The 72,089-nt window shown below is 36.5% G+C and overlaps 8 protein-coding genes across 8 annotated transcripts; 4 read left to right on the top strand and 4 right to left on the bottom strand.

The window, feature by feature from the left end:
• Window positions 1-15,942: 15,942 nt before the first annotated feature.
• On the bottom strand, window positions 15,943-16,308 carry LOC123683289 (histone H1B-like; the record flags this gene model as incomplete). The annotated part of the gene is made up of 1 exon (XM_045622225.1): window positions 15,943-16,308. A coding segment is annotated over one exon (366 nt), but the record flags the coding sequence as incomplete, so codon positions are not given.
• A 3,975-nt stretch (window positions 16,309-20,283) lies between these two features.
• Window positions 20,284-20,700, top strand: LOC123683273 (histone H3). The gene has a single exon (XM_045622206.1). It carries the CDS (start codon window positions 20,289-20,291, stop codon window positions 20,697-20,699), a length of 411 nt encoding a protein of 136 aa, XP_045478162.1. The 5' UTR covers window positions 20,284-20,288; the 3' UTR covers window position 20,700.
• Window positions 20,701-23,381: 2,681 nt separating this feature from the next.
• LOC123683275 (histone H2A) lies at window positions 23,382-23,866 on the top strand. The gene has a single exon (XM_045622208.1). It carries the CDS (start codon window positions 23,400-23,402, stop codon window positions 23,772-23,774), a length of 375 nt encoding a protein of 124 aa, XP_045478164.1. The 5' UTR covers window positions 23,382-23,399; the 3' UTR covers window positions 23,775-23,866.
• A 27,730-nt stretch (window positions 23,867-51,596) lies between these two features.
• On the bottom strand, window positions 51,597-53,936 carry LOC123683081 (histone H1B-like; the record flags this gene model as incomplete). Its single annotated transcript, XM_045621980.1, has 2 exons — window positions 53,921-53,936; window positions 51,597-52,159 (listed from the first exon to the last, which is right to left on the bottom strand). Coding segments are annotated over exons 1-2 (579 nt in total), but the record flags the coding sequence as incomplete, so codon positions are not given.
• A 3,428-nt stretch (window positions 53,937-57,364) lies between these two features.
• LOC123683276 (histone H2B-like) lies at window positions 57,365-57,818 on the bottom strand. The gene has a single exon (XM_045622209.1). The coding sequence runs from the start codon at window positions 57,782-57,784 to the stop codon at window positions 57,413-57,415; it is 372 nt and encodes a 123-aa protein (XP_045478165.1). The 5' UTR covers window positions 57,785-57,818; the 3' UTR covers window positions 57,365-57,412.
• A 5,668-nt stretch (window positions 57,819-63,486) lies between these two features.
• Window positions 63,487-64,264, bottom strand: LOC123683271 (histone H3). The gene has a single exon (XM_045622203.1). It carries the CDS (start codon window positions 64,256-64,258, stop codon window positions 63,848-63,850), a length of 411 nt encoding a protein of 136 aa, XP_045478159.1. The 5' UTR covers window positions 64,259-64,264; the 3' UTR covers window positions 63,487-63,847.
• Window positions 64,265-64,457: 193 nt separating this feature from the next.
• On the top strand, window positions 64,458-64,821 carry LOC123683279 (histone H4). Its single transcript, XM_045622212.1, has one exon. The coding sequence runs from the start codon at window positions 64,464-64,466 to the stop codon at window positions 64,773-64,775; it is 312 nt and encodes a 103-aa protein (XP_045478168.1). The 5' UTR covers window positions 64,458-64,463; the 3' UTR covers window positions 64,776-64,821.
• Window positions 64,822-67,972: 3,151 nt separating this feature from the next.
• LOC123683278 (histone H1B-like) lies at window positions 67,973-68,338 on the top strand (the record flags this gene model as incomplete). The annotated part of the gene is made up of 1 exon (XM_045622211.1): window positions 67,973-68,338. A coding segment is annotated over one exon (366 nt), but the record flags the coding sequence as incomplete, so codon positions are not given.
• Between the last annotated feature and the right edge of the window lie 3,751 nt (window positions 68,339-72,089).

Genomic DNA, 72,089 nt, shown 5'->3' with positions numbered 1-72,089 from the left:
AAGGTCAATTGCTGCTGTAACCACAAATGCACGACTGACTTCTGTTGTTGATTTCATTTGTTTGTTATTTCCTTCAATGTTTCTCATTCTAACACTTCTCATCGTATTGCACAGGGACGAAAGCTTGACACACGTGTCTATGGAAACCACATTGGAATAAGGGGGACTGTTCTTATTAACTTCATTCTGTATAATGAAGAATTATCCAAGTAAGCCATTCCACATTGTTGATCATCTCGGACTCGGATGACACGCAGGTAGCTATAATCTCCCACGTGGTAAGGTCAATTGCTGCTGTAACCACAAATGCACGACTGACTTCTGTTGTTGAATTCATTTGTTTGTTATTTCCTTCAATGTTTCTCATTTTAACACTTTTCATCGTATTGCACAAGGACGAAAGCTTGACACACGTGTCTAAGGAAACCACTTTGGTATAAGGGACTGATCTTATTCCCTTCTTTTTGTTTAATGAACAATTATCCAAGTAAGCCATTCCACATTGTTGATTTTCTTGGAATCGGATGTCACGCAGGTAGCTATAATCTACCACGTGGTAAGGTCAATTGCTGCTGTAACCACAAATGCACGACTGACTTCTGTTGTTGATTTCATTTGTTTGTTATTTCCTTCTATGTTTCTCATTCTAACACTTTTCATCGTATTGCACAGGGACGAAAGCTTGACACACGTGTCTAAGGAAACCACTTTGGTATGAGGGACTGTTCTCATTCCCTTCTTTTTGTTTAATGAACAATTATCCAAGTAAGCCATTCCACATTGTTGATTTTCTTAGACTCGGCTGTCACGCAGGTAGCTATAATTTCCCTGGGGTAAGGTCAATTGCTGCTGTAACCACAAATGCACGACTGACTTCTGTTGTTGATTTCATTTGTTTGTTATTTCCTTCAATGTTTCTCATTCTAACACTTCTCATCGTATTGCACAGGGACGAAAGCTTGACTCACGTGTCTAAGGAAATCACATTGGTAAAAGGGACTGTTCTTATTCCCTTCTTTTTGTTTGATTAACAATTATCCAAGTAAGCCATTCCACATTGTTGATTTTCTTAGACTCGGCTGTCACGCAGGTAGCTATAATTTCCCTGGGGTAAGGTCAATTGCTGCTGTAACCACAAATGCACGACTGACTTCTGTTGTTGATTTCATTCGTTTGTTATTTCCTTCAATGTTTCTCATTTTAACACTTTTCATCGTATTGCACAAGGACGAAAGCTTGACACACGTGTCTAAGGAAACCACTTTGGTATAAGGGACTGATCTTATTCCCTTCTTTTTGTTTAATGAACAATTATCCAAGTAAGCCATTCCACATTGTTGATTTTCTTGGACTCGGATTACACACGGGTAGCTATAATCTCCCACGTGGTAAGGTCAATTGCTGCTGTAACCACAATTGGACGGCTGACTTCTGTTGTTGATTTCATTTGTTTGTTATTTCCTTCAATGTTTCTCATTCTAACACTTCTCATCGTATTGCACAGGGACGAAAGTTTGACACACGTGTCTAAGGAAACCACTTTGGTATGAGGGACTGTTCTCATTCCCTTCTTTTTGTTTAATTAACAATTATCCAAGTAAGCCATTCCACATTGTTGATTTTCTTGGACTCGGATGACACGCGGGTTGCTATAATCTTCCACGTGGTAAGGTCAATTGCTGCTGTTACCACAATTGGACGGCTGACTTCTGTTGTTGATTTCATTTGTTTGTTATTTCCTTCAATGTTTCTCATTCTAACTCTTTTCATCGTATTAAACAGGGACGAAAGCTTGACTCACGTGTCTAAGGAAATCACATTGGTAAAAGGAACTGTTCTTATTCCCTTCTTTTTGTTTAATGAACAATTATCCAAGTTAGCAATTCCATATTGTTGATTTTCTTGGACTCGGATGACACGCAGGTATAATCTCCCACGTGGTGAGGTCAATTTCTTCTGTAACCACAATTGGACGGCTGACTTCTGTTGTTGATTTCATTTGTTTGTTATTTCCTTCAATGTTTCTCATTCTAACTCTTTTCATCGTATTAAACAGGGACGAAAGCTTGACACACTTGTCTAAGGAAACCACTTTGGTATAAGGGACTGTTCTTATTCCCTTCTTTTTGTTTAATGAACAATTATCCAAGTAAGCCATTCCACATTGTTGATTTTCTTGGACTCGGATGACACGCAGGTATAATCTCCCACGTGGTGAGGTCAATTTCTGCTGTAACCACAAATGCACGACTGACTTCTGTTGTTGATTTCATTTGTTTGTTATTTCCTTCAATGTTTCTCATTCTAACTCTTTTCATCGTATTAAACAGGGACGAAAGCTTGACACACGTGTCTGAGGAAACCACTTTGGTATAAGGGACTGTTCTTATTCCCTTCTTTTTGTTTAATGAACAATTATCCAAGTAAGCCATTCCACATTGTTGATTTTCTTGGACTCGGATGACACGCGGGTAGCTATAATCTCCCACGTAGTAAGGTCAATTGCTGCTGTAACCACAATTGGACGGCTGACTTCTGTTGTTGATTTCATTTGTTTGTTATTTCCTTCAATGTTTCTCATTCTAACACTTTTCATCGTATTGCACAGGGACGAAAGCTTGACACACGTGTCTAAGGAAACCTTTTTGGTATAAGGGACTGTTCTTATTCCCTTTTTTTTGTTTAATGAACAATTATCCGAGTAAGCCGTTCCACATTGTTGATTTTCTTGGACTCGGATGACAAGCGGGTAGCTATAATCTCCCACGTGGTAAGGTCAATTGCTGCTGTAACCACAATTGGACGGCTGACTTCTGTTGTTGATTTCATTTGTTTGTTATTTCCTTTAATGTTTCTCATTCTAACACTTTTCATCGTATTGCACAGGGACGAAAGCTTGACACACGTGTCTAAGGAAACCACTTTGGTATGAGGGACTGTTCTTATTCCCTTTTTTCTGTTTAATGAACAATTATCCAAGTAAGCCATTCCACATTGTTGATTTTCTTGGACTTGGATTTCACGCAGGTAGCTATAATCTCCCACGTGGTAAGGTCAATTGCTGCTGTAACCACAAATGCACGACTGACTTCTGTTGTTGATTTCATTTGTTTGTTATTTCCTTCTATGTTTCTCATTCTAACACTTTTCATCGTATTGCACAGGGACGAAAGCTTGACACACGTGTCTAAGGAAACTCCATTGGTATAAGGGACTGTTCTTATTCCCTTTTTCCTTTTTGATGAACAATTATCCAAATAAGCCATTCCACATTGTTGATTTTCTTGGACTTGGATGTCACGCAGGTAGCTAAAATCTTCCACGAGGTAAGGTCAATTGCTGCTGTAACCACAATTGGACGACTGACTTCTGTTGTTGATTTCATTCGTTTGTTATTTCCTTCAATGTTTCTCATTCTAACACTTTTCATGGTATTGCACAGGGACGAAAGCTTGACACACGTGTCTAAGGAAACCATTTTGGTATAAGAGACTGTTCTCATTCCCTTCTTTTTGTTTAATGAACAATTATCCAAGTAAGCCATTCCACATTGTTGATTCGGATGTGACTCGGATGTCACGCAGGTAGCTCTAATCTCCCACGTGGTAAGGTCAATTGCTGCTGTAACCACAAATGCACGACTGACTTCTATTGTTGATTTCATTTGTTTGTTATTTCCTTCTATGTTTCTCATTCTAACACTTCTCATCGTATTGCACAGGGACGAAAGCTTGACACACGTGTCTAAGGAAACCACATTGGTATAAGGGACTGTTCTTATTCCCTTTTTCCTATTTGATGAACAATTATCCAAATAAGCCATTCCACATTGTTGATTTTCTTGGACTCGGATGTCACGCAGGTAGCTATAATCTTCCACGAGGTTAGGTCAATTGCTGCTGTAACCACAAATGCACGACTGACATCTGTTGATGATTTCATTTGTTTGTTATTTTCTTCAATGTTTCTCATTCTAACACTTTTCATCGTATTGCTCAGGGACGAAAGCTTGACACACGTGTCTAAGGAAACCACTTTGGTATGAGGGACTGTTCTTATTCCCTTTTTTTTGTTTAATGAACAATTATCCAAGTAAGCCATTCCACATTGTTGATTTTCTTGGACTCGGATGTCACGCAGGTAGCTATAATCTCCCACGTGGTGAGGTCAATTGCTGCTGTAACCACAAATGCACGACAGACTTCTGTTGTTGATTTCATTTGTTTGTTATTTCCTTCTATGTTTCTCATTCTAACACTTTTCATCGTATTGCACAGGGACGAAAGCTTGACACACGTGTCTAAGGAAACCACATTGGAATAAGGGACTGTTCTTATTCCCTTTTTTTTTTTGATGAACAATTATCCAAGTAAGCCATTCCACATTGTTGATTTTCTTGGACTCGGATGCCACGCAGGTAGCTATAATCTATCACGTGGTAAGGTCAATTGCTGCTGTAACCACAAATGCACGACTGACTTCTGTTGATTTCATTCGTTTGTTATTTTCTTCAATGTTTCTCATTCTAACACTTTTCATCGTATTGCACAGGGACGAAAGCTTGACACACGTGTCTAAGGAAACCACTTTGGTATAAGGGACTGTTCTTATTCCCATCTTTTTGTTTAATGAACAATTATCCAAGTAAGCCGGAATGGCTTACTTGGATAATTGTTCATTAAACAAAAAGAAAATCAACAATGTGGAATACATTGTTGATTTTCTTAGACTCGGATGTCACGCAGGTAGCTCTTCTCATCGTATTGCACAGGGACGAAAGCTTGACACACGTGTCTAAGGAAACCTCATTGGTATAAGGGACTGTTTTTATTTCCTTCTTTCTGAATAATGAAGAATTATCCTAGTGAGCCATTCCACATTGTTGATCTTCTTGGACTCGGATGACACGCGGGTAGCTATAATCTCCCACGTGGTAAGGTCAATTGCTGCTGTAACCACAATTGGACGGCTGACTTCTGTTGTTGATTTCATTTGTTTGTTATTTCCTTCAATGTTTCTCATTCTAACACTTCTCATCTTATTGCACAGGGACGAAAGCTTGACACACGTGTCTAAGGAAACCACATTGGTATAAGGGACTGTTCTTATTCCCTTTTTCTTTTTGATGAACAATTATCCAAGTAGGCCATTCCACATTGTTGATTTTCTTGGACTCGGATGTCACGCAGGTAGCTATAATCTCCCACGTGGTAAGGTCAATTGCTGCTGTAACCACAAATGCACGACTGACTTCTGTTGTTGATTTCATTCGTTTGTTATTTTCTTCAATGTTTCTCATTCTAACACTTTTCATCGTATTGCACAGGGACGAAAGCTTGACACAAGTGTCAAAGGAAACCACTTTGGTATAAGGGACTGTTCTCATTCCTTTTTTTTTGTTCAATGAACAATTATTCAAGTAAGCCATTTCACATTGTTGTTTTTCTTGGACTCGAATGTCACGCAGGTAGCTATAATCTCCGACGTGGTGGTAAGGTCAATTGCTCCTGTAACCACAATTGGAAGGCTGACTTCTGTTGTTGATTTCATTTGTTTGTTATTTCCTTCAATGATTCTCATTCTTACACTTTTCATCGTATTGCTGAGGACGAAAGCTTGACAAACGTGTCTAAGGAAACCGCTCTGCTTTGGGGGACTGTGCTTATTTCTTTTTTCTTTGTTTAATGAACAATTATCCAAGTAAGCCATTCCACATTGTTTTCTTGGACTCGGATGTCACGCAGGTAGCTATAACCTACCACGTGGTAAGGTCAATTGCTGCTGTTACCACAAATGGACGGCTGACTTGTGTTGTGGATGAACAATTGTTCAAGTAAGCCATTCCACATTGTTGATTTTCTTGGACTCGGATGTCACGCAGGTAGCTATAATCTCCCACGTGGTAAAATCAATTGCTGCTGTAACAACAATTGAACGGCTGACTTCTGTTGTTGATTTCATTTGTTTGTTATTTCCTTCAATGTTTCTCATTCTAACACTTCTCATCGTATTGCACAGGGACGAAAGCTTGACACACGTGTCTATGGAAACCACATTGGAATAAGGGGGACTGTTCTTATTAACTTCATTCTGTATAATGAAGAATTATCCAAGTAAGCCATTCCACATTGTTGATCATCTCGGACTCGGATGACACGCAGGTAGCTATAATCTCCCACGTGGTAAGGTCAATTGCTGCTGTAACCACAAATGCACGACTGACTTCTGTTGTTGAATTCATTTGTTTGTTATTTCCTTCAATGTTTCTCATTTTAACACTTTTCATCGTATTGCACAAGGACGAAAGCTTGACACACGTGTCTAAGGAAACCACTTTGGTATAAGGGACTGATCTTATTCCCTTCTTTTTGTTTAATGAACAATTATCCAAGTAAGCCATTCCACATTGTTGATTTTCTTGGAAACGGATGTCACGCAGGTAGCTATAATCTACCACGTGGTAAGGTCAATTGCTGCTGTAACCACAAATGCACGACTGACTTCTGTTGTTGATTTCATTTGTTTGTTATTTCCTTCTATGTTTCTCATTCTAACACTTTTCATCGTATTGCACAGGGACGAAAGCTTGACACACGTGTCTAAGGAAACCACTTTGGTATGAGGGACTGTTCTCATTCCCTTCTTTTTGTTTAATGAACAATTATCCAAGTAAGCCATTCCACATTGTTGATTTTCTTAGACTCGGCTGTCACGCAGGTAGCTATAATTTCCCTGGGGTAAGGTCAATTGCTGCTGTAACCACAAATGCACGACTGACTTCTGTTGTTGATTTCATTTGTTTGTTATTTCCTTCAATGTTTCTCATTCTAACACTTCTCATCGTATTGCACAGGGACGAAAGCTTGACTCACGTGTCTAAGGAAATCACATTGGTAAAAGGAACTGTTCTTATTCCCTTCTTTTTGTTTGATTAACAATTATCCAAGTAAGCCATTCCACATTGTTGATTTTCTTAGACTCGGCTGTCACGCAGGTAGCTATAATTTCCCTGGGGTAAGGTCAATTGCTGCTGTAACCACAAATGCACGACTGACTTCTGTTGTTGATTTCATTCGTTTGTTATTTCCTTCAATGTTTCTCATTTTAACACTTTTCATCGTATTGCACAAGGACGAAAGCTTGACACACGTGTCTAAGGAAACCACTTTGGTATAAGGGACTGATCTTATTCCCTTCTTTTTGTTTAATGAACAATTATCCAAGTAAGCCATTCCACATTGTTGATTTTCTTGGACTCGGATTACACACGGGTAGCTATAATCTCCCACGTGGTAAGGTCAATTGCTGCTGTAACCACAATTGGACGGCTGACTTCTGTTGTTGATTTCATTTGTTTGTTATTTCCTTCAATGTTTCTCATTCTAACACTTCTCATCGTATTGCACAGGGACGAAAGTTTGACACACGTGTCTAAGGAAACCACTTTGGTATGAGGGACTGTTCTCATTCCCTTCTTTTTGTTTAATTAACAATTATCCAAGTAAGCCATTCCACATTGTTGATTTTCTTGGACTCGGATGACACGCGGGTTGCTATAATCTTCCACGTGGTAAGGTCAATTGCTGCTGTTACCACAATTGGACGGCTGACTTCTGTTGTTGATTTCATTTGTTTGTTATTTCCTTCAATGTTTCTCATTCTAACTCTTTTCATCGTATTAAACAGGGACGAAAGCTTGACTCACGTGTCTAAGGAAATCACATTGGTAAAAGGAACTGTTCTTATTCCCTTCTTTTTGTTTAATGAACAATTATCCAAGTTAGCAATTCCATATTGTTGATTTTCTTGGACTCGGATGACACGCAGGTATAATCTCCCACGTGGTGAGGTCAATTTCTTCTGTAACCACAATTGGACGGCTGACTTCTGTTGTTGATTTCATTTGTTTGTTATTTCCTTCAATGTTTCTCATTCTAACTCTTTTCATCGTATTAAACAGGGACGAAAGCTTGACACACTTGTCTAAGGAAACCACTTTGGTATAAGGGACTGTTCTTATTCCCTTCTTTTTGTTTAATGAACAATTATCCAAGTAAGCCATTCCGCATTGTTGATTTTCTTGGACTCGGATGACACGCAGGTATAATCTCCCACGTGGTGAGGTCAATTTCTGCTGTAACCACAAATGCACGACTGACTTCTGTTGTTGATTTCATTTGTTTGTTATTTCCTTCAATGTTTCTCATTCTAACTCTTTTCATCGTATTAAACAGGGACGAAAGCTTGACACACGTGTCTGAGGAAACCACTTTGGTATAAGGGACTGTTCTTATTCCCTTCTTTTTGTTTAATGAACAATTATCCAAGTAAGCCATTCCACATTGTTGATTTTCTTGGACTCGGATGACACGCGGGTAGCTATAATCTCCCACGTAGTAAGGTCAATTGCTGCTGTAACCACAATTGGACGGCTGACTTCTGTTGTTGATTTCATTTGTTTGTTATTTCCTTCAATGTTTCTCATTCTAACACTTTTCATCGTATTGCACAGGGACGAAAGCTTGACACACGTGTCTAAGGAAACCTTTTTGGTATGAGGGACTGTTCTTATTCCCTTTTTTTTTGTTTAATGAACAATTATCCGAGTAAGCCGTTCCACATTGTTGATTTTCTTGGACTCGGATGACAAGCGGGTAGCTATAATCTCCCACGTGGTAAGGTCAATTGCTGCTGTAACCACAATTGGACGGCTGACTTCTGTTGTTGATTTCATTTGTTTGTTATTTCCTTTAATGTTTCTCATTCTAACACTTTTCATCGTATTGCACAGGGACGAAAGCTTGACACACGTGTCTAAGGAAACCACTTTGGTATGAGGGACTGTTCTTATTCCCTTTTTTCTGTTTAATGAACAATTATCCAAGTAAGCCATTCCACATTGTTGATTTTCTTGGACTTGGATTTCACGCAGGTAGCTATAATCTCCCACGTGGTAAGGTCAATTGCTGCTGTAACCACAATTGCACGACTGACTTCTGTTGTTGATTTCATTTGTTTGTTATTTCCTTCTATGTTTCTCATTCTAACACTTTTCATCGTATTGCACAGGGACGAAAGCTTGACACACGTGTCTAAGGAAACTCCATTGGTATAAGGGACTGTTCTTATTCCCTTTTTCCTTTTTGATGAACAATTATCCAAATAAGCCATTCCACATTGTTGATTTTCTTGGACTTGGATGTCACGCAGGTAGCTAAAATCTTCCACGAGGTAAGGTCAATTGCTGCTGTAACCACAATTGGACGACTGACTTCTGTTGTTGATTTCATTCGTTTGTTATTTCCTTCAATGTTTCTCATTCTAACACTTTTCATGGTATTGCACAGGGACGAAAGCTTGACACACGTGTCTAAGGAAACCATTTTGGTATAAGAGACTGTTCTCATTCCCTTCTTTTTGTTTAATGAACAATTATCCAAGTAAGCCATTCCACATTGTTGATTCGGATGTGACTCGGATGTCACGCAGGTAGCTCTAATCTCCCACGTGGTAAGGTCAATTGCTGCTGTAACCACAAATGCACGACTGACTTCTATTGTTGATTTCATTTGTTTGTTATTTCCTTCTATGTTTCTCATTCTAACACTTCTCATCGTATTGCACAGGGACGAAAGCTTGACACACGTGTCTAAGGAAACCACATTGGTATAAGGGACTGTTCTTATTCCCTTTTTCCTATTTGATGAACAATTATCCAAATAAGCCATTCCACATTGTTGATTTTCTTGGACTCGGATGTCACGCAGGTAGCTATAATCTTCCACGAGGTTAGGTCAATTGCTGCTGTAACCACAAATGCACGACTGACATCTGTTGATGATTTCATTTGTTTGTTATTTTCTTCAATGTTTCTCATTCTAACACTTTTCATCGTATTGCTCAGGGACGAAAGCTTGACACACGTGTCTAAGGAAACCACTTTGGTATGAGGGACTGTTCTTATTCCCTTTTTTTTGTTTAATGAACAATTATCCAAGTAAGCCATTCCACATTGTTGATTTTCTTGGACTCGGATGTCACGCAGGTAGCTATAATCTCCCACGTGGTGAGGTCAATTGCTGCTGTAACCACAAATGCACGACAGACTTCTGTTGTTGATTTCATTTGTTTGTTATTTCCTTCTATGTTTCTCATTCTAACACTTTTCATCGTATTGCACAGGGACGAAAGCTTGACACACGTGTCTAAGGAAACCACATTGGAATAAGGGACTGTTCTTATTCCCTTTTTTTTTTTGATGAACAATTATCCAAGTAAGCCATTCCACATTGTTGATTTTCTTGGACTCGGATGCCACGCAGGTAGCTATAATCTATCACGTGGTAAGGTCAATTGCTGCTGTAACCACAAATGCACGACTGACTTCTGTTGATTTCATTCGTTTGTTATTTTCTTCAATGTTTCTCATTCTAACACTTTTCATCGTATTGCACAGGGACGAAAGCTTGACACACGTGTCTAAGGATACCACTTTGGTATAAGGGACTGTTCTTATTCCCATCTTTTTGTTTAATGAACAATTATCCAAGTAAGCCGGAATGGCTTACTTGGATAATTGTTCATTAAACAAAAAGAAAATCAACAATGTGGAATACATTGTTGATTTTCTTAGACTCGGATGTCACGCAGGTAGCTCTTCTCATCGTATTGCACAGGGACGAAAGCTTGACACACGTGTCTAAGGAAACCTCATTGGTATAAGGGACTGTTTTTATTTCCTTCTTTCTGAATAATGAAGAATTATCCTAGTGAGCCATTCCACATTGTTGATTTTCTTGGACTCGGATGACACGCGGGTAGCTATAATCTCCCACGTGGTAAGGTCAATTGCTGCTGTAACCACAATTGGACGGCTGACTTCTGTTGTTGATTTCATTTGTTTGTTATTTCCTTCAATGTTTCTCATTCTAACACTTCTCATCTTATTGCACAGGGACGAAAGCTTGACACACGTGTCTAAGGAAACCACATTGGTATAAGGGACTGTTCTTATTCCCTTTTTCTTTTTGATGAACAATTATCCAAGTAGGCCATTCCACATTGTTGATTTTCTTGGACTCGTGTGTCACGCAGGTAGCTATAATCTCCCACGTGGTAAGGTCAATTGCTGCTGTAACCACAAATGCACGACTGACTTCTGTTGTTGATTTCATTCGTTTGTTATTTTCTTCAATGTTTCTCATTCTAACACTTTTCATCGTATTGCACAGGGACGAAAGCTTGACACAAGTGTCAAAGGAAACCACTTTGGTATAAGGGACTGTTCTCATTCCTTTTTTTTTGTTCAATGAACAATTATTCAAGTAAGCCATTTCACATTGTTGTTTTTCTTGGACTCGAATGTCACGCAGGTAGCTATAATCTCCGACGTGGTGGTAAGGTCAATTGCTCCTGTAACCACAATTGGAAGGCTGACTTCTGTTGTTGATTTCATTTGTTTGTTATTTCCTTCAATGATTCTCATTCTTACACTTTTCATCGTATTGCTGAGGACGAAAGCTTGACAAACGTGTCTAAGGAAACCGCTCTGCTTTGGGGGACTGTGCTTATTTCTTTTTTCTTTGTTTAATGAACAATTATCCAAGTAAGCCATTCCACATTGTTTTCTTGGACTCGGATGTCACGCAGGTAGCTATAACCTACCACGTGGTAAGGTCAATTGCTGCTGTTACCACAAATGGACGGCTGACTTGTGTTGTGGATGAACAATTGTTCAAGTAAGCCATTCCACATTGTTGATTTTCTTGGACTCGGATGTCACGCAGGTAGCTATAATCTCCCACGTGGTAAAATCAATTGCTGCTGTAACAACAATTAAACGGCTGACTTCTGTTGTTGATTTCATTTGTTTGTTATTTCCTTCAATGTTTCTCATTCTAACACTTCTCATCGTATTGCACAGGGACGAAAGCTTGACACACGTGTCTATGGAAACCACATTGGAATAAGGGGGACTGTTCTTATTAACTTCATTCTGTATAATGAAGAATTATCCAAGTAAGCCATTCCACATTGTTGATCATCTCGGACTCGGATGACACGCAGGTAGCTATAATCTCCCACGTGGTAAGGTCAATTGCTGCTGTAACCACAAATGCACAACTGACTTCTGTTGTTGATTTCATTTGTTTGTTATTTCCTTCGAAGTTTCTCATTCTTACACTTTTCATCGTAATACACAGGGACGAAAGCTTGACACACGTGTCTAAGGAAACCTCATTGGTATAAGGGACTGTTTTTATTTCCTTCTTGCTGTATAATGAAGAATTATCCAAGTAAGCCATTCCACATTGTTGATTTTCTTGGACTCGGATGACACGCGGGTAGCTATAATCTCCCACGTGGTAAGGTCAATTGCTGCTGTAACCACAATTGGACGGCTGACTTCTGTTGTTGATTTCATTTGTTTGTTATTTCCTTCAATGTTTCTCATTCTAACACTTCTCATCGTATTGCACAGGGACGAAAGCTTGACACACGTGTCTATGGAAACCACATTGGAATAAGGGGGACTGTTCTTATTCCCTTCATTCTGTATAATGATCAATTATCCAAGTAAGCCATTCCACATTGTTGATCATCTCGGACTCGGATGACACGCAGGTAGCTATAATCTCCCACGTGGTAAGGTCAATTGCTGCTGTAACCACAAATGCACGACTGACTTCTGTTGTTGAATTCATTTGTTTGTTATTTCCTTCAATGTTTCTCATTCTAACACTTTTCATCGTATTGCTGAGGGGCGAAAGCTTGAGACACGTGTCGAAGGAAACCACTTCGGTATAAGGGACTGTTCTTATTCCCTTTTTTTTCGTTTAATGATCAATTATCCAAGTAAGCCTTCCACATTCATGTTTTTCTTGGACACGGATGTCACGCAGGAAGCTCTCTTTTGCAGTCAGGCTATAAATTAGCCTTTTACTGCTCCATCTCAATATAATTCACTTCTGGTGAGCTATTTTGATCTGCTCTAGCAGGTGGCAAAGTTTGTGTAATCATTACACAATCTCTGTGCCAGTAAGGGTTTGGCTCTAATACACACTTCCTAGAGAAGTGCCATCTTCGGTCGTTTGTGTTTCCTAGGAGCTTTTTCATCGTAGTCGCAAGCCTTCCTTATAAAAGGGTTTGCATGATTTTCCATTTCAATGAAGGTCTTCACGCTCAGATCTTTTAGATGGTCGCCCAGGAATGGTATTTTCAGGTCTTCATGTACCTATCCGTACCTTGCTGACAAACCAAGCTGCATTTACGGCTGGTCTTAGGATCGTATTCTGCACGACTTGAAGTCTCTGCAGGTGCGTCTTTGCGGCGTATCCCCAAGCCGAACATGCGTAACACATGACCGGCCGGATGGTGGACTTATAAAGAAGAAGCTTGTTGGAAAGAAACATTTTTGTGCTTTTGCAAAGTAGCGGTTGCAACGCTGCCGCTGTTGTCTTTCCCCTTCGTCACAGCTGATGTGACGTGTTGGTTCTAAGTGAGCTTTTTGTCAAGTATCACTCCCAGATACTTGGCCTCGTTTTTCCATTATAATCCTCCTACCGAACATTACGACGAGTCCGATGGGATCTATTTTCTTTCGGCTAAAAAAAAACTGCTTCGATCTTCTCAGGGTTTCTTGTAGGTACTTCGTTGCCATTTTGGGACACCAAGAACTGGCAAGAAAGGCGGTATCGTCAGCGTAAAGTGCCATGGAGTTTTTCACCGTTTTTGGCATTTCGGATACATATATTGTGAAAAATATTGGAGACAGCAGAGATCCTTGCGGAACTCCGGCTGAAAGAGACCTCTCTGAAGACAATACTCCGTCAAATCTGGCTCTAAACTTGCGAGAATGCAGGTAAGAAGCTAAAAGTTGGACCATGGAGAGTGGGAAACCTGCCGTAAGCAGTTTGTATAGCAGTCCTTTGGGCCGTACTTTATCAAACGATTTGGCTACATCCAAAAACACAGCTCCTGTGACTTGTTTCCGGTTATATCCATCCGTGATTGGTTCCACTACTCGGAGCACTTGTTGCACAGTGGAATGTTGGCTTTAAAAACCGAACTGTTCCTACTGTATGATATTCTTTTCTTTCGTTATTGTGTTGAATCTTTAGCATTGACTATATTCGTCAGTGCTACTAAAGCTTTTCGAGGGAGGTTCCGCAACGTCAAGTTAGTAATGCCGTCCGGTCCTGGTGCCGTTCTCACTTTACTCGACATAATAGTGTTCTGGATTTCCTGAACGGTTCGAAACCAATAGCTTCCGTTGATTCATTTTTCACTTTGCGGTTGACGTCCTCAATGTGGTCCAATTCCGCATAGTTGTAACTACAGCTGCATTGGCGTTGGAGGTTATCTGCGAAAGCTTCAGACTTTTCTTCTGGACTGTATACCATTCCTCGTAAACCGTGAATCGGCGGGGTTGGTTTCCTATCTGAGTGCAATGCTTTGGCCATCCGCCAAACACTGTTGTCTTCTGTGGAAAGAGAAAGTAGTTTCTCTTCCCAACTATCATTCCGGACCTTTCTGAGAGCCTCCTTGACTCTATCGTTGAGCTAGAGTGCTTCTCTCTGATAAGCTCCGCCATCAATAGGTTATTACCACCAATAACACCCAAGAATCGCTCGAATTTCATGTTTTCTATTTTCAGCTGTTTGAAATGCAGGAATAAGAAAAAACCTTCTAATTTTACACAGACATCCTAAAGGACTAATGAACACGTAGGTACCTTTCATTTTGCAAACACAGAACCTTTCATAAACTATAATTGATCATTTCAAAGAGCGATTTAACGAGCACACATATATAGGTATTAAATATGAATAACAAATATTAATCGCTCTTTGAAATGATCAATTATAGTTTCTGAAACGTTTATTTGTGATTGCAAAGTGATAGATACTTACGTATCAATTAGTCCTTCAGAAAGTATGTGTGAAATTAGCAGCCTTATATTATTCATTCGGTACCTGCATTTGTCCGATTTATTGTTACGTGAATATTGGCATTTTTTCGATATTCCGCTTGAATTATATATTTATTTGAAGTACCTATATGTACCTATTCGGTAATGATTGATTGCAAGTACTGACTTTGTTTTAAAGGTAAAAAAACCTGACCCGCCACCTCTTGTCCACATGTTTTTGGATAAGAACAAGATCTATGTTAAAACTGTCGAAATCAAAATCAGGATAGATATTTTTCAGGGGGACACGCAGAGTCTCTTCTGGTTTTGTTTGGCGCTAAACCTACTGAGAAGCCAGTTAGATACATCGACGACCTCAAGCTCTACTCCGCTAACGACGAGCAATTGGGAAATGTGGTAGCGTTCTTTGAGGCTATCGGAATGAAGCCGGGGAAAGATGAATGTGCCGTGGTTCAGGCGAAGAGAGAAGTCAAGTACAATTAATAGGGGACAGATCTGGTCGGCACGCAGAACCTGACGATACAAGAATGCCAGAGTCTTTCATCTACCTCAGAGCACATCAAGCCCTAAGATCCCTGAAATGAAATGAAGAACATTTTCAAGGCAAAATTTGTAAAAAAAATTTTTGTAGTCTCATTCTAAAATAAATTGAAGGACAACAATCAATACGGTAAGGACTTTCGGTTTCAAGGTGGACAGAGAAATGGGGAATCAGAAAAATTGGAGAACAAGATGAATATTTCAAATTTGATAGATAATTTTTGAAGGTCCTGAGAAGGACCGATTAGTTAGACGAACCATTCTCATCACAACAGTAATTTTTATATATTTATTCACTTCTTCTTCAAAGGTGCTGCTTTTTTCGGAGTTGCCACAGACTTGACTGATTTGGGTTTTGGAGCTTTCGGTTTCTTAGTTGGCGATTTCGCAATCTTCTTAGCTTTAGAAGGGGACTTGGCGGCTTTGGGGCTCTTCTTCTCGGTTGTTGCAACTGCTTTCTTCGTTTTCGTTACAGCGGCTTGTTTTTTGGCAACAGTAGACTTCTTTTTCTTCTTGTCGGTCACCACAGCTGATGCCGAAGTGGATTTTTTAAGATCATCTTTGGACTTGGAGGTGGCTTTTTTAATCACTTTCTTCTGGGATCCCGATGTCGAACCACCAGCTGCCAATTTGAACGAACCAGATGCGCCTTTTCCTTTTGTCTGAACTAAAGATCCAGATTGCACAGCTGATTTGAGGTATTTCTTAATGAAAGGAGCCAATTTTTCCGAATCTACTTTATAGTTGGAAGCTATAAATTTCTTGATGGCCTGCAATGACGATCCACTTCTTTCTTTCAAATCTTTGATGGCGTTATTAACCATCTCTGAAGTCGGAGGATGGTTGGGTTTGGCCTGTTTCGCGGTCGCAGTCTTTTTCTCGGATTTCTTCGCAGTTTTCGCACCGATTGGAACGGACGCACCGCTTTGTTGCACCTCTGTATCGGCAGAAGACATTATCGTGATAATTGATGAAATCGTTACACTATATATATTTCAAAAACGTTAGATACACTTTCTGCAGGAAAAATACTGAAAATTAATGCATTAAAACTGAAGTCGACGGAACTTTGGCTAGAAATGTATGAATATGAGGATTATTTCGAGCAAAATGCTCAATTGATCAATCCTTGAAATTTCCGAATGGAAAAATCAAAAATAGAAAATTTCTGCACCATCTCGTCTAGAAATATTCCCGGAAAATTTCCCATAATCGATAATACACGACATTCGAAAGAAGGAATGTGAATTCCGGTATAAAACGCTATCGTTAACAAAGGTGGTCCTTCGAGCCGGAGTATTGGCCTCAGTTTTCTCCATGTAATTTGATTAATAGGAAATATAATCAATTGTATTTCAGGGAACGTAAATTGTTCGAATTTTCGTTAATTCAAAGCATACTTGATATAATCGATAACTTTCCTACAATTAGGGTTATTATAGTTCTGAAAGTGGCGAGTCGGTAGGGTGATCTAGTGTGGATGAATCTTCTAACTGTTCAATGAAGACAATTTTAAATCAACTCGTGAGAAATAACAGACAGGAAAGGATAATAATCGTATTTTGGAGCAGGCTGGAAATGTAGCTGATTGTTCATAAATTCATAGAAAAGCTTTTCCGCTAAATAATGCCGTAATACAAAAGCGCGTTCGGAAAAAGTAGTCAATCTAATATGAAAACTCGATTAATGTTAGACACGCACTAACGGATGAATTACCTGAAGAACGAACCAGGAGGTAATCATACAAATTAATAGTTTGAAAAAAAAAAAGGATAATATAAAATCTCCATAAAAAAAAAACAATTTGTAATCCCATACTGGAAGCAGGAATCAGCGAATGATATAAATGGGAACCAGCGATATCGTGCAAACAAAACTATATTACCTCATTTAATTAAGATATCAAATAATTCAGTAAGTAAACTACTTTTAATAATTCAAGTGAAATAGTAAATTGTTAATTCTGCACTTCAAACATGTGAAACTTAAGTAACACGGGAGAGTATAAATCTCAAGTATAATATTGACAGTCCAATGGGCACTGGAAGAATGTCTAGGTAAAGTTGCTTCACACGCCACTCATTATTATTATTATATTATAATAATATTGTATTATAATTATATTATAATGGATATGGAATGTCTTGATGATGAGTCTGATAACTCACTGGCAGATTGAATGGTCATAGAATCGAAAGTATAAATTTCCATCAACTCGTCATTAAGCTGAACGATGAAGAGAGCCTGAAATGAATGTCCACATTCACGTTCCAATATTGTGAATTGACGAGAAATTGAAGGCTCAATTTTAATTATTTTTATATTGTAAACTATTAGATGAATATCATTTTTACTGAAGAAGGAGAGTCTCTCCGAAACGTATGATTATATATTTTTTTATATGAAATAAACAAGTTCATTAAAAACCTGACACTTCCAAATAAAGGAAATACTATTGACTATATATATATATATATATATATATATATATATATATATATATATATATATATATATATATATATATATATATATATATATATATATATATATATATATATATATATATATATATATGTATATATAACTTAGACGCAATAATGGTCGTGATTTATACAGAATGATTTCTCAGGGAATCGGTGTGAACACCAAAAAAATACTCTGTTTTCTTTGCCGAGCTTTCGGATTTTATTCAATCCATCCTCAGGGCTTCTACAAGATATCAACAAAAATTATCAGTTACAATAAAGAGAAAAAATAAACATTCTATATATATATATATATATATATATGAACCCATCGGTTCATATTTGACACCCTTATGAGAGATAAGTTCAACGGTTGATATATATGTTTTTTCTTTGTAAATATAATATGGATTGTACCGTGTGTGAAATATTGTGCAATACGGGATAGGAATGAGAAAATTGGCTTCTCGATTAGAAAATGTGTGATCTCGTTATACGCGGAGGGGATTAACTTAGCGAGAATTATCAACTCAAACGGGTGGGATGAACGGAACTTCTTCTTCTTGATAGTGCCAATCCGTTATCGGATATTGGAGACCATTCTGGCTATTGTGACCTTATTCACTGTTGCACGAAACAGTCCAATTGTTGTTTCCCAGAACCAGACCCTCAAATTTCTGAGCCACGAAATTCTCCTCCTGCCGGGACCTCTCCTTCCCCCAACCATGCCCTGCTGTATAAGCTGGAGAAGGCTGTATCTTTGTTCATTCCGCATGATGTGGCCCAAGTACTCCAGTTTCCTCCTCTTCACTGAGATCTTTCTTAATTATTAAGTCAGTGCATGGCACTTTTACTCGTTGACTCCTTGTGGTTATCGGTGCGGGTTTAGGGGGGCGTTCACGTTCATACGCCTTGGTTGCCGGTTTCAGGACCTCCTCTTCACGGTGTCAACAATTTCAGTTTTCTTGTTGACTAATATTAGAACCCTCTCATTGGTCATGTGCTCTGTCCAATTGATTCGGAGTATTCTTCTGTAGAGCCACATCTCGAATACTTCAAGCCTCTTACACGAAGCTTCAGTAAGCGTCCATGACTCCACCCATACAGAAGCACAGGAAAGACATAGCACTTCAGATGTCGTATTTTGGTCTTCTTGTTCAGGTCGTGAATCGTGAAAAGTTTTTTCATTTTAATGGAAGCTGCTCTTGCCTTTTCAATCCTACAGCGGATTTCCCTCGAATGATCCCATGCCGAGGTACGAAATTGTTTCGACTCTACCATTCTGTTGTCGATGTAAAGTTGATGAACGTAACGCGCAGAAGAAATAATTATATATCTTATCGCCGCCTACCGTCATCGATTCTGTGAAAATATTTTATGGAATAATTTATATAAGCCCATTTCTTAATTTGTTCAAATTGATAAAATAAGGTGGCAATAAAATTTGGATGAGAAATGTTACTCCTAGTGCACTACTAACCAAATGCTTATAAACTTGAATAGATAACACTTGTTTGTCCTCGGAATATTTTTACATTTTGCGATCGTATGGTCACAGCAATTCCAAGTAAAAAAAAAAAAAAAAAAAAAAAAATTAATAAATAATATTTATAGTTAGGTGAATGAAAATGTTAGCTGTTTACCCTTAACGCTGAATTCCAAAAGAATTATCTCGTCATAGTAATTTGGTTGCCCATCTCACGGACAGGCTTAGGCTTTGTGGGAATTTTGTTTGCTTTCGGATTGTATGATATTTGTGTAATGGAAAAAACGAGAAAACGTTAACTTTGTGGTCCTGAAAAGGACCGATAGCAATATTTCGATGGTGAAATTTAACCTCCGAAACCGTACAGCGTACGACCTTGGCGTTTCAAAGCATATACGACGTCCATTGCTGTTACAGTCTTCCTTTTTGCGTGTTCGGTGTAAGTTACAGCGTCTCTAATAACGTTTTCTAGGAATACCTTAAGTACACCTCTAGTTTCTTCGTAAATCAAACCAGAGATACGTTTCACCCCACCGCGGCGGGCCAATCTTCTGATAGCGGGCTTCGTGATTCCTTGGATATTGTCTCGTAGAACTTTCCTGTGACGCTTAGCGCCACTTTTTCCCAAACCCTTACCACCTTTGCCTCTGCCAGCATTTTTCAGTTAACGACTACAATAACAAGAATTAACTAAAGGTTTCAGCGGAAAATACGGCTTTTATACCATCACAGTTTTCCCCACCACTAGATCTACACGACCAACCAATGATATTGCGAGAATGTGCAGTGGAACCGCCTACCTATTCCGCTATAAATAGATGAATCTAAGATTTCCCTCAACTAGTTTATACCCATACTCGAGATGGCCCGTACGAAGCAAACCGCAAGAAAATCCACTGGCGGAAAGGCACCGCGTAAGCAACTTGCCACAAAAGCGGCACGTAAAAGTGCACCCGCTACTGGTGGCGTAAAAAAACCTCATCGTTACCGTCCAGGTACCGTAGCTCTTCGTGAGATCCGTCGTTATCAGAAAAGTACCGAGCTGTTGATTCGCAAACTTCCTTTCCAAAGGTTAGTGCGCGAAATTGCCCAAGACTTCAAGACCGATCTCCGTTTCCAGAGCTCCGCCGTGATGGCCCTTCAAGAAGCTAGCGAAGCTTATCTGGTCGGTCTATTCGAAGATACAAATTTATGTGCCATTCACGCCAAGAGAGTAACCATTATGCCGAAGGACATTCAACTTGCTCGACGTATCCGTGGCGAACGTGCTTAAGCATCTTTTCACAAAGTTTAAAATCGGTTCTTTTCAGAACCACAACTTTTTTTTTTTACATTTATACAATTGATTGATTTCTTATAAGGTATCCCAAATTAAAGATCCGATATCAATAGTGCAATATAACCTTACTTAATTTCTTCCAACAAAATGCGTTACGAATTTCAATTTTCCATCAGTCTTTTGATATCCTCTATATCTTGGCGCAATAGCTTATTTTAAGCTGGAAGCAAATTATGCCGTCTTATTTCCAATTCGATCATTCAACTGCAAAAGATTCTGATGACCAGCATTAGAGAGAAGCGATACCGTGATTTCTAGATCACGTTGTGAAACGTGAACGTTACTTTATGATATCAGTGAAATTAAAGCGTGACGTGATCACTGTTTAGGTTGCTTGTTAATAATATTTATATGAATCACCCAAACCTTAGTTCGTTTATCTTTGCAACTCGAATTGGTCACTCATTCAAAGCAAAATTGTTATGAAAACATCCATTTTTCTTACATATTCAACTCTTTTCCTTATTTCAGATTTAGTTAGGAACGTAACACAAGGATATCGATTTTTCAAATGTTTCCTCAAATTTGAAGAGGTGATTTTGAAAGATAATTTCAACTTGCATAAATTACAAGTAGCATAATTTACATCAACTTTTGTGAAGAAAGCCCAAAGATTGCTGGTCTTTCGCCTGTTATTATTCTTTCGCCTATTATTATTATGTCGCTGACGTGTTTTCGTTTATTTTTTATAATACAGAGTACCATTTATTGCTTCGGTCGACAACTTCAATATAGAAAGAATTTCTTTGGGGTTGTTTATCAAAGATAAGCATAAAATTAGAATTTTATTGCCACCACCAATTATGCAGTAATGCAGTAGTTATTAGTTTGCAGCAAGTATTTATTGTTTAACTAGTTCTACAAAAATACTTCCTACAGCATGCGAAGTTGCATACGATGCTGGGATTGTCATAAAAATATGCAATTATGTTAGTCGAAAAAGGTTCCGAAGCAATAAAAACATCAGGCTGCCTTCATAATTTACGATTGCAACGGACGATGATATGCCCTGAAAAGATCTGTGAAATGTTCAAACTGTTATCCCGTCACGCTCTGTATTCGTTTTTCGGAACCGTGACTACCTGTGACATTCTGATCTCAGTGATTAAATCACAGTTCGTGAAATATCGCTCTTCTCTAATCAGCATTCCACCGACTGTTTCATAACATTTTGAAGAGGATAATGAGCATACAAGTTGTAAATAACATCCCATCACCAGTAAGGGTTAATGTACAACAATCTAGCTTGCGACATGTTTGGAATACCATAGACGATGAGATGGCGGTAGTTTTTGCAGACACTCGCCATTGCTAGAGTCCACCGAACTCTGTGCTAAGCTTTAATTCTTGGGGTTTGATGAAATGTCCATCAGTTGATTATTCAGGTGATGCGTCAGCAGTGTTGTGAAAGGCAGTGCTATGGTTCCTAAATGGTTTTGTCGGAGATGACCCCGGACCAACTTCTATTTTCTTTTGAAGTTTGTAGGTTCGGGTATATACCCGAACTTAAATAGGTGGAGTCAATTTAGGTGGTACGATCTCAAATAAAAAGTTTACACTGAGAAGGTAATTGGGGTCGGATCTTGTATATTCTCAAAATTTAAATATGTATGTCGTAAAAAGATTTACCCAGATTTTTTCCTAATTAGGATGTCTATTAGCTGTTCTTTCGATCCTATTCTTGGGACATCCTTTCTGCTGTGTAGTAATTTTCAACTCTGTATTTCTCAGAGTAACTAACGCTAAAAGATTACATATATCATGCTGTTACAATCATTACGTGTTCTTCAATTAACGGAAACTCTAGAGCCCGTAAGCAATCAGAGGTCTCCCCAAAGGACGTAGTTAATATCACACAATCTACTTCTACGAAAGATGAAAAAAAACTCCTCTCCTGACCTATCTAGCTGCCGGTATCACTAGGCAACAACAGTACCTAGAAGTGAAGGGAATCCAATATGCTGATGTCATCATCAAAATGACATCACACCGAATAAATAAGTCAAAATCATTATTTTGATCCGTATCTGATAGAACGCTCGAGCTTTTCGGATTCTGAAGAGTTTTTATGTCAAAATAGACGACGTAATATCCCCACCAGACAAATGGAAGCAGGAGTGCCTCAAGGTTCAGTTCTAAGCCCAAAATCAACAACATATGCATATGCAACGCCCCAAAAAGGTCAAGGAATATGCTAGCTCTATACGCAGATGATAGATGTCATTTACAGAATAGTGATCGCAGCACTAGATGATTTATATATTACAGACGAATGTTTCATTAAGGTGAAAGATTCAAATGAAATGACTTAACCTGCATAGTCAACTGTGCGATTGTATTTTTCTTCCTGTTAATTTCTAGCTGTTTGCGGAACCAATTATCAAATATATTGGGACTGTATGCAAATAAAAAAACAAACAAAAAACAAATAATAATTCAAACTCTATGGATGGCAATCAATGGCATTCAATGTATGAAATTAGTATACTAAGCCCTACCTCATTCAGAGTATGGAACGTACTACGCTGATTGGTCGAAACCGCGAGTATATATATATGTATACGAGGACATTTTCGAGGAATTATCAAAGCCCAACAATCATTTTACTCTCCCATATTCGCGTATTATATTATAATGTCTGGTCGCGGTAAAGGTGGAAAAGTTAAGGGTAAGGCAAAGTCTCGTTCCAACCGAGCTGGATTACAATTTCCAGTTGGTCGTATTCATCGTTTATTACGCAAAGGAAATTATGCTGAACGAGTTGGAGCTGGAGCACCCGTCTATCTAGCCGCTGTTATGGAATATCTAGCCGCCGAAGTTTTGGAATTGGCCGGTAACGCAGCACGTGACAACAAGAAAACCAGAATTATTCCCAGACATCTTCAGCTGGCAATCAGAAACGACGAAGAGTTGAACAAATTGCTATCGGGAGTAACTATCGCTCAAGGTGGTGTTTTACCGAATATCCAAGCCGTCCTCTTGCCAAAGAAGACAGAAAAGAAATCATAAATACAATCTGTATGTGAAACGGCCCTTTTCAGGGCCACAATATTTCCTCATTGAAAAGATTTTTTTATCATCTGATCACTTTGGGTATAATAAAATTGCGACAATTTCACGGTCCTACTGACATTCGTAAGTAGGGTAAATGCTCTGATTTTCGACCAAATTAACAAAAACATCGATTTCGGGTACGACTTTTTCACACATAAACTAATCAAATTTTAAAGGTGTTGATGTTCATCGATTCTTTGGCTAGTTTTAAATAATTTGTCATATAATTTTAAACGTTCTCTTCGCATTCAACCTTCGAAATGTGAAAACAGAAAATCTGAATAACATTCGGGTCACGACCATGCCGCAGAGTTCTCGACCATTTTTTTGTTTGTTTTCGACCACTAATAATAGTGGCCGCTCGCTTCTCGTCTTCACTTAAAAATTTTATATTTATATCAATCAGATGGATTTCAGATGAGGTAATTGAGTAAGAAACACTGGGAACGTAAAAAAATTATTCTGCAAAAGTTTTCATTTTCTATAAGTATTTCAAAATAGGAACTCATATTAAATAATATTATTTGGTTATTTTGTTCTTAATATCTTTTCAGAAACTAATGAGTATATAAAACACCGACCACAAGTGGTCGAGAATTAAGTATAGTATATCCAAAGTCACTTGGAGGAAGCCAGAATATTTCAATTATATGTTCAAGGGTTGTCCAAGTTTCCAGAAATTCCTTTGGGGCCTAACAATACTTTCGAATAAACCCCCGGTATTTAGCGGATCGCGGTTTCCATTTCAAAGAGACATCTGGCCGAGCGTTTTTATGGACTAGTTCAAGTGGCTTTGTATATACTATACATTCAAATTGGTTCTCGACCGAGAATAAATGAAAGGTAGAATAAGTATGTTTCAACGTTAATTCAGTGGTCGCAAACTAATATTCAAAAAAAAAAAAACGAACATGATCCAACAGAAATATATCGGTTGAAATAAACAATTATTGAAATTACATATTGGTTGTCGACCACTTTGGTCGAGAAATAAAAGGTAAAAATTTTCCAATACCAGTTCGCGACTGCCGAATAATATACATTTTCCCACAACTGCTATGAAAAGTAGCGTATTCTTCATAGCTTACTCAATTTCAAAACTATGTATTGCTCATACTGTGGGAAATATTATTTCTCACAGCACTTTGCCCACACCTCGCTTGGTAGACCAATGTAATTGGGCTTTTGAGTCGTTTCTATGGAAACGCAATAAATTCGCACATACTGTCAACGAAGGCCATTTTGATTTGAATCAAGTCCATTACTTGAATTATTGAAATTTGTGCAGTTGTAGGAAAAGTACAGTGTGCAACATGTGGAGAAAGTCCTTTTCTCGCTCGTGTGAACTCGCGAGAAAAGTTGGACTTTCCCCACTTGTTGCACAATATACTATTTCAGCGCGAAAACTTTGACCTATACCCCTACTATGCAAACTATCTTGAAAGGGTAGCAATGGTCGAGAAAACACGTACGGCGGAAATATTTTACACTACAAGATATATTTTATTATTATTTTATCTCAAATCACGGAATGGTCGAGTCGAGAGACACTGACGGTCGGCTAACCAGTGCATTTACCCTATATAATTAGATAATACGACCCCATTCTGATCATACGACCTATTTTCGAATCTTCATTTATTACTTTATATTTCATGATAGAATATTGTTAACTCATCAATCTCAAACACGGGATAATGTGGGTGGAATGAATGCCTATTGTAACTATAATACATCCTTTGTTCTTACAATGTAATTTTGCTATTTTAGCTATTCTTTGTGTGACGCTTAGGATCACGCCACATTTTGCATTAGAGATAAGTAATGTTATAAATTCTCAGACGCATTGTTTTTTAGTCAGTCAATAACCAGTCAATAATAGATCAGTTCATGACAGATAGTTTTGATTGTACCTTTCGTCTTTTTCTTGTAAATAAAGTTTTTTTTAAAAACAAGGTTTTCCATCTCAAAAACATAATTGGCGACGAGGATGGGATCTCTTTAAATATTTCGGAAATAATAGCGCGACGAGAAAAACGCGACGTATTATCTGAAATATTGTGCCGGTCGTAGAAGTGACAAAACAAAAACTTTCTTTCGACTATCAGTTTCAACTGTTAAGGTGAGAAGCAACCCTGAGAAGGAAGCCAAGAAGCCCTGATCTTTGGAGGAGCGCCCAAGACGACTTCACTACAAGGAATACGAAACAAAAAAAAGGTTAGCAATCCTTTCCAATTGACTCCCAGTTTACCTATTCTGGCCCAAAAATAGTCAACCTTTTCCCAAAGTTTTGAGTGTAAAACTTGTAGAACAGTTTTTCCTAGGTTTCTTTAAAAAACCGACATAAGAGTTTTTCTAGGTTACTCAATTAAAAAACCGATTACCAATTTTAATTCAAGATTACTTCAATAAAACATTTTAAAGGCCGTAAAGCGCAAACAGTAAAAATGGCATTAGAAAATATAAACTTAACATTACCGGAAAAGTTCGGGATGCTTTTGCCAAGATTTTCAGGAGTGGAGAATGAATTACATTCTTTTATAAAAAGTACAGAAGAATATTTAAGGATGTTCACAAATGAACAAAATATAGTAAAAAGTTATTGTTTATCAGTTGTTAAAAGTAAATTAGTAGGAAGAGCGTTAGCTGAGGTAGCAACTTCCGATATTCCTGATGATTGGAATTCTCTAAAGAGATTCTTACAGATTAAATTTGGCGATCAAATCAATTTAGATGTATTGATACACAAATTACAATTTTTGAATAAATCACATAATGAAGATATAATAGATTTTATTGATAAGATAATTTCCTTAAAGATAAGAATAAATTATAGAATTGACGCGGATCCCATGCCAGATCCAGAAAAACAATTATATAAAACTAATATTTTAAAGATTTGTAAAACAGTTCTTATATCAAATGCCCCAATAGAATTGAGGACTTATTTAATAACAAATAATGCTTTGAATTTTGACGGAACAGTAAATGCAGTTAAAGATTATATATCGAATTTAGCTCAATATGATTTACTTGATAAAAGCAGAAGACAAAAATTTCAAACACGCCCTGAAAAAAATAATTTCAGAAATAATCCCAACACGAGAACAAATAATTATAGATCAAATAATATTCCTAATAATTATCATTTTAGATCGAATAATAATTATAATTCGAATTCAAATTCAAATTTCCCCTCACAACCTATTCAGTTTAATCAAAGACCTGTGAATAGATACTATCCCTCAAACAAACAAGTTTTTGGACATACTAATACTAATACTAATGTTTTCAAACCAAATCCTAATCAAAGAATTAATACACCACCAGAAAAAATGTCAGTACAAACAAGAGTTTACCCCCAAAAACGTCCAAATTATTCGACGCAATTCCCAACGAATCCCCAAAAGAAATTTTTTAATGAACGCGTTTCTAATGAACCACATTTTACTTTTGAAGAATTAACTCAAATAGGATCAAATCCTAATAATGAATCCTTTGATAGATTTTATAATAAAAATCATAATAGAGATTTTCATTCGAAACCTTCGACTTCCAAACAAAATTTTCGAGACCCTACTTTAGAAAACGAATTGACATAAAGCATACGCTAGATAATACAAATCAAAATCCTATTAAATTACCAGTAGACCTGAATCATCTAGAAACTAAAAAGAAAGATTTATCACAAAAACAGAAACTGCATATTGCAAGTGATTTTAGAAAATTAAATGAAAAAACTATTGACAGTAATAATCCCAAACCGGAAATAAATAGTCAATTGTCGAAATCTATAGAAATGAATAACATTGAATACGTATTTTCCAAATGCGATATAACTAATGATTCCAATAAAAGCGAAACCAATGAAATTGAAAATAATAAAGTCACGGAAGAAAAATCAGATAAACCCTCTGAATTATTAAATACTATTGAACAAAAAGATGATAATGTTTTGATTCATAAATCGATAGAAGATGTAAATGATCATAATTATACGGATATTTCCAGTGATCCAAAACGAAAATACTTAAGGACAAAAATAAATAAAGAATATTCGAATGATATGAATTCCCATAAAATTCCCCATGATATTTGTCGAAAAAGCAAATTTAAACGACCTCCCATACAATTTCAATCAAGTTACGTAGGTCACGAACCTTTCAATTACTCCTATTGTAATACAAACCCAACTGTTATCAAAGCACCGATTATTCGCAACCTTGATCCTATATTCAGAAGAAAGCAAGTATGCAATTCCCGATTTTTCTCAACTAATAAAGAATGTGCTTACCCATTGAGTAGAATTATTTTAGAATCTGATAATGAAATGAATCAAATTGAAACATTGAATTCCCAAATAGATGATTTGAATGAAATTAAAGATTTAAATTGTATTGAAGATTTTAATGGTATTGAAGATTTAAATGGTATTGAAGATGATTTAGTTTCAGTGATTAATCAAGTTACTGACGAAGAACTTGATAAATGCTTAGAATTATTAAATGCGAGTGAATACGAAAATAATGATAATGATGAATTTACTAATGAAATTGAAGATGATATAATTGACTTCGAAACTCAAAATGTTATTATTCATGACAATATAACTATTCATAGCAATATTGAGAATCCAATTTTCGAAATACCTTATACAGAAAGAAGTATTAACTCATCTAATTTACAAATAATATTCAAGACTGCATCTAATTATAATGTTACAAAAATTAAACTATTCGGAGAAAAACTCAGATTTATTGTTTCCATAAATTCAATCGGAAGCGATTTATATAAATTTATTAAAGAATATATTAGACCAAAAAGTTCCTATACATTATTTTTCAAGTCACCAGAATTGGAAAAACCACTTATACGAATTTTGCAAGAGAAATTTGATTATAAGAGTTTTGATTTAAAAATTTCAAGAATCTTGTTAGAAGACGTTGAAGACATAGATGAAAGACAACTTAGAATCACTCAGTATCATGAAACCAAAACGATACATCGAGGATTAAGAGAAAATCTTATTAGTTTGAAACGGAAATTTTATTGGCCGAATATGAATAAAGATGTTCAAAATTATATAAATTCCTGTGAATATTGCCAGAAAAGCAAATATGAAAGAACTCCAATTCAATTACAATATAAACCTAATCCTGTTGGTTCTAAACCCTTTTCTCATCTTTATTGTGATACAATACGATTTGGTCAAACATACTGTTTAAGTATAATAGATTCATTTTCTAGATTGGGACAATGTTATCCCTTACTTCAAAAGAACGGATTAGAAATTGTAGATAAATTAATAATTTATTTCAGCCATTATGGCATACCTAATAGAATAACATGTGACAACGGAATTGAATTTAAAAATAATGTTGTACAAGATCTATGTAAAGTGCATAAAATCGAAATTCATTACATTACAAATTACAACCCAAATTCGAATGCTTTAGTGGAACGATTTCATTCAACGCTTATAGAACAATTACGAACTATTGAAGGTAAAAACAGTACTTTTCAAAATAAATTAGCTCAAGCTTTATTAAGCTATAATAATTCAAATCACTCAAGTTTAGAAATGACCCCCATGCAAATTATTAAGGCAGACTTAAATTACTCATTACCTATTGAACGTACGCATAACGAACAAGTTCAAAATTATATAGAAAATTATATTGAAAATTTGAATGACATCACGAAACAAATAGAAAGACAACGAGATAAACAATTAAATCGATTAGAAAAAGCGAATTATAAGAGACGTGCGAAAGAAGATCACCCTCTCAATAAAAACCCGACCTATATCAAAGCTCCAATTACAAGAAAACTTGATCCCGCATTCAAAAAGATAGATGCGAAAGAAATTGATTCACATCGTATACAAGATTATAAGAATAAACATATTTATCATAAAAAAATTCTGAAACAACGGAAAAAGTAAATTTTAATTTTTATTTCAGATTGAAAATGAATTATTTCATCGTGACACTCACACTACTTGAGATTATCATAGAATCATTTACCTTAGAAATTATTCCTATTGAAAATAATATTTTACCTATACAACTTGGAAGAGCATTTATTACAAATAGAAATTTGCAATTAATATATCATATTGATTTAAGTAAAATTGAAAAAGTAATTAGCGAATATCAGAAAGAAATTGAGAATATTAGAAAAGAACCACTAGGTTTTACACAAACAGCGAATTTCAAATATTTAAGACATTCCAATGAATTGAATATCAAGGCCCTTGAAGAATTATTAAATGAAAATATAAAAACAAAAAGAGGACTTATTAATCTCGGTGGAAAAATATCAAAGATATTATTCGGAACTTTAGATTCAGATGATGAGGAATTATTTAAGAATTATTTTGATGGCATAAAGAAAAATGAGAAAATACTCATGAGGAATCAAAAGAATATTGCTACTGTAGTTAATGACTTAAAGAACAAATATAACGATAAATTTCAAAAAATAACTGAAAATTTGAAATTATTACAAATTGTACCTGCACTCCAAGAAGTCGAACAAATGCATCTTATGACATTTCAAATTAAAGATATTAAAAATACTATTGATGAAATTCAAACGGCAGTCAGTTTTGCTAGATTACATCTTTTACACGAATCTATTCTGCCTTACAATCAATTTTCTGAATTAATCAAAAATGTTACGATAATCCCTGTTCATCATTTGAAGGATTATTATCAACTTTGTTATACGAAAGTTATTTTCAAAAACAAGATGTTATTGTTCTTAATATCGATTCCAACTATTTATGAAAAGGAATACGAGTTGTATAAGTTTTACTTCCTATCACAAAATAATGAAACCCTTCCTTACACCGATTCCTATTTGCTATCTCAAGAAGAAATATTACAATGGTCGACAAGTGAATGTCATCCAGTTGAAAAGGACTTCCTATGTAATCAAGAATCCATGAAGAAACCTCCAAGATGCCTCATCAACGTTTTGAAAACCCATAAAGAAAATTGTACCAGAACAACATCAGTTCCCTATTCAGATTTGAAATTATTAGAAGATGGAAATATTTTATCTCTAGACAATAGAAAAGTCATAGAGAAATGCCCTCACCAAATTAAACATTATTTTATTCCGCCAATGGCCCTGTTGCATTCTAAATGTACTATAAGTAATTCACAAAAAGAAATTTTTCCTCTAACCATCATAAATGAAGAAAAATATATTATTCTACCCAAGCAGACCCATTTTATCAAGAATGATTCTCAAGAAGAACTTATCAAGAATGAAGATATTCCAGACATCGTTTTAGAAAAATTAGAGCAGTGGAATCTTCAACCTATTGGAATAACATTTGCATTTATTTTGACAATACTTATAATTATTATTGTTATTGCTTTTGCTTGTAGATATTTCAGAAAAAATGTATCTTTAAAAGCTACACCTCAGCAAGGTGATACCTTTTTCCAAGAAGGGGAGGAATTACATAATACGACCCCATTCTGATCATACGACCTATTTTCGAATCTTCATTTATTACTTTATATTTCATGATAGAATATTGTTAACTCATCAATCTCAAACACGGGATAATGTGGGTGGAATGAATGCCTATTGTAACTATAATACATCCTTTGTTCTTACAATGTAATTTTGCTATTTTAGCTATTCTTTGTGTGACGCTTAGGATCACGCCACATTTTGCATTAGAGATAAGTAATGTTATAAATTCTCAGACGCATTGTTTTTTAGTCAGTCAATAACCAGTCAATAATAGATCAGTTCATGACAGATAGTTTTGATTGTACCTTTCGTCTTTTTCTTGTAAATAAAGTTTTTTTTAAAAACAAGGTTTTCCATCTCAAAAACATAATTATATACAGTGGCTTAGGTAGCTATTAGACCCGGGTCGATCGCAACCCACCGACGAGATAATCGGGTCGAAAGACATAATATAATACAGTGGGAGATCAGGTAAGAAATTTACGAAATGGGTTGTTCTGAATAATGGTCTATTTTCGAATAAAAATGAACAAATTTGTAAAACAGTCCCCCACTATGAACAGTAGAAAAGGACTTATTCTAGTTAACTAGACCTTCAAACTTCGATTTATCGAATCGAATAAATTATCGTATAATTCGATAATTATCGTACCGGTGGCAACGATGGATTTCGGAGTTACTTTCGAGCTACAATTTATTTATTTTGTATTATTCAATAGTTATGTCAACTAATGGGGCTATGTTAATTGGTGCTTTTATCTTTTGAAAATGAAATAAAACAAAAGTAAAAGATAATGAAATCAAACTCAATAAAAAATAACTATACTACGAGGTTGCAACAGGTAAGTCGAGTCCGATTGTTCATTAAATTAGTGGAGAAATGGTGGACTGTATAAGCGACAGCGAAACATATGAAAATGATACTAAAGTCTAAAATTGTGGTTAACATTATAACTTACCTGATGGGCGTCAGGTTAGAAAACATAGCCTCTCCACAGGGCCCTTGGTGCGGGATATACAGGGTGTTTCCTAAACATACGGCAAAAATTCAGGGGGTTGTTCCTTGGACTATTTTAAGCATGTTTTGTCCTTGGATGATTTTTGAAAAACCTCTTTGTTTCGAAGATACAGGGCGAACAACATTTTTCATATTTTTAAAATTAATAATAGTTCAATAATTAATAATAATTTGGATTGGAAGAGGTGGACCTCATTTATGGCCTGCTCGTTCCCCGGACTTAAACCCCTTAGATTATTTCCTATGGGGCCATCTAAAATCATTAGTTTATACCACTCCAGTAGAAAATGTGGAAGACTTGCGAAATCGGATCATTGCTGGGTGTAACTTAATAAGAAATGATCCTGGTGTTTTTGAAAGGGTTCGGCAGTCAATGAAGAGAAGATTGGATGCTTGTATGCTGGCTAGAGGTGGTCATTTTCAACAGTTTTTGTAGGTTGAGTTGAATTTTCATGTAATTTTTCATAATAAAATGTTATTATCTGAAATTTTGTTTCCCCTATATCTTCGAAACAAATAGGTTTTTCAAAAATCATCAAAGGACAAAATATTCTTAGAATAGTCCAAGGAACAACCCCCTGAATTTTTGCCGCATGTTTAGGAAACACCCTGTATTTCAGCTCCAACTTTCGGTTTTCAAGGGCGGTGTAGAAAAGCTCTAACATAATGCGTTCGAGCGAATATAAAATCGACGAATAATGCGGGAGTTTCCGAATGAAGCCACCAATTGTTCACTTGTACACTCGCGAACTTACCATCTTTCGCTATACCTCGAACTCACACAAACAGGTAGGAATGCTACACCTATCAATAACGCTCCCATGGTTTGAAAAATGCTAGGGTTCGTGTTGTAGTAAGGAAAATGTATCGACGAAAAGCTACAAAAATTCTACTTGCTGAAGAATCCGACAATCCGACAAGTTCGACAATCTAGGAATAAAAGTCGTAACTTAACAACATGAACACCTAATTGAAAATGCGTAAAGTGAATGATATCTTACCTACAAAAGGAAATTTTTTTACGGTTAATTGGGATCCGGGAATTGAAAGCACGCGGGATGATTTTATATCATCCCGATATGAAAAATTCAACGAGGTAGAGAATGATGAAAATGTTTCACGATTAATGAATTATGTAGAACCACACTCGAATCGTTTCGCCAACGATGTGATCTTCAGAAACGTTAGGCTACTAACTATATATAGCAAAACATGTCCCTGGGGAGGGGGGCTCAAACTACCTCCACTACCTACCACATTATAGGTTAATCGTAACACCTACCAATCACAGTATATCGTTATAATCTACTTATAACTAAACTACAATTTGTCACTAAGAACCGTAAACTTCAGCGGATTGTTAATTTTCCCTTTGAACATACGTTCCATTGTGGCCAAAAACACTCTTCATTAGAATACTTGAACAGTTTTAACGATCTATCACACCAATAATCAAGTTTTGATAATACTGACGACAGTTGAGTCATTAATTAAATTATCGCCGATTTCAACGGATAATGTTCGACTGTGAATTTGAATCCACGCCACCAGAACTTCGAGTAGCTATCCGAAAAGCGTACGAAGCTTTTATAAACTGGTGTGCGAGTGAAGATGAAATAAGTCCAGTGCATTATGCTAAATAGCGAGCATAGATACTTGAAAAGGCAGAATGTTGGATACAAAGCGAATAAGTCAAGTGTTCCTTCAGGAGCAATAAAAATTTCTGAACGATGCTCCTGTAGAATGTCTCCCTACTGAGGTAACTTCTGAATTCCTTCAGTGCATATTAAAACAGGTTGCTTTGATTATTGCCATCTCCTGAGTTGGCGCAGGTGCGATGAACTTCTGAAATTGAGAATGAATGTGATATGGAAACGTTAGAAAATCGGATCATAATAACTTATTCTCGCGCAAATCTTTCAATTACATAAGCAGAGTGGATCAAAATAGCGAAACAATACTGTGACACGCGCAACAAAAACTGCGACTGTAAAAATGGTTATTCTTACAAATGAGGGGTTTGGCGAAGTTACACGACAGCCTTTAGAGCAGGGGGGTGAAACCGCTAGTGCTAACACTGGCAACGGATGTGACGTCACAGTCACTCAGCATTACACGGTATACGTATCACGATGTAAAAATTTTATTCTCATAACAAGCCAATCAGCGTTCGAGGTTTCCAATAAATAGGTATTTGATTGAACAGCCAACAATTAATTGTGTTTGTAATGCATGTATGGTAGCAATGAACAGATCAAGTAGTTTTTATTGTCGCTTATTACAAGTTCTGTTTTAGGTTTCAGGTAATCCATGAGAAACTAAATTTAGAACATAATTAGACTGGGTTTTTCCTCATATCGTATTTCAATGTACTAATATATCTGAAAGCCCTCTTACTTGCGATTATAATATTCCTTCAAAATCAACTGGATTTAAGTTAAATTCTGTTCCTCGGCCTTTACTGAAATATCAAATTAATTATCATCATCCCTATGATTCCAGAACTTCCCCAAATGTTTCTTGTATGGAAAATATTAATGATTTTAACATGCCATGTGAAAGTAAAACTTTCGATGATTTTTGAAGTTTGATGAATAATTAATATTTAGTTTTTTATGTTTCAGAAGGAAGAAAATCGTTATTTTGCATAGAAATATTTCTGATTTACATCTGAAAAAACACGTTTGTATAATGATTTCAAAACTTAATTGCAATGAAAAATGAATGATGACTATTTTGAGCAGTTCAATAGTTAATTTATGTTGTATATCTGGGACAAAATTTGATTTTCTCCTCACAAACAGAGTGGGCAAATTTCGATGTTTTTGCACTACAACTTCTAAACCTGAGGTGATAGACAAAATCTGATATCCCATATTCTCGGTCTCTTGTTTTGAGAAACTAACAAGGTTAGAATTCATTTTTGGCCACCTTTTGTTTTCGAGTTATAAGCGAAAATTGGAAAAATGGCGATATCGAAAGCTTTTACATCTCCGCTTATACTGATGCTAGAGCTCCGAAATTTAAACATTATACAGACACTTTTTTACGTAGAATCCATCAGTGGCGTGCTCGTGTTTTCGAAAAGGTTTTTAATTACGAAGCTATGACCCAAAGTTATGTTTTTTCAAAGGGAACACTAAATTTCTATGCCATGTTTTGAAAGCTTAATTTTTCCTAATTTCAAAAATTTATAACATTGAATGATTTGTATTAAAATAAACAACAGAAAATGGTCAAAAACCTTTTTTTACCTAAGAGTCTCAATATTTCTATGGTTTCAACTGTTGATGAGCTCATAAAAATTGAGCTTTCTATAACAAGAGCAGTGTCCTTCCGGCAATCTGATTATTTCTATGCTTCTTACTCATTTCTACAAAATTCGAATCAATTCGGCAATTGTTCATAAAACAAATCATAAGGATAAGGACAGTCCCTCTCAGAGAAATACCAACCGTAGACACGTGTTTCGGGCTTTCGGCCCTCATCAGTACGGTGAACAAGTGTTAGGATGTGCAACACTTGAAAGAAACAACAAACAAACAGTTGTTCTGTTGTTGTGTTGTTGACTCTGTTTGTTTGTTGTTTCTTTCAAGTGTTGCACATCCTAACACTTGTTCACCGTACTGATGAGGGCCGAAAGCCCGAAACACGTGTCTACGGTTGGTATTTCTCTGAGAGGGACTGTCCTTATCCTTATGATTTGTTTTATGAACAATTGCCCTCGTTATCCTTCCGACATATATATATATATATATATATATATATATATAATGGATAAGAATGTTAGGATGTTTCGATCTAGGAAATTCAGTGATACACTTTTATATCATCCAAGCTTTCGGTAAGACTTCTTACCTTTCTCAAGGATCTGCAATATATATTAAATATAAACATTACAAATAGCAAGTTCACAAAACTAACGTACATATATTGTGGTTTTATTCCTTCCTGTTGATCTTATTTCAAAATATTCAAAAAACAAAATAGTTCAACCCAACTACTCTCTCACAGTAATAAAGATTAAACAAGTAACAAATATTATTGATAACACTCATATATTAGTTTTGTGAACTTGCTATTTGTAATGTTTATATTTAATATATATTGCAGATCCTTGAGAAAGGTAAGAAGTCTTACCGAAAGCTTGGATGATATAAAAGTGTATCACTGAATTTCCTAGATCGAAACATCCTAACATTCTTATCCATTAGATATATTGCGATCAATAATTTTCTTACGAATTATATATATATATATATATATATATGTATATATATATATATATATATATATATATTTACCAGCCATGCAGCGTCCTGGACAACGATGTCTACAAACTGTACTGGGACACAACTATGGTCACGGACAGGGCAATATCGCATAACCGGCCGGACATAGTTCTGTTTAATAAGACCGAAAAATTGGTGCAGATAATAGACATAACGGTACCCGCCGATGATAATATCGCCCGAGCGTACACTGAGAAACTCACCAAATATCATGACCTCGCGTTTGAGCTGAAAGAAATGTACGGTCTGAGGAAAACATCAATTCTCCCACTCATAATATCGGTAAATGGCCTGGTGGAGACACACATGATTGAAAACACGAAACGTCTACAATTAGATACTTACCTGATTAGCCAAGCACAGAAAGAGGTCATCCTAGGTACCACGCGGACAGTCAGAAGATTTCTTACTAGCTCCTGAGTACAACCTTGGTCGCTGTGGTGACCCGGTTGTCTTGGATCCATCCCGCTTGTCGGTGAATAAAAAAAAAAAAAAAAAAAATATATATATATATTTTGATCATGTTATTTACCTGCTTTTTAATAGTCAATAGTATTTTCTTTATTTGGAAGTGTCAGGTTTTTAATGAAGTTGTTTAGTTCATATAAAAAAATATATAATTATACGTTTCGGAGACATTCTCCTTCTTCAGTAAAAATGACTCATCTGATAGTTTACAATATGAAATATTAATTAAAATTGAGCCTTCAATTTCTCGTCATTTTACCTGAAATGACGAGAATAGTATGTTATGGAAAGAAAATAAATTTGTATTGTCTTCTAGATGTTCATCAACACGTTTATGGGCTGGAGGTGCATCATATCAAATATTCAATATGAAAGTTAATTTTTATGAATTTCAGATATCAAATGGATTGATAACTGTTAGAATATAAAGCTAGAGCACACATGTACCTAAGTTGATACTTTGAGGTCCTAAAATAGATTTGTAGAGAAAATAATTATACATCTTCAGAAGTAAATGAAGATAACAATAAAGGTCATCATCAAAAGTTTGTTATATGTACAATTTGGCGATATGAAGAAGAGAAAACGGATTCAAAATTGAAAAAATTTATGGCGCTTGAAATATGACGATTGAATTAATTTGAATGAAGAATAATCAGAAACGTTATCGGAGCATATTTGTTTGCACACTGCAGAGACAGTCACTGTACTTCTATGGGTTGATGTAATAACTGTGACGATACTGTACAAAAATATGATCAGTGGAGCAATTGATAATTAAATATGTCATATAGATATTGCTTCATGTTATGGAATTTCATTATTAATGAATCGTCTGATATCCACTAACAATGTACTTTTCAATGAGTGCTTCGAATGATGAGTCATCTTGGGGGATCGTTATATCCTTATAACGATTCCTTCAGATTCGAACAGAATTCTAGTTTGCTAGTTTTATAAATCTAGAATCGACCACAAATCTGATGAAATTAATATTTAATCGATAAATAGGTACATACAGATTACATGACTTACCTATTCACCTTCAATAGCGTCATCGAATGATTCATACAGTTTTATTAAAATAACCTATGTATTATTTTCCGAACACTGCGTAGAATGAAGAATTATTATATTCACATAACGACGCACCTAAAACTCACTTATCAGCTCAACGCACATAATTGAAATGAACCGTTTTCTGCTGCAAAATATTTGGTGAATGGTTACATCTGGTCTAATACTCTAGTGGGTTTTACGATTGTTGTTATTCACTTCTTTGAAAATGCCGCTCGCCTTTTCTGGGAAGAAATGTTTTCAAAAATAACCTTTTTTTATGACCTTTCCCTCTGGATATTAGGGGTAAATATACCTCCTGTAGGTATATCTTTCCTAACGAACTTCCGTGCTTTTCGTGTTTGATAAAAAAAAAATTTCGAATGTATTAGGTATTCCTAATTCATGGTTATGTAACAGCTGATTGGATGAATTATATATTTCAGAAAAATTATTCCTTCAAATCCCTACCTACCGACCTAATATTTATTTCACAAAAATTTGCTCAAAATTATCATCATAATTATAAGCTTGCGAAATGAAAAAAAAGGAATTTTTATGTTGCAGATTTGTCTGTTTTTCTCGAACGATAACAAGAAATAGTTCATAACGCGAAATAATACATATAATATGTAAATGAACTGATATGATAGACCGAAAAAAAATCGAAAACATTTTTTGACGACAACGTTTACTCATACCTGTAATGTGAGAAAGAAAGGTTCGATAACGAAGTTCGAAGCAAACATCACTCAAAATAATAGCAATTTTTTGATTACCGATTCGATCATCAACCCTTATACAGGGTGTTCCTAAATTGGAGGTACCGCAATCGCTTTGTTTTCAAGATACAGGGTGTTCCTTGTAGTTCTACATATAGAATATATCTCGTATATGGTGTAGTATTTGCGCGATATCGTAAAACTCAATTCAATGCTTACATTTATAGGTTTCCTTCAAATAGTGAATTTAGCAAAATGTGGTGTCACGCGTTAAGATTGTTTTCATTTTGAAATATGATAAGTCATTTATATTCCTCTGAGGGGACGCCGACGAAAGCGGGTAGATAAAGGAAAATAATAAATTTCGGACATAGACGTGCTCGCAGTGCAATAAAAGTAATCATCTTGAAAGCGATAATAAACTGAAATTCTATATTTTGTAAATCTTGGGGGGGGGAAGTAATTACCCCGAGTATCCTCTCATTTCTACGCCCTTGGCCCTCTGGTTATTACTCGAACAAAAGGATTTGTAGGTCCTGTCTTTCAGAAGGCAAATTCGTTATTAATGAGCAGATATTTTGAATAGATAAAGTTGGTAGCTTCTCAGAATCGAAGATACCCATATAAAAGTGAAATCAACCTTTCCTATGTATATAATAAAACATGTCTGAAATCCTTTGAATGCAATAATAAACGCTACCTATACAATAGCTAAATAACCATCTTTTTCTTTGAAAGTTGACATTAACAATATTACAAATAGTTCCCATAGAATTTCCGAGAAAAGGTCCTTTTTCACATAATCGAAAATCAGGGGTAGGAATATTAATAATGACTCAGATGTTCATTTTAGGTATAAGGACTGGAATTTTATTCCCTACGCCTCTACTTTAATTTCTCCGATTTCCTACTAATGTCTAATTGTAAGACTTTTCTCCCTAATATCAATACTGTTTGACAATCGGTTTTTAATTTATACCAACTTTGATACGAATCGTTTCAGAGAACGGTGTACGGAAGTATCATTATTATTTCTCTATTGAGTAGGGGAGAACGGGGGAATTTCGCGCACCTAACGGAAAAGGTTTCAAAAAAGTTTCCTATGTAAATGCAAACTTTCACAATTTAACTTCGAAATTTTGCATTTATTCGACGAATCGCTTTGAGAATATATTAAAAATCTGAAATAATAATGTCATTGCGCGAAATTCCCCATGTGCTGGGATAATACCGCGCATGGGATGGGGTAATTCTGCGCAAGTATATATTGAATGAAGCGGGTACTGTTCCAGCATTATTATGCTCCCAAATTCAATAATTTAAAAGTCATTCGAGATTTTATCAATCAATGTTATCTATTTATTTATACGTAGGGTTAATTCCATCTAATGTGTTTTTAGGGTGCGTTTCAAATAAATATTCTATAGCATAGAAATTAAACTATGTAATTTTTTCACAAGTGACAGGTGTATTCATTATTAAAAGTAGTGCAATATAATTTCACGAACTGAATCTCCGCTATTCAATTAATTAAATTTTGGATCTTGTCGAACATTCAATTAAAAATATCCACATTCAACTCCGATGAGGGAGAAGATATTTTGGAAGTATGTCGCAAACTTTCTAAGTTTTGGAACAGTTGAAGCATCTAGAAATTCTGAAAAGGATATATTTGAAGTTCTAGATAACCAGATAAATGTGCGTATCAAAAAAAAATTGTTGACGACGTTTACTCATATCTGTAATGTGAGAAAAAGTTCGATAATGAAGTTTGAAGCAAAAATTAAAATAGAATTTTTCTAATTCGATTGTTCATACCATTCGATTGTTCCTAAATTGGAGGTGCGAAGAAAAATGATAAATTCCCTGAATAATTTTAAGGAGCAAATGTCCTATACATGGGCCCGCAAATGCTATGTTTTCTGGATAGAGGGTACCTACGTTTCTTGTAGTCCTACTTTTTTGTGATGCATATAACATTTTATCGAATCTCTTATTGATCCTCTCTACAGATTGAATAAATAAATACCAAAAATTATAATTAATTATTTATCACTGGATCCTATAATAATTTGAATTTTCCTTGGGATTTCTGAAAATTTGTTTGACAAGAAACCGTAAAGTGTAGTACTGGACCAGAGATTCTTTTCACATTTTTCTAAACAACCAGTGGTTCATCAAAAAGGTCTGGTGAAAAGAAGCGGGCACTCTTCCAGAAAAAATATCACAAAAACTTTAAATTGGAATATCTATGCCAAATTCAGTTAAATATCTTGTGGGGAGAAGGTGCACCCTCGTTAAGCTAGCAGAAAGACTTTCGAATTTTTGATTTTTATTTTGATTTTGTAGGCTTATTTATTATTACCTTATTCAAAAATTTTTTTTTTTTGAATTGTCGGAGAAATCGCGGGTTCTGCGAGCTTTACGGTTGAGCTAGCGGAACCCAATCGTAACTATACTCCTCAGAATAATTTAAATAACATAATAATTTTAGGCTCTATTCAAACTAATTTATCACCCTATTCCGGCGTTTTGATAAGTAAATACACCTTTGACGACTTGGTATAATCGTTTTGGTGTTTCGCCTCCTGTCAGATTGTGATTATTTCCATAGTAACGTACTTGGAAAAAAAAAAAAGTCAAGCTCACTGAAATGTCATTGAATTTTTTAAAAGGCAGCGCTTTGGTTATAGGTCCATTAATAAATAAGAAATTGAAATTATTTTTCGTGATATAATCATAACGAATACCAGAGTGTAGACTATATATTTCGATTATGCGGACCTTTTCATCTCGTCGTATATCGGGAAACACCACACGAATTGCACTCTCGTGTCTCAGTGTTTAATCGAATATTATATATGCTCTTATGACATAATAACTGATCATTCAATGAATATTAAGTGAATATTCAATGATTATTTTGTTAATACTTATTCGAATATTCCAGTATTCCACTCAAAAAACCTAGCCACCTATGACTGGAACTCTGTTGATATCTTTAAATAAATAAATATATTTCCGGTGGTTTAAAAAATAATGAGCATTTCACAATTGAAAAAAGATGGAATTGTCATAAATAATATTTTGCTATTAAAGTCATCTAGACTTTCTTCCTCCAATCCATGTTTGAATGCCTTTAAAACTGGCACAGAATCTCCATCAATATCACGATATTCCAACATAGCCACCATGCCATCAATTTCCATAGCAGAAAAATATGCATAATTATTCAACAGATTTATTGAATGAACAGGTAATACTGAACACAGTTTACTGTTATCTGATGGATAAATGTAAAAATGTTCGTTATTCTTGGAAAGTCGAGAGTACCCTGGTTTTACCGAAAAAATGGTTACTTATATTTTTATAATCAAATTGTCGTTTGGAAAATCCAGCAATTAGTTCTATTCCATGACAACGTACAAAATACAATAAATCTTTAAGTAGACGCAGTAAAACCTGCGCTGGGACACTACAATCTACATAGACCCATTACAGGTATACAGGTATATGAACCCATTATAGCTATACAGGTATATTTTTTTTATTTTCCATTATCTTTCTTACTTTCGTAGAATTTATTTCATTGAAAAAACCAAAGAACCCATATCATACTCATCTTTCCGAATGTATTTTCTATCCGTAGAATCTTATGTTATTATTATTAGAACTCTTTATTGCTAAACTCATATGTTAGAATTCATATTCGATTTGCATTTTTCACGTACTGGCGGTATGAGATTAGGGGAGAGTGGGGCTGGAAGTTCCCGGGGTAAGGTGTTCCGATGGTAATAACTTTTTAACAAAAAGAGATATCAAGAAAATGTAAATTAGGCTTTTTTGTGAACCACTGGTAGTTTAAAAAAAATAAGAAAGAAACTCTTGTTCAGTACTACACTTTGGTTTGTTATAGTTTTGTCGTATTTGCATTCGATTTCGAGAAAAAAATTCAAACAGCTCTCTATAGCAATTCTCAGGAAAATCCAAATGATTATAAAGATCCAGTTAGGTAGCTGTGATGAATAAATTAATTATAAGTTTTGATACTTATTTACCAACTGTGTAGCGAAGATTAATAAAGATTCGATAAACTGGTTAAGCATCACAAAAAGTAGGACTACAAGAAACACCCTGTATCTCGAAACCAAAGCGTTTGCGGGCTCATGTTTAAGTGCCTTGATACAAAGGGCGGTAAGGCATGCAAAGCTTCGAAAACTAAATGAGATTAAAAACATATGTTCCGCTGAAAACACTTAGCCTTTGTCAGTAACTAGTTTCGAACGCAGAATCGTAGGAAATTTCCATATGTTAAATGTGTAAACAACTTCCACGTAATTCGAAGTGTTGTTTTTCGTCTTTGTGAAATACATTACATCCCTGATTCAGTTAGGGTAATAGGCAATACCAGTGCCGTATCTAGGGCGTGGCAAAGGTGCACTTGTCACGGGCGCAAGGTCTGCAGGGGCGCCCAAAAATATCAAGAGAAAAAATAATTGGAGCACCACACATAATAATTCGAAAGATCACAACTCGGTTTTCAAGTATACGCCTCGCAACGAGCAATGACGAGGAATCTGGAAACCAAGGACGGAGATCTTTCTTTTTTCTTGGGGGGGGGGGGATTCTCGAACAAAATTTTTTTTTACAACAACGTTTACTCATATCTGTAATGTGGGAAAAAAGTTTGATAACGAAGTTGAATCTTAATTACTCAATATTTTTTTTTATTACCAATTCGATTGTTCTCACCTTATACTGGGTTTTCCTAAAAAGGAGTTACGAAGGAAAATATTCCTTGGATAATTTTAAGAAAAAAAAGTCCTATAAACATGAGACCGCAAACGCTTTGTTTTCGAGATACAGGGTGTTTCTTGTATAGTCATACTTTTTAGTGATGCTTATATTTATTAGTTTATCGAATCTTTATTAATCTTCGCTACAGAATTTGTTGATAAGTACCAGAAGTTATAATCAATTTATTCATCACAGCTTACTAACTGGATTTTTATAATAATTTGGATTTTCCTGAGGATTACCAGAGAGCTGTTTGAATTTTTTTTTCGAAATCGATAGCAGATACGACAAAACTATAACAAACCAAAAAGTGTTGTACTAGACAAGAGTTTCTTTCCACATTTTTCTATAGAACCAGTGCTTCACCAAAAAATAGTTCTGGTGGAAAGAAGCAGGTACCCTTCCACAAAAAATATCACACTGCAGATTTGCAAGCATATCACAAGCTGAAAACTTTAAATCGGAAGATCTATGCCAATTCAAATTGAATATCTTGTGAAGGATAGGTGATATGAGAAAAAAACTTGAACTTTAACACCGGCATCTCAAAAACAAAGCGTTTGCGTAATCGTGTTAGGACTTTTTTTCCTAATAGGATCCGAGAAATCTGTCATTTTCATTTGTACCTCCAATTTAGGAACACCGTTCAGATATAATCAATTCAAAACTGATATATTCACAAAAAAAATTGCAATTTGAATGATCCACAATAAATTATATAACACAGCCCAGACAATTTTCAGATGGGAATTACTCAGTTCAGTTCTTCGACAACTACAGTATTGTGACGAAAATTATACAAAAAACCGAAAACAACGGGTAGGTAAGTGTATACCGATGACGAATGCAAAAATCACAGGTAACAAAAAAGGGGCGATGCCGAGAAAACGGATAGATGAAGGAAAATAATAAACCTCGGACAAAGACGAGCTGAAATGCAATTAATGTACTCATTTTGAAAGCGATAATAAACTCATAAACGGTAAAGGGGTCCGATTTTTTACTGACGTGTCGATTTCAAAGGAAAGAAAAATGATTATTATTATTGGTTCATTTGATGGAGAAATTTTCGTTATTCGTATTCGCGATATTTCTAGAATTTTATATTTTGAAAATCTTGGGGTGGGGTAATCACACCCAGTACCTCCCCATTTCTACGCTCTTGGATTGAAAAAAATGTTGACGAAAAAATGGAATACTTACACTTTGAATTAATTAACCTTTGTTTTAGAGTCTAAATCAGACTCCTCCATTAGACAAACTCTTAAAATGTTCAGAATTTGTCAACACAGAGAGACATATTGGTCTATCTCATTATAAAATTTTTCACTGTCAATTCATTTTTCAGTAAATTCATCAAATATGTACGATCTACTCCTATTATAGGGAATAAATATCACTATTCTTTACCTCTATAAAGCGGTTTAGGTCTATATTATCTTGTAGGGGAGAGTTGGATAATACCGCGCGGTTGATAATTCCGCGCTTCAGTATTATTCAAAAACTATCCACTTTTTCTTTGATGTAGTGTGTATACATCAAAGCTGGACATGCCTACATCCTTCTCCGCGCAATGCCATCACGGTCCCTGAAACGACGAAAATAGCACGCCCTGTAGAAGTTTTTTTCGTCACTCCTTATAATTTTTCGCGTACTTTCAGTAAGAGGTAAGTAATACTGTATTTATATTGTAATACTTTGATACTATAAATTTCTAATGCTTGAACACTGTAGAATTATTGACCGAATACTTTTTTACGTACTATAATATTTCCCATAAAATTTTGAGCTTAAAAAATAAAATTATCAAGTTTGATTATTCCGCGCCGGGGCGCGATATTATCAATCCGTAAAATATGAAGTCTGTACTTGAGGCTATTCGAAACGGAAATAAAATAAAGACATCTGCTAGAAACTTCAGACGAAAATTTACTTAGACTTCATGTTATAAAAAAATATTTACGTTTTGTTGTCATATAGACTTTAAGTTTCCATCAATACTTATTGCGTGATATTTTATATACTGATTTAATTTTGAGAAGAAGATTCGGCTCTCCCTATCTTCACGCAGGAAAATTACTCAGAAAGATATCAATTTTTTTATTATTAGATACTTTTGTTACTTACCCATTCGCGAGCAAATAATGTGGGCACGATTTTGTCAAACCTGGGCACGATAATATCGAATCAGTTCGATAATACCGCGCCTCCATTTTTTTTATAAATTGACAATAAATACTTTTTGATTAAATTTCAGAAGTTTTTGTTATGCGGTTATTGTACCTGAATAAATGTCCTACTAATAACTCAATATTGTTTCTTTCAATATCAAATAGTTTCCTAATTATAGGTCCAAGTCCTTAGGGGCTCGGTATTATCCAACTCTCCCGTAAGTCGAATTTAATCAAGAACGAATTGTATAACTCGAACTACGCCTATGTCGAACTATACGTAACTCGACGAAAAATCTTGCTCCCGTGGTGTTTCGAGTTATACGAGTTAACTCTTAACTGCATTAATTATCATATTTGATATATCGTATTTTTAATACTGCTAGGGACATCTATGAGCGAGTGTACGAATTTTATGACGTTACTCATTGGAGACAGTAATTCGGATATAGTGAAATGATTTGCAACATTAATCGCAATTTCTCTTAATTCTGGTGGTGTTAAATCGATTTCGTCAGACATAACTAACGAATTTAATGAGTAATTGTAAATTATTTCAAAATTCTAAATGTACGATTCATATTCAAATTCCGTAATCTGTCAATGTTCGTAACAGTCACACCAACTGCAATGATACAATACAAATGTCACTAGGATATTCAATCTAAAATTTTCATTTAATTTCGACAATAATTCACAAAACTTGACTGAAATAGAGAAAATATCGTCTAATACTCGTTGCAGAAGGCAATTCCAACACTCATGCGTTCGAATTTCGCATTCGTGTTAGAATAGAAGCCCATTCTGCAACTTGTTTTAGAATATAGTCCGTTCAGGAATTATTGACATCCCGGGTGGCTGGTGGAAAATCGAAATTAAGTTGGTAATGGCTCATTCGATCAGTAACAATTTATATTGCAGATTTCGGGTTGGCATTGGAAATGTCATTGACAGGAGGTTAGATTATTCAGTTTGTTTGTATTATTGGTTTTGATCCAAGAAATTTTGAAACTAAAAAGTTGTATCAATTTCAAACACACATTGATTAGTTTATTTGAGTATTTCTCACAGTACTGTTTGAAAAAAGAAGGCAAGTCATTACAGCCTGGATTATTAGAGGAAGAAAATCTGTGCAATACGATTTCACCTTCAAAGAATCATTGAATGATTTGATCGTTACCAAAAGCAACCAATATATCAGTCTGGATAAAATTTGACCAAAAAGCATCTGAATTTCAATAAATCAAAGACAACATTACATAAAATTTATTGGTCACAAGTTCAAAACAGTAAATAAAAGGAAAATTCTTATTGATAAACAGAAAAATATAATAAGTTGAGTACGATTTTATGGTGAATACGTCAGAGGAAAGAAAATAAAGAGGTGCCTTATAGCATTTGTTGACATCGCTATAACATTTTTGTTTACAAACACTTATAATGTACTGCGTTGCCATTCTGAGGAAGAAGTAAACTTTTCTCCGTTCTGTGGCATAGATGTTTTGCGAATATTGTGGGGATTTGGCAACACGGTTCTGTTGTTGTTATTGCACGTGACAACTAGAGGGACGTTAAGGGTTAACTGTTCATTTTAATTTCACGTTTGTAATCGTCGTTATTTTATACAAGTTTGTGAATTTAAAGTTACATATTGTTAATTTTAATCATGGTAAAACCTCGAAAAACATGTATAGTGTGTAAAACATCCGGAAATGAAAACCTAACCTATCATAGGTAAGTTCGCGTTTTGAGTCCATAGGCGTAGAATATATCTCGTCTAAAAAATTCGATCCATTCTTTAACGATTTCCTAAAAATTTTCTTGTTTTATGTTCGAATCTATACGCATCTCTAATATCTATCCTATTCATGAAGTAAAATTTAACCATAAGAGACACTAGAATGAAGTGTAATCTGAATAATGTGAAATTGTAATGCAGTGCCAACTGTGGAATTTTTTCTAAAAAGTATGTCAGTAGATTTTTGATAGATTTCTGAACGATGATGGTAGATTTTCAGTAGATAACTCCAAAACCAGTAATCAGTAGAAAGAAAGAATTAGAAGAACGATTCCGTTGGAGGAGAGGCTCATTGATCATTTCGGACAGAGGAACTGTTTTTTTGATTATCATACATAAATGTTTTTCAAGCCAATTGACCTTATTGATTCCTTCAACCCAAAAAGAAAAATCATGAAGCTGTCATACTTATCGAAATTGTAATAAATCATGTGTTAAAACTTCTTAGTGTTATTACTGTGTCTTCTCCCCAATGCATTGTGAATCAAATTTGAAACAAATGAATTCCACCTTTATTTTTGAGAAAAAAAGGTAGTATGAATTTTTTTAACTTACAACTTCTGTTGTGTCGGCAGCACACAATTGCACTTTTCTGTATTGTGGGTTGCTGACTCATAAAATGATTTGAAAATATTGGCAATATGAGCCAATATGGAACGAGCGGTTTTTTATAACAGCAAAAACATTATTATTAATTGGAACTGTTAATGAGAGTGATATACTTTCTTGTTCTCCGCATATTTCGTCGCTATAAACAATAGTATTCGCATTATCGCTAATTTCGATAAGTTTATTAACTTCGCTGTGTGTGGCAAATTAATTCAAGTGTTAGTAACTGATAGAGACAGTAATTAGTTATAAGGTTCAAGAATATCAAGTGCATGACCACTGGTGTGCCATCATTGAGGGATCCCTCCAGGCCTACGAAAGAAAAGGAGCTTTTATATTCAGTTTCTCATTAGCGGAAAATCTGTGAATTGTTTTTGCCATCGCAACATCTATAATAAAAATACAGTCCATACTCGCTCTACTTATTAAATACAGTGAAGAGCTAACAACTTCTTTCTCTTTTGCAGTCAGGCTATAAATTAGCCTTTTACTGCTCCATCTCAATATAATTCACCTCTGGTGAGCTATTTTGATCTGCTCTAGCAGGTGGCAAAGTTTGTGTAATCATTACACAATCTCTGTGCCAGTAAGGGTTTGGCTCTAATACACACTTCCTAGAGAAGTGCCATCTTCGGTCGTTTGTGTTTCCTAGGAGCTTTTTCATCGTAGTCGCAAGCCTTCCTTATAAAAGGGTTTGCATGATTTTCCATTTCAATGAAGGTCTTCACGCTCAGATCTTTTAGATGGTCGCCCAGGAATGGTATTTTCAGGTCTTCATGTACCTATCCGTACCTTGCTGACAAACCAAGCTGCATTTACGGCTGGTCTTAGGATCGTATTCTGCACGACTTGAAGTCTCTGCAGGTGCGTCTTTGCGGCGTATCCCCAAGCCGAACATGCGTAACACATGACCGGCCGGATGGTGGACTTATAAAGAAGAAGCTTGTTGGAAAGAAACATTTTTGTGCTTTTGCAAAGTAGCGGTTGCAACGCTGCCGCTGTTGTCTTTCCCCTTCGTGTTGGTTCCAAGTGAGCTTTTTGTCAAGTATCACTCCCAGATACTTGGCCTCGTTTTTCCATTACAATCCTCCTACCGAACATTACGACGAGTCCGATGGGATCTATTTTCTTTCGGCTAAAAAAAAACTGCTTCGATCTTCTCAGGGTTTCTTGTAGGTACTTCGTTGCCATTTTGGGACACCAAGAACTGGCAAGAAAGGCGGTATCGTCAGCGTAAAGTGCCATGGAGTTTTTCACCGTTTTTGGCATTTCGGATACATATATTGTGAAAAATATTGGAGACAGCAGAGATCCTTGCGGAACTCCGGCTGAAAGAGACCTCTCTGAAGACAATACTCCGTCAAATCTGGCTCTAAACTTGCGAGAATACAGGTAAGAAGCTAAAAGTTGGACCATGGAGAGTGGGAAACCTGCCGTAAGCAGTTTGTATAGCAGTCCTTTGGGCCGTACTTTATCAAACGATTTGGCTACATCCAAAAACACAGCTCCTGTGACTTGTTTCCGGTTATATCCATCCGTGATTGGTTCCACTACTCGGAGCACTTGTTGCACAGTGGAATGTTGGCTTTAAAAACCGAACTGTTCCTACTGTATGATATTCTTTTCTTTCGTTATTGCGTTGAATCTTTAGCATTGACTATATTCGTCAGTGCTACTAAAGCTTTTCGAGGGAGGTTCCGCAACGTCAAGTTAGTAATGCCGTCCGGTCCTGGTGCCGTTCTCACTTTACTCGACATAATAGTGTTCTGGATTTCCTGAACGGTTCGAAACCAATAGCTTCCGTTGATTCATTTTTCACTTTGCGGTTGACGTCCTCAATGTGGTCCAATTCCGCATAGTTGTAACTACAGCTGCATTGGCGTTGGAGGTTATCTGCGAAAGCTTCAGACTTTTCTTCTGGACTGTACACCATTCCTCGTAAACCGTGAATCGGCGGGGTTGGTTTCCTATCTGAGTGCAATGCTTTGGCCATCCGCCAAACACTGTTGTCTTCTGTGGAAAGAGAAAGTAGTTTCTCTTCCCAACTATCATTCCGGACCTTTCTGAGAGCCTCCTTGACTCTATCGTTGAGCTAGAGTGCTTCTCTCTGATAAGCTCCGCCATCAATAGGTTATTACCACCAATAACACCCAAGAATCGCTCGAATTTCATGTTTTCTATTTTCAGCTGTTTGAAATGCAGGAATAAGAAAAAACCTTCTAATTTAACACAGACATCCTAAAGGACTAATGAACACGTAGGTACCTTTCATTTTGCAAACACAGAACCTTTCAGAAACTATAATTGATCATTTCAAAGAGCGATTTAACGAGCACACATATATAGGTATTAAATATGAATAACAAATATTAATCGCTCTTTGAAATGATCAATTATAGTTTCTGAAACGTTTATTTGTGATTGCAAAGTGATAGATACTTACGTATCAATTAGTCCTTCAGAAAGTATGTGTGAAATTAGCAGCCTTATATTATTCATTCGGTACCTGCATTTGTCCGATTTATTGTTACGTGAATATTGGCATTTTTTCGATATTCCGCTTGAATTATATATTTATTTGAAGTACCTATATGTATTCGGTAATGATTGATTGCAAGTACTGACTTTGTTTTAAAGGTAAAAAAACCTGACCCGCCACCTCTTGTCCACATGTTTTTGGATAAGAACAAGATCTATGTTAAAACTGTCGAAATCAAAATCAGGATAGATATTTTTCAGGGGGACACGCAGAGTCTCTTCTGGTTTTGTTTGGCGCTAAACCTACTGAGAAGCCAGTTAGATACATCGACGACCTCAAGCTCTACTCCGCTAACGACGAGCAATTGGGAAATGTGGTAGCGTTCTTTGAGGCTATCGGAATGAAGCCGGGGAAAGATGAATGTGCCGTGGTTCAGGCGAAGAGAGAAGTCAAGTACAATTAATAGGGGACAGATCTGGTCGGCACGCAGAACCTGACGATACAAGAATGCCAGAGTCTTTCATCTACCTCAGAGCACATCAAGCCCTAAGATCCCTGAAATGAAATGAAGAACATTTTCAAGGCAAAATTTGTAAAAAAAATTTCTGTAGTCTCATTCTAAAATAAATTGAAGGACAACAATCAATACGGTAAGGACTTTCGGTTTCAAGGTGGACAGAGAAATGGGGAATCAGAAAAATTGGAGAACAAGATGAATATTTCAAATTTGATCGATAATTTTTGAAGGTCCTGAGAAGGACCGATTAGTTAGACGAACCATTCTCATCACAACAGTAATTTTTATATATTTATTCACTTCTTCTTCTTCAAAGGTGCTGCTTTTTTCGGAGTTGCCACAGACTTGACTGATTTGGGTTTTGGAGCTTTCGGTTTCTTAGTTGGCGATTTCGCAATCTTCTTAGCTTTAGAAGGGGACTTGGCGGCTTTGGGGCTCTTCTTCTCGGTTGTTGCAACTGCTTTCTTCGTTTTCGTTACAGCGGCTTGTTTTTTGGCAACAGTAGACTTCTTTTTCTTCTTGTCGGTCACCACAGCTGATGCCGAAGTGGATTTTTTAAGATCATCTTTGGACTTGAAGGTGGCTTTTTTAATCACTTTCTTCTGGGATCCCGATGTCGAACCACCAGCTGCCAATTTGAACGAACCAGATGCGCCTTTTCCTTTTGTCTGAACTAAAGATCCAGATTGCACAGCTGATTTGAGGTATTTCTTAATGAAAGGAGCCAATTTTTCCGAATCTACTTTATAGTTGGGAGCTATAAATTTCTTGATGGCCTGCAATGACGATCCACTTCTTTCTTTCAAATCTTTGATGGCGTTATTAACCATCTCTGAAGTCGGAGGATGGTTGGGTTTGGCCTGTTTCGCGGTCGCAGTCTTTTTCTCGGATTTCTTCGCAGTTTTCGCACCGATTGGAACGGACGCACCGCTTTGTTGCACCTCTGTATCGGCAGAAGACATTATCGTGATAATTGATGAAATCGTTACAATGTATATATTTCAAAAACGTTAGATACACTTTATGCAGGAAAAATACTGAAAATTAATGCATTAAAACTGAAGTCGGCGGAACTTTGGCTAGAAATGTATGAATATGAGGATTATTTCGAGCAAAATGCTCAATTGATCAATCCTTGAAATTTCCGAATGGAAAAATCAAAAATAGAAAATTTCTGCACCATCTCGTCTAGAAATATTCCCGGAAAATTTCCCATAATCGATAATACACGACATTCGAAAGAAGGAATGTGAATTCCGGTAATTCCGGTATAAAACGCTATCGTTAACAAAGGTGGTCCTTCGAGCCGGAGTATTGGCCTCAGTTTTCTCCATGTAATTTGATTAATAGGAAATATAATCAATTGTATTTCAGGGAACGTAAATTGTTCGAATTTTCGTTAATTCAAAGCATACTTGATATAATCGATAACTTTCCTACAATTAGGGTTATTATAGTTCTGAAAGTGGCGAGTCGGTAGGGTGATCTAGTGTGGATGAATCTTCTAACTGTTCAATGAAGACAATTTTAAATCAACTCGTGAGAAATAACAGACAGGAAAGGATAATAATCGTATTTTGGAGCAGGCTGGAAATGTAGCTGATTGTTCATAAATTCATAGAAAAGCTTTTCCGCTAAATAATGCCGTAATACAAAAGCGCGTTCGGAAAAAGTAGTCAATCTAATATGAAAACTCGATTAATGTTAGACACGCACTAACGGATGAATTACCTGAAGAACGAACCAGGAGGTAATCATACAAATTAATAGTTTGAAAAAAAAAAAGGATAATATAAAATCTCCATAAAAAAAAACAATTTGTAATCCCATACTGGAAGCAGGAATCAGCGAATGATATAAATGGGAACCAGCGATATCGTGCAAACAAAACTATATTACCTCATTTAATTAAGATATCAAATAATTCAGTAAGTAAACTACTTTTAATAATTCAAGTGAAATAGTAAATTGTTAATTCTGCACTTCAAACATGTGAAACTTAAGTAACACGGGAGAGTATAAATCTCAAGTATAATATTGACAGTCCAATGGGCACTGGAAGAATGTCTAGGTAAAGTTGCTTCACACGCCACTCATTATTATTATTATATTATAATAATATTGTATTATAATTATATTATAATGGATATGGAATGTCTTGATGATGAGTCTGATAACTCACTGGCAGATTGAATGGTCATAGAATCGAAAGTATAAATTTCCATCAACTCGTCATTAAGCTGAACGATGAAGAGAGCCTGAAATGTTTATGATGATGAGTACATACTGGCAGATTTAATTTTTATTGTTATTAACGGTCATAATAGTGCCGTAATGTAATTTTCCATAAATCTGTTATTGAAGAAAAGAAGAAAGAAAGAGGTGAGCAATGAAGAATATTTGCAGGTTTATGCAATGTTATTGTTGATCGGAGTAATGAAATATACAGCGAAAACAAGATCCCTATATGAAGAATAAGGAATATTGTTCAAAAAGCATTAATACAAAGATGTGCCACGTCCCCGACACTTGTTAACAATATAGAACAGAAATGAACATCTGAACACTCATTAGTGGGTTTGGTAGAGTTATCCGGACGCCAAGGCATCAAGGATAACCCTCTTTTTGATCAATGGGGGTATACGACCTTCCGTAAGATATTCACGGTTCCCAAAATCACAGCCTTCTGCATCCATGTGATCGTGTTCTTAGGCAGATTCAGCTCCTTGAGATAAATACATACATATATATATATATATATATATATATATATATATATATATATATATATATAAATCGAGGTGTATGTTTGGTTGTCTCGTCTTGAATCATGATTTTCTTTGTTGGTTGAAATATACTATATATATATATATATATATATATATATATATATATATATATATATACAGGGTGAGTCTTTGACTTGTACATATATTTTAACCCAAGATTCCTGAGGTCAAAAGAAACACTTTTTTCCTTTACCATTTTTTCCGATTCGGCCCGGTTAAAAAGATACAGGCTGTTGAAAATCGTTAAAAAAATGTGATTATCGGCTATATCTCGGAAATGGTTGTATCGAAGGAAATGATTTTTGAAATATAGCTTTTTTTGATGTGATACATCTTCTCCGAACACCAGATTCCATACACATTCTTCTGTTTCTATGTTATGAACATAACATACCATCAAAATACCAGAAATTCGAAGAAACCAACTCTTAATAGTAATTTGAACGTTCATTGAAGAATATTTGGCTAATTTGAAAAATAAAAGTATTCTTCATATTTTCTCGTACAAAGCGCCGTTTTCGAATAACTTGATCTTAAAAAAAAAAAATTATCTGTGAAATTAAAAAAATTGGGTACTTTGGCTGAATGCAACTCTGTTCTATTGTGGAAAAAAAACCACAGAAATGAATATTTACTATGAAGTCATGTCTCAGATTTAAGAATTGAAGTACTAGCCAACTTAGTTTGAAAATGAAGTTATTTGAATAAGCTCACCTCAACTCCTCGATTTGATTAAAAATCACTGAGCTTTGGCACAGCTCTGATAATAAGATACTTCACTACAATCAACATTCTTTTTGAAAAGTCCAGATTATTCATAAAACCCATGTTTAAAAAAGTTTTCACAAAATAGTCCCATTATAATGACAACAATCAATATCCCACTAAAGACTGCTGCTATCGAACAATACTGTATTCTTCTTCGGCTCATTCTAACTCACATCGAAACATACCACACACATCGAAACATACCACTAGGTACATACTAGACAAATTTTCATGTGATTGAGATTGAATACTTTTATTCTTTTGCTATTCCATAAATTCATCCTAAGAGCTTATGATTGACATACTTCCAAGAGGGCCATAATTGTTTTAATGTGAAAACAAATCAGGTGAGTTGAAAGAAACCAAATATTCTATTGTGGATAATTATATTGAATACTTCTCATTTATTTTCAATGCCAAAATCAAGATGAATTAAGTAGTAAAGTTGGCTATAATGTAGGTACACATTAAGAACAAATTTGATTACAAGTGGAGTCTAACATTTTCCATTGATTACAGAGCCAGAATATTTTACATATTTCCATATTTTCATACTGATGGTTTCAAAAATATTGATGCATTTCAATATTTTTATGAGATAGTTGGAACAAATCAAATGCTTCATTTCATAACAAATATCTTATAACAATAACAGTGTAAACTGTAAATGAAAATTTTAGGTTAGAACATAGATTATTCGAACCGAACTGCTGTGTTTATATTTGGCATCACTCGAAATTTGAAATTCAAACTTAAAACCACAGATTACTATAGTCTGTGTTAGATCTTTCATAGATGAATATTATTTATTTGAGATTTTAAGGTTAATTCTTGCACGAAAAATAAACAACGATATCATATAAATGAAATATAATGAATGAATGGATATGAGTATCAGAGCTAATATGGCTGGAAGCGAGCTCAATTCGTTATAATTATCGAAAATGAAATAGAAATCAAGAGAAGAATATTTAATCTTTAGCGTCAACGAAATTGGAATAACTCATTTATTTGATTATAAACACTACTTTGTTCAACAAATGGAATGTTAAACGTGAGTTTATGATGGTTTTTCTAATTTAGTCGCTTATTTCCAAGGTTCAAGAGGTATATCTTATGCTTGAGAAAACTTCAGTGTTCCGGTTTTCAGGGGTGAATTAGCTCATTTTGAAAATTTAAAATGGCTATATCTTTTTAACAGGGCCGAATCGGAAAAAATGGTAAATGAAAAAAGTGTTTCTTTTGACCTCAAGAACCTTCGGTTAAAATATATGTACAAGTCAAAGACTCACCCTGTATATATATATATATATATATATATATATATATATATATATATATATATATATATATATATATATATATATATATATATAGATATATGTCGGAAGGATAACGAGGGTAATTGTTCATAAAACAAATCATAAGGATAAGGACAGTCCCTCTCAGAGAACTGTCCTTATCCTTATGATTTGTTTTATGAACAATTACCCTCGTTATCCTTCCGACATGTTATTATTTCTGGATTCGGATGTCACGCAGTTAGTTATAGCTTTTCGCGTGGTGATGTCGCTTGTTGCCCGAAAACACATTGGGTCTTCCTGCTGAAACCACAAATGGATTGCTGGCTTCTGTTGTTGACTCTGTTTGTTTGTTGTTTCTTTCAAGTGTTGCACATCCTAACACTTGTTCACCGTACTGATGAGGGCCGAAAGCCCGAAACACGTGTCTACGGTTAGTATCTCTCTGAGAGGGACTGTCCTTATCCTTATATAGATATATATATATATATTGATATATATAGATAAATATATATATATATATATATATATATATATATATATATATATATATATATATATATATATATATATATATATATATATATATATATATATATATATATATATATATATATATATATATATATATATATATATGTATATATATATATATATATATATATATATATATATATATATATATATATATGTATATATATATATATATATATATATATATATATATATATATATATTATATATGTATATATATATATATATATATATATATATATATATAATATATATATATATATATATATATATATATATATATATATATCTACTCACACCACGAATGGGCTGGTTGAGATGCATCTAACTGGGAACACAGCCAAACTTGGACTTCACGAAGATCTAATAGAGAAGGCGCAAAAGGAGATGATCTTGTGGACCACGAGAATTGTGAGAAGTTTCCTCAGAAGCAATTGAGTGTTGCCTTGTTCTGAGAGGAACCGGCAACCTCTAAGCCTTACCCTGCAACGGTATAAATATATATTTATATATATATATATATAGTAACAATTGAAAAGCAGGTAAATAACATTGAACCGAATATATATACATATATATATATATGATATTGGTGTGCAAAATTATCAGACAAGGTATAGGAAGTTGACGAACATATTCGAATTATATTAGTATGGATTATTTCAAATTGATAAATCTACATGTCGTTAACGGTGAAATTAGAGATCAGACTATAATTATAAGTTTTAAAAATTTGTGGTTCTGAAAAGAACCGTTTGATATGCAACAACAATTCCTGCTTTATTTGGAACTGGTGTATTTTGTTACTGCTTTAGTTCCTTCGCTGACGGCGTGTTTTGCCAACTCACCGGGCAAGAGAAGGCGCACTGCTGTTTGAATTTCCCTGCTGGTTATTGTCGAACGTTTGTTGTAGTGAGCAAGTCTACTCGCCTCGGCGGCGATGCGTTCGAAAATATCATTAACGAAACTGTTCATGATGCTCATAGCCTTGCTTGAAATACCCGTATCCGGATGGACTTGTTTCAATACTTTATAAATGTAGATAGCGTAACTTTCCTTCCTCTTGCGTTTCTTCTTCTTGTCGCTTTTAGAAATGTTTTTTTGGGCCTTGCCAGCTTTCTTGGCAGCTTTTCCGCTAGTTTTAGGAGGCATCTTCAATCGATCAATCTGACGATAAGTGAAAACTAAAAAATTACCTTGGAACTTGGAACTTCGTTCTCTTTTGCAGTCAGGCTATTAGCCTTTTACTGCTCAGTCTCAATATGATTTACCTCTGGTGAGCTAATTTGGTCTGCTCTAGCAGGTGGCAGTATGCCACTTCAGAAGGTTTGTGTAATTAATTATTACACAATCTCTGTGCCAGTAAGGGTTTGGCTCTAATACACACTTCCTAGGGAAGTGCCATCTTCGGTCTTTTGTGTTTCCTAGGGGCTTTTTCATCATAGTCGCAAGCCTTCCTTATAAGAGGGTTTGCGTGATTTTTCATTTTGTTGAAGGTCTTCACGCTCAGATCTATTAAATGGTCGTCTAAGAATGGTATATGCAGGTCTTCATGTATCCGTACGTTGCTGACAAACCATGGTGCATTTACGGCCCGTCTCAGGATCGTACTCTGCACGACTTGAAGTCCCTGCAGATGCGTCTTTGCGGCGTATCCCCAAGCCGGGCATGCGTAAGACATGACCGGCCGAATGGTGGACTTATAGAGAAGAAGCTTGTTGGAAAGAGACATTTTGCTGCTTTTGCAAAGTAGCGGTTGCAACGCTGCCGCTGCTGTCTTTCCCTTCGTCACAGCCGATGTGACGTGTTGTTTCCAAGTAAGCTTCTTGTCAAGTATCACTCCCAGATACTTGGCCTCGTCTTTCCATTCGATCCTCCTACCGAACATTACGACATGTCCTATGGGATCTTTTTTCTTTCGACTGAAAAGAACGGCTTCGCTCTTCTCAGGGTTTACTTCGATTCTCCATCGAGCAAACCAGGATTGAAGTCTATAGATGGCTTCCTGTAGATACTTCGTTGCCATTTTGGGACACTATGAACTGGCAAGAATGGCGGTGTCGTCAGCGTACAGTGCCATGGAGGTTTTCACCGTTTTTGGCATGTCGGATACATATATTGTGAATAATATTGGAGACAGCAGAGATCCTTGCGGAACTCCGGCTGAAAGAGACCTCTCTGAAGACAATACTCCGTCAACTCTGGCTCTAAACTTGCGAGAATGCAGGTAAGAAGCTAGAAGTTGGACCATGGAGAGTGGAAATCCGGCCGCGAGCAGTTTGTATAGCAATCCTTTGTGCCATACTTTATCAAACGCTTTGGCCACATCCAAGAACACAGCTCCTGTGACTTGTTTGCGGTTATATCCATCCGTGATTTGTTCCACTACTCGGAGCACCTGTTGCACAGTGGAGTGTTGGCTTTGAAAACCAAACTGTTCCAACTGTATAATCTTCTTTTCTTCTGTTATTGTCTTCAGTCTTTTCAGAATGACCGCTTCCGTAATCTTCCCTATGCACGAGAGAAGACTGATAGGACGGTAGTTCTGCGGGAATTTAGCATCTTTGCCGGCCTTGTGGATTGAAACCACGTTGGCTTTCTTCCATTCCTTCGGAAAGTACCTTAGTCGTAGCGTAGCATTGACTATATTCGTCAATGCTACTAAGGCTTTTCGAGGGAGGTTTCGCAACGTCAAGTTAGTGATGCCGTCTGGTCCTGGTGCCGTTTTCACTTTACTCGACATAATAGTGTTCTGGATTTCCTGAACGGTTGCGAAACCAATAGCTTCCGTTGATTCCTTTTTCAGGTCTCTTCTCACTTTGCGGTTGACGTCCTCGATGTGGTCCAAATCCGCATAGTTGTAGGTACAACTGCATTGGCTTTCGAGGTTATCCGCGAAAGCTTCAGCCTTTTCTTCTGGACTATATACCATTCCTTGTAAACCGTGAATCGGTGGGGTTGGTTTTCTATCTGAGCGCAGTGCTTTGGCCATCCGCCAAACACTGTTGTCTTCTGTGGAAAGAGAGATTAATTTCTCTTCCCAACGATCATTCCGGACCTTTCTGAGAGCCTCCTTGACTCTAGCGTTGAGCTGATTGAACACTCGACGGTCCTCAGGGCTGAGTGTGTTCTGAGCTCTACGCCTCGCTCTATGCTTCTCCCTGATAAGCTCCTTGATGTCTTCTGGGATCGAGTTCTTCTGACTAGGCAAAGAAGAAATTCGTGTTGAACCGTCCAATGACGTTTTGATGATTTTCGTGAGGGACTCGACGGCTGAGTCCAGTTCCTTGGAGTCATATATGAGTCTAAGTGGACCCATATTCGTCGTCATTTGTTCCTTGAAAACCTGCCAGTCTGTCCATGACTTGGTTTTTGGCGGATCCACGTCGAATTCATCTCCAAGATGAACCAAAAAAGGATTATGATCGGAACTCAGCTCAGATATGGCTGTGATCCGATGAACTAATGGGATGTTCTTGAACATCGCGATGTCCAATACATCCGGGCGACCTATCGGTCCGTAATGAGTTGGCTCATTCGGTGCATTCATAACGATTTCTTGGTTATTGTCCGCAAAATCGTTCAGTGTTCTTCCACTAGCATTTGTGATTCTGCTATGCCATGCTGGATGCTTGGCGTTCAGATCGCCTGCCATCAGTGTCGGAGTTCTGGGATCGAAAACACGCCTCAAGTCCTCATTGAGTAGTTTTCGGCCCGGTCTATTATAAGCGGCAATCAATCTTATGTCACCGGAGTTGGTGTACACGGTTATTGCGTTGGCTTCCAGATGCTGAAGATCGGGTAGATCTATTTCCGAATGAGCAATAGACTTCTTGATCAAGATGGCTGTTCCACCTTTTCTCTCGTCATTCCGGTCCCTACGATAGGTCTGGTAGTTGCGGATTTTCAGAGAGAGGCATGGTTTGAGGTGGGTTTCACACACCAGTGCTACATCCACTTCATGCCTGTTCAAGAAGTCTTCGAACTCGTCCTTTTTATTGGTGATGCCGTCTGCATTCCAGACCGCTATCTCCAGAGATTTTGGCTTCCTTCTGTACTCCAGTGCTATTCCAGAAGTTTGATCATCTGGTTCATCATGACCTGGAATGTGGCCATGAGTTTTTCAATTTCTGCCTTTTTCGGAGAAATTTTCTTAGGCGATTTTTTCGCCGTCTTCTTCGTTTTGAACGCTGGATTCTTTTCCTTCGGGGTCTTCTTCTCGGGTTTCTGCTCTACTTTGGCAGGAACCGTCCTTTTTGGTGCCGAAATGGGTTTGGCCTGATCTTTCTGTGAGACGGCCGGCTTTGAAAAGGAAACCGTCGGATTTCCCTTTGAGGGATTGAGGGGGCATCCCTTGTAATTGGCCGGATGAGGGCCATTACATAGAGCGCATTTCGCCGGGCTCTTTTTATCCTTGGGGCACTTCGTCACCCCATTGTGGTCCTCTGCGCAGGCAACGCATTTCCTTGGTGCGTTGCATCTATTTGCCGCATGCCCGAATTTCTGGCACCTATGGCATTGGCCCAGACCGGGTTTTCTGCGTAATGTTTCCACCTTAACGCAGACATCAGCGGCAGTTTTTATGTCGTAAATACGACTTTCGTCTCGCGGCAAATGGACTAGAACCAGGGGGGTTGGCTTTCTTTCTTTGCCGCTTTTCATCCTAAAGGCTCCCGTTGGGTGGAAGCCTTGTTTCTTCAAGTCCTCTGCGACGGTTGTCATCTCAACCGTTTCAGGTATTCCCCTCAATACCACTTTTAGAACTTTCTCCTCAGGAAGGGAGAAAGAGTGATACGGGAGATCTTTCTGGTCGAAGATTTTGGTGATTCTCCGATAATCGTCGGCTCCAGCGGGTTGTATTCTGACCCCATCTTTAATATTCTGACTCCTCAGAATATTTATTCCGCACTCTTTCAGGAACCGTATTATCTGCGACCAATTTTCCTTGGTCCGCAGGATAATAGGCGGAACTCTCGTCTTTTTCTCATCCGCAGCAGCCGGTTTGGGTGATACCGGCGCCTCAGTCCTCCTTTTCTTTTTTCTACTGACGAGTTGGAATTCCTCGTCATCCTCGTCGTTTGAGACTTTTTCATCTGCTTTGTTGTTCCCCTGGATCTGATGGTCGACTTCCATCTCGGTTGTCGCCTCCTCATTTGTCGAAGTTGTTCCTGAGGGGGCGTGGCCTATGCTTGAACATTGCGTGAGCAATGTTTCAAGTTGCGTATTTCTACGGCTGAGGGCAGCTACTGTCTCTCTCAACTCCCGTATTTCAGCCATAAAACCCAGAATATCCTCATTTGTGATTGGTCTGGTCACCTTATTCTCCATTTTTTATTTATTTATATATTTTTTTTTTCACTGATAACTAGTACTGAAAAGTACTTAAAAACTTCTTGAGCCGTAACGGAACACAACATTCACTTAACGACTCAATTACTACGTGTTTCACCACGTGTTCACTCTCTCACTTTTTGCTACCACGTGTTTCACCACGTGTTCACTCACTCACTCTTTGCGCACCTCGCTGCGCAAACTTCACTCTCTAATTCCATTCCTTCTAAAAAAATTACCTTCTCAGTGTAAACTTTTTATTTGAGATCGTACCACCTAAATTGACTCCACCTATTTAAGTTCGGGTATATACCCGAACCTACAAACTTCAAAAGAAAATAGAAGTTGGTCCCGGGTCATCTCCGACAAAACCATTTAGGAACCATAGCACTGCCTTTCACAACACTGCTGACGCATCACCTGAATAATCAACTGATGGACATTTCATCAAACCCGAAGAATTAAAGCTTAGCACAGAGTTCGATGGACTCTAGCAATGGCGAGTGTCTGCAAAAACTACCGCCATCTCATCGTCTATGGTATTCCAAACATGTCGCAAGCTAGATTGTTGTACATTAACCCTTACTGGTGATGGGATGTTATTTACAACTTGTATGCTCATTATCCTCTTCAAAATGTTATGAAACAGTCGGTGGAATGCTGATTAGAGAAGAGCGATATTTCACGAACTGTGATTTAATCACTGAGATCAGAATGTCACAGGTAGTCACGGTTCCGAAAAACGAATACAGAGCGTGACGGGATAACAGTTTGAACATTTCACAGATCTTTTCAGGGCATATCATCGTCCGTTGCAATCGTAAATTATGAAGGCAGCCTGATGTTTTTATTGCTTCGGAACCTTTTTCGACTAACATAATTGCATATTTTTATGACAATCCCAGCATCGTAGGCAACTTCGCATGCTGTAGGAAGTATTTTTGTAGAACTAGTTAAACAATAAATACTTGCTGCAAACTAATAACTACTGCATTACTGCATAATTGGTGGTGGCAATAAAATTCTAATTTTATGCTTATCTTTGATAAACAACCCCAAAGAAATTCTTTCTATATTGAAGTTGTCGACCGAAGCAATAAATGGTACTCTGTATTATAAAAAATAAACGAAAACACGTCAGCGACATAATAATAATAGGCGAAAGAATAATAACAGGCGAAAGACCAGCAATCTTTGGGCTTTCTTCACAAAAGTTGATGTAAATTATGCTACTTGTAATTTATGCAAGTTGAAATTATCTTTCAAAATCACCTCTTCAAATTTGAGGAAACATTTGAAAAATCGATATCCTTCTGTTACGTTCCTAACTAAATCTGAAATAAGGAAAAGAGTTGAATATGTAAGAAAAATGGATGTTTTCATAACAATTTTGCTTTGAATGAGTGACCAATTCGAGTTGCAAAGATAAACGAACTAAGGTTTGGGTGATTCATTTAAATATTATTAACAAGCAACCTAAACAGTGATCACGTCACGCTTTAATTTCACTGATATCATAAAGTAACGTTCACGTTTCACAACGTGATCTAGAAATCACGGTATCGCTTCTCTCTAATGCTGGTCATCAGAATCTTTTGCAGTTGAATGATCGAATTGGAAATAAGACGGCATAATTTGCTTCCAGCTTAAAATAAGCTATTGCGCCAAGATATAGAGGATATCAAAAGACTGATGGAAAATCCATAATCAAAATTGAAATTCGTAACGCATTTTGTTGGAAGAAATTAAGTAAGGTTATATTGCACTATTGATATCGGATCTTTAATTTGGGATACCTTATAAGAAATCAATCAATTGTATAAATGTAAAAAAAAAAGTTGTGGTTCTGAAAAGAACCGATTTTAAACTTTGTGAAAAAGATGCTTAAGCACGTTCGCCACGGATACGTCGAGCAAGTTGAATGTCCTTCGGCATAATGGTTACTCTCTTGGCGTGAATGGCACATAAATTTGTATCTTCGAATAGACCGACCAGATAAGCTTCGCTAGCTTCTTGAAGGGCCATCACGGCGGAGCTCTGGAAACGGAGATCGGTCTTGAAGTCTTGGGCAATTTCGCGCACTAACCTTTGGAAAGGAAGTTTGCGAATCAACAGCTCGGTACTTTTCTGATAACGACGGATCTCACGAAGAGCTACGGTACCTGGACGGTAACGATGAGGTTTTTTTACGCCACCAGTAGCGGGTGCACTTTTACGTGCCGCTTTTGTGGCAAGTTGCTTACGCGGTGCCTTTCCGCCAGTGGATTTTCTTGCGGTTTGCTTCGTACGGGCCATCTCGAGTATGGGTATAAACTAGTTGAGGGAAATCTTAGATTCATCTATTTATAGCGGAATAGGTAGGCGGTTCCTCTGCACATTCTCGCAATATCATTGGTTGGTCGTGTAGATCTAGTGGTGGGGAAAACTGTGATGGTATAAAAGCCGTATTTTCCGCTGAAACCTTTAGTTAATTCTTGTTATTGTAGTCCTTAACTGAAAAATGTCTGGCAGAGGCAAAGGTGGTAAGGGTTTGGGAAAAGGTGGCGCTAAGCGTCACAGGAAAGTTCTACGAGACAATATCCAAGGAATCACGAAGCCCGCTATCAGAAGATTGGCCCGCCGCGGTGGGGTGAAACGTATCTCTGGTTTGATTTACGAAGAAACTAGAGGTGTACTTAAGGTATTCCTAGAAAACGTTATTAGAGACGCTGTAACTTACACCGAACACGCAAAAAGGAAGACTGTAACAGCAATGGACGTCGTATATGCTTTGAAACGCCAAGGTCGTACGTTGTACGGTTTCGGAGGTTAAATTTCACCATCGAAATATTGCTATCGGTCCTTTTCAGGACCACAAAGTTAACGTTTTCTCGTTTTTTCCATTACGCAAATATCATACAATCCGAAAGCAAACAAAATTCCCACAAAGCCTAAGCCTGTCCGTGAGATGGGCAACCAAATTACTATGACGAGATAATTCTTTTGGAATTCAGCGTTAAGGGTAAACAGCTAACATTTTCATTCTCCTAACTAAATATTATTTATTAATTTTTTTTTTACTTGGAATTGCTGTGACCATACGATCGCAAAATGTAAAAATATTCCGAGGACAAACAAGTGTTATCTATTCAAGTTTATAAGCATTTGGTTAGTAGTGCACTAGGAGTAACATTTCTCATCCAAATTTTATTGCCACCTTATTTTATCAATTTGAACAAATTAAGAAATGGGCTTATATAAATTATTCCATAAAATATTTTCACAGAATCGATGACGGTAGGCGGCGATAAGATATATAATTATTTCTTCTGCGCGTTACGTTCATCAACTTTACATCGACAACAGAATGGTAGAGAGTCGAAACAATTTCGTACCTCGGCATGGGATCATTCGAGGGAAATCCGCTGTAGGATTGAAAAGGCAAGAGCAGCTTCCATTAAAATGAAAAAACTTTTCACGATTCACGACCTGAACAAGAAGACCAAAATACGACTTCTGAAGTGCTATGTCTTTCCTGTGCTTCTGTATGGGTGGAGTCATGGACGCTTACTGAAGCTTCGTGTAAGAGGCTTGAAGTATTCGAGATGTGGCTCTACAGAAGAATACTCCGAATCAATTGCACAGAGCACATGACCAATGAGAGGGTTCTAATATTAGTCAACAAGAAAACTGAAATTGTTGACACCGTGAAGAGGAGGAAACTGGAGTACTTGGGCCACATCATGCGGAATGAACAAAGATACAGCCTTCTCCAGCTTATACAGCAGGGCATGGTTGGGGGAAGGAGAGGTCCCGGCAGGAGGAGAATTTCGTGGCTCAGAAATTTGAGGGTCTGGTTCTGGGAAACAACAATTGGACTGTTTCGTGCAACAGTGAATAAGGTCACAATAGCCAGAATGGTCTCCAATATCCGATAACGGATTGGCACTATCAAGAAGAAGAAGTTCCGTTCATCCCACCCGTTTGAGTTGATAATTCTCGCTAAGTTAATCCCCTCCGCGTATAACGAGATCACACATTTTCTAATCGAGAAGCCAATTTTCTCATTCCTATCCCGTATTGCACAATATTTCACACACGGTACAATCCATATTATATTTACAAAGAAAAAACATATATATCAACCGTTGAACTTATCTCTCATAAGGGTGTCAAATATGAACCGATGGGTTCATATATATATATATATATATAGAATGTTTATTTTTTCTCTTTATTGTAACTGATAATTTTTGTTGATATCTTGTAGAAGCCCTGAGGATGGATTGAATAAAATCCGAAAGCTCGGCAAAGAAAACAGAGTATTTTTTTGGTGTTCACACCGATTCCCTGAGAAATCATTCTGTATAAATCACGACCATTATTGCGTCTATATATATATATATAGTCAATAGTATTTCCTTTATTTGGAAGTGTCAGGTTTTTAATGGACTTGTTTATTTCATATAAAAAAATATATAATCATACGTTTCGGAGAGACTCTCCTTCTTCAGTAAAAATGATATTCATCTAATAGTTTACAATATAAAAATAATTAAAATTGAGCCTTCAATTTCTCGTCAATTCACAATATTGGAACGTGAATGTGGACATTCATTTCAGGCTCTCTTCATCGTTCAGCTTAATGACGAGTTGATGGAAATTTATACTTTCGATTCTATGACCATTCAATCTGCCAGTGAGTTATCAGACTCATCATCAAGACATTCCATATCCATTATAATATAATTATAATACAATATTATTATAATATAATAATAATAATGAGTGGCGTGTGAAGCAACTTTACCTAGACATTCTTCCAGTGCCCATTGGACTGTCAATATTATACTTGAGATTTATACTCTCCCGTGTTACTTAAGTTTCACTTGTTTGAAGTGCAGAATTAACAATTTACTATTTCACTTGAATTATTAAAAGTAGTTTACTTACTGAATTATTTGATATCTTAATTAAATGAGGTAATATAGTTTTGTTTGCACGATATCGCTGGTTCCCATTTATATCATTCGCTGATTCCTGCTTCCAGTATGGGATTACAAATTGTTTTTTTTTATGGAGATTTTATATTATCCTTTTTTTTTTTCAAACTATTAATTTGTATGATTACCTCCTGGTTCGTTCTTCAGGTAATTCATCCGTTAGTGCGTGTCTAACATTAATCGAGTTTTCATATTAGATTGACTACTTTTTCCGAACGCGCTTTTGTATTACGGCATTATTTAGCGGAAAAGCTTTTCTATGAATTTATGAACAATCAGCTACATTTCCAGCCTGCTCCAAAATACGATTATTATCCTTTCCTGTCTGTTATTTCTCACGAGTTGATTTAAAATTGTCTTCATTGAACAGTTAGAAGATTCATCCACACTAGATCACCCTACCGACTCGCCACTTTCAGAACTATAATAACCCTAATTGTAGGAAAGTTATCGATTATATCAAGTATGCTTTGAATTAACGAAAATTCGAACAATTTACGTTCCCTGAAATACAATTGATTATATTTCCTATTAATCAAATTACATGGAGAAAACTGAGGCCAATACTCCGGCTCGAAGGACCACCTTTGTTAACGATAGCGTTTTATACCGGAATTCACATTCCTTCTTTCGAATGTCGTGTATTATCGATTATGGGAAATTTTCCGGGAATATTTCTAGACGAGATGGTGCAGAAATTTTCTATTTTTGATTTTTCCATTCGGAAATTTCAAGGATTGATCAATTGAGCATTTTGCTCGAAATAATCCTCATATTCATACATTTCTAGCCAAAGTTCCGTCGACTTCAGTTTTAATGCATTAATTTTCAGTATTTTTCCTGCAGAAAGTGTATCTAACGTTTTTGAAATATATACAGTGTAACGATTTCATCAATTATCACGATAATGTCTTCTGCCGATACAGAGGTGCAACAAAGCGGTGCGTCCGTTCCAATCGGTGCGAAAACTGCGAAGAAATCCGAGAAAAAGACTGCGACCGCGAAACAGGCCAAACCCAACCATCCTCCGACTTCAGAGATGGTTAATAACGCCATCAAAGATTTGAAAGAAAGAAGTGGATCGTCATTGCAGGCCATCAAGAAATTTATAGCTTCCAACTATAAAGTAGATTCGGAAAAATTGGCTCCTTTCATTAAGAAATACCTCAAATCAGCTGTGCAATCTGGATCTTTAGTTCAGACAAAAGGAAAAGGCGCATCTGGTTCGTTCAAATTGGCAGCTGGTGGTTCGACATCGGGATCCCAGAAGAAAGTGATTAAAAAAGCCACCTCCAAGTCCAAAGATGATCTTAAAAAATCCACTTCGGCATCAGCTGTGGTGACCGACAAGAAGAAAAAGAAGTCTACTGTTGCCAAAAAACAAGCCGCTGTAACGAAAACGAAGAAAGCAGTTGCAACAACCGAGAAGAAGAGCCCCAAAGCCGCCAAGTCCCCTTCTAAAGCTAAGAAGATTGCGAAATCGCCAACTAAGAAACCGAAAGCTCCAAAACCCAAATCAGTCAAGTCTGTGGCAACTCCGAAAAAAGCAGCACCTTTGAAGAAGAAGAAGTGAATAAATATATAAAAATTACTGTTGTGATGAGAATGGTTCGTCTAACTAATCGGTCCTTCTCAGGACCTTCAAAAATTATCGATCAAATTTGAAATATTCATCTTGTTCTCCAATTTTTCTGATTCCCCATTTCTCTGTCCACCTTGAAACCGAAAGTCCTTACCGTATTGATTATTGTCCTTCAATTTATTTTAGAATGAGACTACAAAAATTTTTTTTACAAATTTTGCCTTGAAAATGTTCTTCATTTCATTTCAGGGATCTTAGGGCTTGATGTGCTCTGAGGTAGATGAAAGACTCTGGCATTCTTGTATCGTCAGGTTCTGCGTGCCGACCAGATCTGTCCCCTATTGATTGTACTTGACTTCTCTCTTCGCCTGAACCACGGCACATTCATCTTTCCCCGGCTTCATTCCGATAGCCTCAAAGAACGCTACCACATTTCCCAATTGCTCGTCGTTAGCGGAGTAGAGCTTGAGGTCGTCGATGTATCTAACTGGCTTCTCAGTAGGTTTAGCGCCAAACAAATCCAGAAGAGACTCTGCGTGTCCCCCTGAAAAATATCTATCCTGATTTTGATTTCGACAGTTTTAACATAGATCTTGTTCTTATCCAAAAACATGTGGACAAGAGGTGGCGGGTCAGGTTTTTTTACCTTTAAAACAAAGTCAGTACTTGCAATCAATCATTACCGAATAGGTACATATAGGTACTTCAAATAAATATATAATTCAAGCGGAATATCGAAAAAATGCCAATATTCACGTAACAATAAATCGGACAAATGCAGGTACCGAATGAATAATATAAGGCTGCTAATTTCACACATACTTTCTGAAGGACTAATTGATACGTAAGTATCTATCACTTTGCAATCACAAATAAACGTTTCAGAAACTATAATTGATCATTTCAAAGAGCGATTAATATTTGTTATTCATATTTAATACCTATATATGTGTGCTCGTTAAATCGCTCTTTGAAATGATCAATTATAGTTTCTGAAAGGTTCTGTGTTTGCAAAATGAAAGGTACCTACGTGTTCATTAGTCCTTTAGGATGTCTGTGTTAAATTAGAAGGTTTTTTCTTATTCCTGCATTTCAAACAGCTGAAAATAGAAAACATGAAATTCGAGCGATTCTTGGGTGTTATTGGTGGTAATAACCTATTGATGGCGGAGCTTATCAGAGAGAAGCACTCTAGCTCAACGATAGAGTCAAGGAGGCTCTCAGAAAGGTCCGGAATGATAGTTGGGAAGAGAAACTACTTTCTCTTTCCACAGAAGACAACAGTGTTTGGCGGATGGCCAAAGCATTGCACTCAGATAGGAAACCAACCCCGCCGATTCACGGTTTACGAGGAATGGTGTACAGTCCAGAAGAAAAGTCTGAAGCTTTCGCAGATAACCTCCAACGCCAATGCAGCTGTAGTTACAACTATGCGGAATTGGACCACATTGAGGACGTCAACCGCAAAGTGAAAAATGAATCAACGGAAGCTATTGGTTTCGAACCGTTCAGGAAATCCAGAACACTATTATGTCGAGTAAAGTGAGAACGGCACCAGGACCGGACGGCATTACTAACTTGACGTTGCGGAACCTCCCTCGAAAAGCTTTAGTAGCACTGACGAATATAGTCAATGCTAAAGATTCAACACAATAACGAAAGAAAAGAATATCATACAGTAGGAACAGTTCGGTTTTTAAAGCCAACATTCCACTGTGCAACAAGTGCTCCGAGTAGTGGAACCAATCACGGATGGATATAACCGGAAACAAGTCACAGGAGCTGTGTTTTTGGATGTAGCCAAATCGTTTGATAAAGTACGGCCCAAAGGACTGCTATACAAACTGCTTACGGCAGGTTTCCCACTCTCCATGGTCCAACTTTTAGCTTCTTACCTGTATTCTCGCAAGTTTAGAGCCAGATTTGACGGAGTATTGTCTTCAGAGAGGTCTCTTTCAGCCGGAGTTCCGCAAGGATCTCTGCTGTCTCCAATATTTTTCACAATATATGTATCCGAAATGCCAAAAACGGTGAAAAACTCCATGGCACTTTACGCTGACGATACCGCCTTTCTTGCCAGTTCTTGGTGTCCCAAAATGGCAACGAAGTACCTACAAGAAACCCTGAGAAGATCGAAGCAGTTTTTTTTTAGCCGAAAGAAAATAGATCCCATCGGACTCGTCGTAATGTTCGGTAGGAGGATTGTAATGGAAAAACGAGGCCAAGTATCTGGGAGTGATACTTGACAAAAAGCTCACTTGGAACCAACACGAAGGGGAAAGACAACAGCGGCAGCGTTGCAACCGCTACTTTGCAAAAGCACAAAAATGTTTCTTTCCAACAAGCTTCTTCTTTATAAGTCCACCATCCGGCCGGTCATGTGTTACGCATGTTCGGCTTGGGGATACGCCGCAAAGACGCACCTGCAGAGACTTCAAGTCGTGCAGAATACGATCCTAAGACCAGCCGTAAATGCAGCTTGGTTTGTCAGCAAGGTACGGATAGGTACATGAAGACCTGAAAATACCATTCCTGGGCGACCATCTAAAAGATCTGAGCGTGAAGACCTTCATTGAAATGGAAAATCATGCAAACCCTTTTATAAGGAAGGCTTGCGACTACGATGAAAAAGCTCCTAGGAAACACAAACGACCGAAGATGGCACTTCTCTAGGAAGTGTGTATTAGAGCCAAACCCTTACTGGCACAGAGATTGTGTAATGATTACACAAACTTTGCCACCTGCTAGAGCAGATCAAAATAGCTCACCAGAGGTGAATTATATTGAGATGGAGCAGTAAAAGGCTAATTTATAGCCTGACTGCAAAAGAGAAAGAAGTTGTTAGCTCTTCACTGTATTTAATAAGTAGAGCGAGTATGGACTGTATTTTTATTGTAGATGTTGCGATGGCAAAAACAATTCACAGATTTTCCGCTAATGAGAAACTGAATATAAAAGCTCCTTTTCTTTCGTAGGCCTGGAGGGATCCCTCAATGATGGCACACCAGTGGTCATGCACTTGATATTCTTGAACCTTATAACTAATTACTGTCTCTATCAGTTACTAACACTTGAATTAATTTGCCACACACAGCGAAGTTAATAAACTTATCGAAATTAGCGATAATGCGAATACTATTGTTTATAGCGACGAAATATGCGGAGAACAAGAAAGTATATCACTCTCATTAACAGTTCCAATTAATTATAATGTTTTTGCTGTTATAAAAAACCGCTCGTTCCATATTGGCTCATATTGCCAATATTTTCAAATCATTTTATGAGTCAGCAACCCACAATACAGAAAAGTGCAATTGTGTGCTGCCGACACAACATTCATACTACATTCATACTACCTTTTTTTCTCAAAAATAAAGGGGGAATTCATTTGTTTCAAATATGATTCACAATGCATTGGGGAGAAGACACAGTAATAACACTAAGAAGTTTTAACACATGATTTATTACAATTTCGATAAGTATGACAGCTTCATGATTTTTCTTTTTGGGTTGAAGGAATCAATAAGGTCAATTGGCTTGAAAAACATTTATGTATGATAAT

The sequence above is a fragment of the Harmonia axyridis genome, chromosome 6, assembly GCF_914767665.1.
Source record: "Harmonia axyridis chromosome 6, icHarAxyr1.1, whole genome shotgun sequence".
NCBI classification, from domain to species: domain Eukaryota; kingdom Metazoa; phylum Arthropoda; class Insecta; order Coleoptera; family Coccinellidae; genus Harmonia; species Harmonia axyridis.
This window is presented reverse-complemented; position numbering and strand designations above follow the sequence as displayed.

Coding starts and splice junctions, on each gene's coding strand:
- LOC123683275 (XM_045622208.1), top strand. CDS start 23,400: ATGTCTGGTCGCGGTAAAGGTGGAAAAGTTAAGGGTAAGGCAAAGTCT.
- LOC123683276 (XM_045622209.1), bottom strand. CDS start 57,784: ATGCCTCCTAAAACTAGCGGAAAAGCTGCCAAGAAAGCTGGCAAGGCC.
- LOC123683279 (XM_045622212.1), top strand. CDS start 64,464: ATGTCTGGCAGAGGCAAAGGTGGTAAGGGTTTGGGAAAAGGTGGCGCT.
- LOC123683273 (XM_045622206.1), top strand. CDS start 20,289: ATGGCCCGTACGAAGCAAACCGCAAGAAAATCCACTGGCGGAAAGGCA.
- LOC123683271 (XM_045622203.1), bottom strand. CDS start 64,258: ATGGCCCGTACGAAGCAAACCGCAAGAAAATCCACTGGCGGAAAGGCA.